The 70,675-nt window shown below is 39.7% G+C and overlaps 5 protein-coding genes across 9 annotated transcripts; 3 read left to right on the forward strand and 2 right to left on the reverse strand.

The window, feature by feature from the left end:
* Positions 1-986: 986 nt before the first annotated feature.
* On the reverse strand, positions 987-4,869 carry med7 (mediator complex subunit 7). 3 transcript variants are annotated; one of them, XM_037781122.1, is made up of 2 exons: positions 4,715-4,869; positions 987-2,035 (listed from the first exon to the last, which is right to left on the reverse strand). In XM_037781122.1, the coding sequence occupies exon 2, from the start codon at positions 2,022-2,024 to the stop codon at positions 1,260-1,262; it is 765 nt and encodes a 254-aa protein (XP_037637050.1). In that variant the 5' UTR covers positions 2,025-2,035; positions 4,715-4,869; the 3' UTR covers positions 987-1,259. The 3 variants fall into 3 exon arrangements, with proteins under 3 accessions (XP_037637050.1, XP_037637051.1, XP_037637053.1); XM_037781123.1 differs by having other exon boundaries at positions 987-2,033; positions 4,712-4,852; XM_037781125.1 differs by lacking the exon at positions 4,715-4,869 and adding an exon at positions 4,556-4,575 and having other exon boundaries at positions 987-2,033.
* Positions 4,870-6,479: 1,610 nt separating this feature from the next.
* itk (IL2 inducible T cell kinase) lies at positions 6,480-15,331 on the forward strand. 2 transcript variants are annotated; one of them, XM_037781140.1, is made up of 17 exons: positions 6,480-8,723; positions 8,881-8,985; positions 9,074-9,155; positions 9,273-9,398; positions 9,629-9,666; positions 10,148-10,299; positions 10,402-10,467; positions 10,552-10,606; positions 11,063-11,142; positions 11,452-11,594; positions 11,782-11,856; positions 12,600-12,771; positions 12,855-13,071; positions 13,156-13,220; positions 13,349-13,467; positions 14,471-14,628; positions 14,747-15,331. In XM_037781140.1, the coding sequence occupies exons 1-17, from the start codon at positions 8,586-8,588 to the stop codon at positions 14,810-14,812; spliced, it is 1,857 nt and encodes a 618-aa protein (XP_037637068.1). In that variant the 5' UTR covers positions 6,480-8,585; the 3' UTR covers positions 14,813-15,331. The 2 variants fall into 2 exon arrangements, with proteins under 2 accessions (XP_037637068.1, XP_037637069.1); XM_037781141.1 differs by having other exon boundaries at positions 6,759-8,723; positions 12,603-12,771.
* Positions 15,332-19,346: 4,015 nt separating this feature from the next.
* cyfip2 (cytoplasmic FMR1 interacting protein 2) lies at positions 19,347-46,469 on the forward strand. 2 transcript variants are annotated; one of them, XM_037780189.1, is made up of 30 exons: positions 19,353-19,543; positions 26,921-27,070; positions 27,178-27,267; positions 27,988-28,065; positions 29,603-29,704; positions 29,886-30,067; positions 30,154-30,250; positions 32,013-32,141; positions 32,245-32,349; positions 32,445-32,533; positions 32,652-32,889; positions 33,045-33,197; positions 33,979-34,118; positions 34,232-34,379; positions 34,692-34,845; positions 35,036-35,192; positions 35,673-35,769; positions 35,880-35,956; positions 36,055-36,163; positions 36,266-36,385; positions 36,480-36,679; positions 36,770-36,857; positions 36,982-37,125; positions 37,266-37,356; positions 39,244-39,374; positions 43,310-43,382; positions 44,099-44,193; positions 44,355-44,593; positions 45,290-45,437; positions 46,302-46,469. In XM_037780189.1, exons 2-30 carry the CDS (start codon positions 26,954-26,956, stop codon positions 46,467-46,469), a joined length of 3,759 nt encoding a protein of 1,252 aa, XP_037636117.1. In that variant the 5' UTR covers positions 19,353-19,543; positions 26,921-26,953. The 2 variants fall into 2 exon arrangements, with proteins under 2 accessions (XP_037636118.1, XP_037636117.1); XM_037780190.1 differs by lacking the exons at positions 43,310-43,382; positions 44,099-44,193; positions 44,355-44,593; positions 45,290-45,437; positions 46,302-46,469 and adding an exon at positions 41,492-42,655 and having other exon boundaries at positions 19,347-19,543.
* A 3,647-nt stretch (positions 46,470-50,116) lies between these two features.
* On the forward strand, positions 50,117-62,570 carry hmmr (hyaluronan-mediated motility receptor (RHAMM)). Its single transcript, XM_037780191.1, has 20 exons — positions 50,117-50,304; positions 50,538-50,636; positions 52,829-52,908; positions 53,033-53,107; positions 53,294-53,482; positions 53,631-53,717; positions 53,857-53,968; positions 54,083-54,148; positions 54,405-54,478; positions 54,931-55,001; positions 55,084-55,451; positions 55,543-55,691; positions 55,795-56,030; positions 58,176-58,292; positions 58,394-58,594; positions 58,689-59,387; positions 59,474-59,546; positions 60,230-60,406; positions 60,518-60,671; positions 62,141-62,570. The coding sequence occupies exons 1-20, from the start codon at positions 50,259-50,261 to the stop codon at positions 62,155-62,157; spliced, it is 3,090 nt and encodes a 1,029-aa protein (XP_037636119.1). The 5' UTR covers positions 50,117-50,258; the 3' UTR covers positions 62,158-62,570.
* Positions 62,571-62,805: 235 nt separating this feature from the next.
* insb (preproinsulin b) lies at positions 62,806-66,486 on the reverse strand. The gene is made up of 3 exons (XM_037780641.1): positions 66,342-66,486; positions 63,774-63,974; positions 62,806-63,067 (listed from the first exon to the last, which is right to left on the reverse strand). Exons 2-3 carry the CDS (start codon positions 63,961-63,963, stop codon positions 62,922-62,924), a joined length of 336 nt encoding a protein of 111 aa, XP_037636569.1. The 5' UTR covers positions 63,964-63,974; positions 66,342-66,486; the 3' UTR covers positions 62,806-62,921.
* Between the last annotated feature and the right edge of the window lie 4,189 nt (positions 66,487-70,675).

Consider the following 70,675-nt stretch of genomic DNA (forward strand, 5'->3'; position numbering starts at 1 on the left):
CTAGAGTGAGGATACTGGCATGTGGCATCATATGAAACTAGAAAACTTAAGGAATCCATTGGTCCCCAATGTCATACTAGCTTGTCACAAAGGAGGTTAAATAACACTCAAAATGGGGTTTCAAAGGGGTCCCTTGACCTCTGACCTCAAGATATGTGAATGAAAACGGGTTCTATGGGTACCCACGAGTCTCCCCTTTACAGACATGCCCACTTTATGATAATCACATGCAGTTTGGAGCAAATCATAGTCAAGTCAGCACACTGATATTAATCAATATTTGTCATTGTTTTGTGTTAATTGATTTTCAATAATAAACATATACATTTGTATAAATTAAGCATATTTGCCCCCTCACATTTTGATAAGAGTATTAAATACTTGACAAATTTCCCTTTAAGTTACATTTTGAACAGATAAAAAATGTGTGATTAATTTGCAATTAATTATGGACAGTCATGTGATAAATCATGATTAAATAATTTAATCGATTGACAGCCCTAATTATTTGTATACTCTCTGCTACACATGGACTAGACTTGGCTAACACAGTCAAGTTTACTGGATTAATACCTAGGGGAAACTGCCTATTGTCACAGAAGTAGGTGTATTTCAATATTCAAATTTATCCCTTAAGGATTTGTCTCTGTGTTGTGATAAAGAAATTAGGATCCTTCTAATGAGATGTATGCTTGGCAGAGTTTACATCATTAAACAAGTGCTGCTGGAAGAAACTGTTAACACAAACAAGGCAACAATACACTGGTTATATAAGTGCTTTCACTAAAAAGCTAAAGTGAAAGGGCTTTTAGTGAGGCGTGACTATGTAACTATACATACTGACCTTTCCATGACCACTCTCGCTAGATTAGACAGTGTGCAAAGTATGTGACAGCACTGAAAAGCTTTGTGAACATAACAGAATCATGGATATGATGCAGTTTCCCTAAAAACAGGTTTAATGAACACTACTGTGACCCAATGCACCCCTTCTGCAATTGGAAAATTTATTTATTGGTTTTATTACAAAAAGTGAAAGTTGGCACCCCAGTTCATCTGTGCAATATTTACATTCTTCAAATATCTTCACAGGAACTACTAATAATACCTACATAATGGCTTTCAGCTCCAGATAGGATTTCAGGCCAAGTGAAAACACAGCAGACATTTGCATACTTTAAGTTCAGCATACAAAAAACAAAACAAAAAACACAGTTTAGGTGTACAAAAACGAAACACGACTACTAAAAAATGAAAACTTAAGCTATTTCATCAATAATACTGCACATGGCGGAATCCTTGTCCCACATTTTGTGCCTCTTTGAAATAGGGGTGCTCTTGTCCTGGTGACCTGCTGCCATACAGCTGGCACCTGCGTCCTCTACATCCATTGGTTCAGTTTTCAGCCTGGGGGCCTGCCCAGAGGAACAACCACCACTAGCTGCTGCAGGCGCATTCCTCGTCCCATCACCAGCACCATCCGCACCCTCCATCTGTGGCAGGTCGTCGGGTAAGGAGGCGAGGCACCCCTGGATCATCTCCACCACCCTCTCCAGATGTTTCTGGAACCTCTCGGCAGTCTCAAGCCTCTGTCTCTTCTGCACTTCCATCATCACCCTCAACGTCTCCCTGGCTTGATGTGGCCTGTACTCATTTATCAGGTGGTGCAAATGAACAAACAGAAGCTTCAAGTCCTCCAGCTTCTCTTCGCGCTTTATACTGCCAGGGCTCTTGATGAGGATGTCCAGCAGATCCAGAAAGTTCACGAGAATGGACATGTTGAGCTTCTTGAGCTCCCGCTTGTGGTCAAACTGCATCGGATGGAGCCTCTCGATGCCTTGGCTCTCCAGTGGTCGGATGATGAGGTCATCACACTGGAACTGGTTGCCAAACATCATGTAGGTGTCTCTGATGGGTGGAGGTGGCTTAGGAGCCAGACCCTTGCGGATGTTTTCATCTGTGTACTCTTTGATGTACTGCATAGGTGGAGGAGGCAGGGCACTAACCTGCTGGGGTTCACCCATGATGCTCACCTGAAACAGTAACAAAAAAAATGTTAAATCAATCCAGAACAAGTTCTCCCTTCTTCTTAAATAAGAAATATTTTATATTTTGTACACCAGTAGTGGGTTTAAATACCTCTAAATGTTTCCTCTGTACAATTTAAACAGCAACATGCAAAGTGATTGTAATTGAAAGCAGTAGTCGTCTTATTCTTTAGGCCACAGAAAATGTAGCATACTATCATAAAAACATGCTGTATCATAAGTTTTCAAAAAGATAAGATAAGATATTCCTTTATTAGTCCCGCAGGGGGGAAATTTGCAGTGTAAAGCAGCAAAGGGGATAGTGCAGAAAACAGATGCATCAGCTAACACAGTAGAAAAAGAGCTTAACAAAGTGTAAAAAAATATGAACCATTTAAATAGAAGGAAGTATAAAAATAGAAGAAGTATATACAGTATTGACAATAAACAGACTATTAACAAAATTGCACAAGAAAAAAAGTTATATGTCTAAAGGCAAGCAAATGTTACACAAGTTCAGACAAGTTGTGTAACACCCCAGTACTTTTATAACAGCAATATGCAAATATCAATAGTACAAGCACTCATTACAAAGAGTGGTCACTTTCAGTATTGAAAACTTATAAAATTAGTTTTAGTAAATTATTAAAGCAGTAATGTGTCAGTAAGCTTAACTTTTATTGACGTGGCCAGTCCAGTAGTTTTGCCTTAATTTACAGTGATACGATCTGTTTCTTGAGCTTCTCATATATTTAGTATGCAAACATATTAATCTACAAACTACTACTACAAATCTACTGTAACTGCAGCTGTCACAAAAAAACATAAAGGATTAAAAAAAAAAAACACAAAATATTTAACTTTAATGTTGGTGAGTAAAATCATTACATTGCACAACTGGAATAATGTAACGTTAGGTTACTCCGCTTATGTAAGGCAAGGCAAGGCAGCTTATTTGTATAGCACATTTCAGCAACAGGGCAATTCAAAGTGCTTTACATAAACATTCAAGAACATTGAGATAAAGTGCAAAAGAACATTAAGACATAATTAAAACAGTTATAAAACCATTAAAGATTAGAAAATAAAAACAAGCTAAAAATAAAAGCTAGGATAGAAGCTAAAATAGAGTAAAACACACGAGTAAAAGCTCTAGTAAAGTATAAGATCATTATCTGGTTTAATAAAAGGCAGTAGCAGCAAACAGGAAAGTGTTAAGCTTCGATTTAAAAGAACTATGAGTTAGAGTTGGTCCTGCAGGTTTCTGGGAGCTTGTTCTAGATATTTGGTTCATAAAAACTGAACGCTGCTTCTGCATGTTTAGTCCTGACTCAGGGGACACTAAGCAGACCTGATCCAGATGAACCTGAGAGGTCTGGATGGTTTAGAACATAGCAGAAGATCAGAAATATATTTTGACCCTAAACCATTTAGTGCTTTGTAAACCAGCAGGAGTATTTGGAAATCAATTCTCTGAGAGACAGGGAGCCAGTTTAGTGACCTCAGAACTGGACTGATATGATCCACTTTCTTGGTCTTAGTGAGGACTCTAGCAGCAGCAGGTTCTGAATCAGCAGCAGCTGTCTGATCCATTTTTTAGGAAGACCAGTAAAGACGCTGTTACAGTAGTCAAGTCGGCTGAAGATAAATGCATGGACTAGTTTTTCCAAATCCTGCTGAGACATCAGTCCTCTAATTCTTGCTATATTCTTCAGGTGATAGAAGGCTGTCTTTGTAATTATATAGGGTGTAAGGAGCTCAGTGATGTAGTTTGGTGTCAAACCATGCAGAGCTTTAAAAGTTAATAATAAAATCTTAAAATCAATTCTAAATTTGACAGGCAACCAGTGAAGTAGAGCTAAAACCATCACGTTTGTATGCAAACATATTAATCCTACAAGCTACTACTACAAATATACTGTGAATGCAGCTGTCACACAAAAACACATAAAGGAGTAAAAAAAAACACAAAATATTTAACTTTAATGTTGTGGAGTATAATTATTACATTGCACAACTGGAATAATGTAACGTTAGGTCAAGAAAAACACTATATGTCTAAAGGCAAGTTGTGTAACACCCCAGTACTTTTAGTACAGCAATATGCAAGTATCAATAGTACAAGCACTCATTACAAAGAGTGGTCACTTTCAGTATTGAAAACTTATAAAATTAGTTTTAGTAAATTATTAAAGCAGTAATGTGTCAGTAAGCTTAACTTTTATTGACGTGGCCAGTCCAGTAGTTTTGCCTAACTTGTATATAATCCTGAGTATTTTAATGTACAGTGATACGATCTGTTTCTTGAGCTTCTCATATGTTTTGTTTGCAAACATGTTAATCTACAAACTACTACAAATCTACTGTGACTGCAGCTGTCACAAAAAAACACAACATATTTAACTTTAATGTTGTGGAGTAAAATCGTTACATTGCACAACTGGAGTAATGTAACGTTAGGTTACTCCTCTAACGTTAATGTACCAGTAAAGTTACTATAAATGTTGCCTATGTAAATGCAGCATTACCTTGCTGTTGTCGACAACCGGAGCTAACTAGTTAGCTCTGTAGCTAGCGCTGTGCTAGCAGTACTTCTGCTAACCAACGCTAGCGGTAGTTAGCATATAGGTACCACAAACTAACAACATAAGCTACTGAAAAACAGCGGTAATACTTCTACATACCTTCTTAAATGACTCCCTCAGTTACTGGATGTAGACTTTAGATATGAAATGTCAGAGAGGAGTCTACTCGGACGGTTAGCTCATGACTAGCTTAGCTGCTAACATTAGTGATGTGTAGTCACGAACGAGCTGGTTCAAAGAGCCGGCTCTTTTAAGTGAACGATAAGATAAGATAAGATAAGATGAACCTTTATTAATCCCCGGAGGGAAATTCAGGTGTCAAAGCAGCAACATCAGCAAACAGAGTGAAACACAGGAGAAGTAAAGGTATACAAAATTATAAAAACAATAACAGAGATATAAAAGATACAGAGTGAATGGGTGAACATAGTGTGTGCAGTCCGTCAATAAATAAATGTAGTATGTGCAATAAATACATGTAATATGTACGTGTGCAGTCTATAAAGTGGTATATAGGATGTATAGTGTAAGTAAGTGTAAAGTGCGCCAGTGGTTAGAGTCCAAGATGGTTGCAGATGCATGTTTAAAGGTAGATAGTGCATGTTTAAACTTCTTAATGTCCTAATAGTTCTCATATGAGGGTCAGCCTTGAGTTGATAAGAGCCGGCTCCCGTCCGAGAGCCGTTTTTTTCTTCTTTTTGTTTTTTTTTTATTAATTCAAGGCAGAATGATAGGACGATCTTCTCCGCACCACGGGCACTCCATGTACTGACTGTGACTGAATGTTGTGTTAATGACGTCTGTGCGACCAATATGGTGATGACAGACAAGGATCATACCATCAAGCAGGGAGGGGCGGCGCACTGACGGTCTACAGGTACAGAGCAGGAGGGAGAGGAGGAGAGAAAGAGAGAGGAGTGCGGTGCGCGAATAGCAGACAAGATGAGTGACAGTCGGAAACAAAGCAGCATGCAAAGTTATGATATTCTGGAAATTATAAGGTTTAGTATAATTATATTGAATAATTTAAGTGATATATATGTACACATACTAATCATAGGTCAAAACAGCTAAAGGTAAATTTGCCTGAATTATATAAAGCAGAAGTGGTAAAAACGGAGAGCCGTTTGGGAGTCGAAAGAGCCGGCTCTTGGTGAGCTGAGCCAAATAATCTGGCTCACTAAAAAGAGCCTGAATTCCCATCACTAGCTTCCATTCACTGACATGAACGTTCGTCTCTGAGGCTTCCCATTGGCTGAACTGTCCTCGTGATACTTTTTGGGCGTGCTGATTGGACAGTACCTGAGGATCAAACTGAACGCTGATTGGTCGTAATATTTAGAAGTGTGACAGCTTGTTTTTGTAGTATTTGATAAAAAGGCTTGATTCTTCAAACAAATGGTGGTGGTAGAGATACAACGTAAAAAAAGGTAAGCTTCTTTTTACGGCATAATTTGTAGCTTGGTGATTAGGAAACATTTCTGTCCCCTATAATAATAAAAAAGTGCATTTAACTGCTAACTAAGACTACACCAAATATTTTTTCCAGCTAAAACTGCCTTCATAAACAAAAAACTATAATAATAATAATAATTGATTATTTATAGGGCACTTTTTTAAGCTTCTTTTTACGGCATAATTTTTTTTTTTTACAATAATTACCTGTTCATCAAGGCCTATGATCTCAGCTGTCTCTTCCTACACATCATTATTTTAATTACGTGGCTATAGTTTCTCCTCTTGGTTATTTATTAGTATGATTTTGTGGGCCCCCTTTGTAAAGTATCCTTGGGTTTCTGAGAGGCGCTATATAAGTCAAATTTATTATTATTATTATTATTATTATTTGTAGTTTGTGATTAGAAAACATTTCTGTCCCCTATAATAATAAAAAGTGCATTTAACTGCTAACTTAATGTTTATTTCTGACGCAAGTTTTAAATCACTTTTGTTGTCATTGCTATACTTTTAGACCACAAAATATTTTTCCAGCTAAAATTGCCTTCTTATAAACAAAAACCTATAATAATAATAATAATGATAATAATAATACTTGTTTATTTATAGGGCACTTTTCAAGCAAGAAGCACAAAGTGATTTCCAGAGTTAGAAAAATAAAAGACAATGGCACATAACCATCATAAAACAAACAAAACAGAGGTAAACAATTACTGTTAAAAAAGTAAACTCACAATAAAATAATTGAAAATACAGAAATTAGCAATGTAAATTGACATCTTACATTTTAAATGGATTAGCTGTTAAGAAAAGACATTCTGAAAAAAAAGGGTATTCAGAGATTATTGTCCTAGAACCATATGTGTAGGTATATTAAGGCCATTTTAATTCACCTTAAGGATCTAGTTGTTTTTAAAGTGAGTAATATGATGGGCTACAGCTTTAAAAAAAATATATTTAAGAAAATGTAGGTCCAGGAGAATTTTTCAGACGGTCTAGTGGACATTAATATATAAAGTCCATGATTCTGACTCTGTCAAATCTCCAAAACAAAATTAAAACTTTCCACATTTTTATAGTAATTGTTAATGACAATGTAGACATTTAAATGCTCAGATTTGACTACATTAATTTACATTTCCCCATCCACAGCAGACAGGCTCCTTTATAAAGAGGCTGGAAGTTTATTTAGAAATTTAGATAAATATTTAAATTTTGTACTAATTTCATAAAATAACCTAATGAGTATATGTTAGATACAAATATTGCACAGTTCAAATTTTCAAAGGAAGTAATATAAATTATTATAAATATAATAATAGAAATACACATAATATAATCAAAATATTTTTACCCCTTATAAATGTAAACATGTTTTGTTTTTTAATCCCCTCAACCCTGACATTGTCTTCATGTTTCTACCTATTCCTTTCAACAAAGAAGTACCTTACCTTCAGTGAGAATTGATCCAGACCAGATGGTAGTCTATTCTCATCCAAAGTTTTTATGCAGACTAAATTGTAGGAACAATTTTCCTGATGGTGGTGCTATAGCATCCATCTTAATCTTTCATGTTTTGTGAGGATGAATTGTTTCATTTTTAAACGCTCTAGCTTTCTAAAATTCTACTCTCTTACTCTAACCTTTATTACTGAACACAACCCAAAAATCACCCTTTTTCCCCTCATGATTACTGAAACCCAACCCTATTTTTGCTTGGAGCTAAAAATCAACATTGTTTTTCTAACAATTACAATCTGTCTCTATTTGTTTGTGATTACCGTAAGGGACAGAGAAAGAGAAAGAGACTAAAAGAAGCAAAGAAAACTGAAACCTTCTCACAGGGGCTGTAGGCTATACAGTAAAAGCAGAGACAGACATGATGACAGTGAGGCTTAGTCAAAGAAACGAGGCAAAAGAACATTATATAACTGAAAACACCTCTCCAAAATATTCATTATGGCTGCAACAATTGCAGAATTACCTTGCATTGCCTGAAACCTCAGTTTTAAAACACAGTAGAAAGAACTGTCATTCTGTTTTCAAGTAAGTTTAAAGTGTTCACAAGGTGTTGTTTTGATAGTTTATGCTAAAAATATAAAAAATAAATTAACACCTTTGGTAAATCTTTACATTTTTACCCAAACTTGGTGCCACTACCAGAATAAGTTATTACCTTAAAGGTGCATATTTTGATGGAAAACGTTCAAAAGAATCACCCTCCTACAACTGCACACTGACTTATTGCAACATAGTTAGTGAAAGTACATGTGAGTGCTTGTACAGTGTGTGCGTGTGTGTGTGTGTGTGAGTGTGTGTGTTCATAAGCACAACCCATTTCATGCCGTAGGATGTGGTTTACCGAGTGCAACAACTTTATGCCGGAAGCTCCACGGCTTCTATCAACTTATCATCCACTGTTTTTTTTTGCGTGTCACTGCGAGGTACTCAGTCTCTCTCCAGAAGCCAAAAGCCACCAGTGTTTGTCATCATAGTGTCGTTCGTAGCTGTTACCATGTTCCCCAGGGTGATTTTGAAGGGGACTATGATTAAGAAATCTCAACAAAAGAAGAGAACGTCACCGTGCAACTACAAGGAGAGGTTCTTTGTATTGGACACTCAAGACCTGAAGTATTCGGAACGCCGCCCCGGGGTAAGTATGCACTTCTTCCACGAATATGCTGGATTTAAATTTGAAATTATGCAATCTGGAGGCTGTGAATCTTGCCTTTAGAGAAAACAAACTATCATATGAATCACATCCATGGTGTGTATACAGCACACATGAAGTTAAAATCATGTTCTTCCAGAAAAAGCCCATGCTGAAAGGTTGCATCGAGCTGTCCAGAATCAAGTGTGTGGAGATTGTGTGTAGCGATTACCCCATACCATGCAACTATAAGTACCCTTTTCAGGTGAGGTTATACATAATAAAGAAATATAGTGTTATATGCAGTATGTGTGATACACAAACAAATTTCTCAAATGCAAATGTCTCTGCAGGTTTTTCACAACAACCACTACCTCTACGTTTTCGCCCCGGACAATGATTGCCGTCAGAGATGGGTCAGAGCTCTTAAAGAGGGTAAGCAATGTTATAGCACATCACACTTCAGACAAAGATGGCGGTGCAACAAATTATTGTGATCCCTTTCAAAAGCTTGATATTTCAAACTATTTCTTTTATTCTGTCTGAATATAGAAACAAAGAGAAACAATTTGGTTGCAAAATACCACCCAAACTTCTGGATGGAGGGAAAATGGAAATGCTGCCAACAAACAGAGAAGCTGGCAGCAGGTTGTCATGTATACGACCCAGTGGGTTATGGTTCGTATCATTTCTTCGCTACTCTTTGTTTCGTATATATATTTCCATCAAGGCCTCAAGTCTAATTTGTGTATTTGATTTAACCTGACATTCTAATAATGTAAAGCGCTGTGATTTTTCTAATATGAATCTTGATCTACATTTAGTAGTGTTACATAACTCGGCATTCTACAAAATCCAGTTGGATGTACCAAAAACATTCTCCAACTGCTTTTTTTCTTATTCCACAGCTTCTAAAAAGCCACTTCCCCAACTCCCGGATCCACAGGTACCACTTTCTGAAGCATAAATAACATGAAAATTATTGTTGTATTAGTAACTTAACACTGTTGAAAATACAGGAGGGAAGAAAAAAGTACTTTCTTGATATTTATTCTGTTGTTTGTACGTTACCAATGCACCTGGGGTTTGGGCACAGATGATTTTGCAGCTCTGTTTGTTATCTTGTATTGCTTATATCCCGTGATCGCAAGGCCTCCTCTATAGCTGACAATTTGATGCTTGTTGTAAAACATAATCTGCTTATTGTTCAAACTAATATAACCCAAATAGCGTTGAGATTTAGTGTCATGTCTTCTCCGTGTCACTTCTGTAAAACATTTTGTGTGTTTAAAAGTATTACACACAAAATATGTTACTAAAACAGAAGAGATTGTTTCTTTGGAATTCATATACCACAATAATATCAATTAACTGTGTTTTGTTTAGATTTTAAGATGCAGTTTTCTTTTTTTTTTCATCTCTGTCAGATGGAACTGCATGATGAAGGAGGGAGGACGGTCATCGCTCTGCAGGACTACACACCGCTCGGAGACGACGACCTGCCCCTTCAGAAAGACCAGGAGTACACCCTGATCAACAGCTCCCACTCTGAATGGTGGGCCGTAAAGGATAACAGGAGGTAAGGCACATACACATCCCAGGCTTAGTAATAATATAATAGCACTTTTTCTATAGTATGAGTGTATGATTAATGTATATTTTCTTTCTGACCCCTCATCAGCAACACAGGCTTTGTACCCAGTACTTACGTAGCTATAAAATCTGGCAACAACTTTCAGAGATTTGAGTGAGTTTGATTTAATTTACATTGTTAACATTGTTCTGTCCTCTACACAGTTCATTTATTTGTGGTTAATTTGTCTTTTCACAGATGGTACAACAGAAACATAACCAGAGGGAGAGCAGAGGATTTGTTAATGCAACAGGTAAAAAAGCAAAGCCAGTGTTCAAGGAAACCAGTAATTCATTCCATGTTCTTCCAGTCATGTTTTGGCAGAAAAACAACCTCCAAATAATAATTGTGCTGATAATTAGCAGGATGTTGCTCCCGTGTGACGCAGAGCACTTTTGCTGTGACTGTGCCACCTACGGCAGTCTCGCATTTGCAAAAAATTAATGCACCTGCACTACAAGAATGTGAGAAGACATGGGAAATGAAAAAATTGGTCTCACAACCACATTGTTTCCTCCAGTGTTGAATTTCCTGCCGTGAAGTGTTTTGCTAAGTTTTGCAAGCGGGAGGCGGAACAGCTATCCATCATCTCTTACTCGAAACGACTGCTAGACCAGCTCTAATGTCAGCTGCAGATTAGATAAACATCAATAGACAGGTCTAACAGTACAAATGCAATGTTTGATTTGGATGTGGTTTCCTCTTTCAGGGAAAAGAAGGTGCATTCATGGTGCGTGACTCGAGACAGGCCGGAGTCTACACGGTGTCAGTCTTCACCAAAGCACCGGGGTAATTTTACTTCCTTCTTGCATTTTTATTTGGTACAAATAATGACATGATTAGCAGATAATATGGTGCTAAATATAGATACATCTGATATACTTGATGACATCTTTGTTTTAAATAATTAGATGCTCCAGAATAACAGGTAATAATAGGTTCGACACGCCTGGTGTATATTTAGAATGAACATGACTTGAAATCAATAGCTTTTTTCCTCATCTCATATTCTGTTTATTGTAATTTAAAGTGAACATTTCACACTTAAAATGCTCACTTTGCTAATTTGTGTGATTTGTTGCTCTTTGTTGCCTTCAGGTCTAATGGGGAGAAGAATCCGAGAGTGAAACATTACCAAATTAGACAGACAGAAGCAGGAGAGGGCAGATTTTACCTGGCAGAGAAATACCTGTTTAGCACCATTCCTGAGCTCATTCATTACCACCAGCACAATGCTGCCGGTAAGTGTGCTGCCTTTCCGCATGCAACAGTATTAATAGTATTAACACAATAAAAACAGATGTCAAAGAGGAAGATCAGCTGATTTAACAGCTCAACATTGTAACAAAGGGATATTGTTTTGTATGTATTTGTATGTATTATATGTATTATATGTATTTACATGTCTGTGTGTCATCTGTGTGGCAGGCCTGATAACGCGTCTGAGACACCCTGTGTCTCAGGAGGGAGGCTGCTCTCAGGACATTGCCGATCCCTTGAAAGGTTAGCAGACGTATACTCTTGTGTAAATGGATCAACTGGTTGAACTGGAGCTCAAAACAATAAGAACTCAATGATGAACATCTGGTTTTTGATGACCTCTAGTGGTCCTCACGGAAGTATACTACTCACTCAGGGTGCGTTCACTACACCCTGACAATTATCTGTCTGTTTGGTGTTGTGCAACAAACCTGGAACTTTCATAATTATTTAATTATAATGAATAAAAGTAATATTGTTATTTATCTTAATGCGAGGCACCCCCGAGTAAAAACATTATTTTACATGCTCTGGTCAATTTTGAGCTTTTGGGCTATTTTGCTTCCATAACTTTATTTCAGACTAGTGGAAAGAAATACACATTTAGATGTTTATTTTACTTAATTTTGTCTATTTGTGTCTGTAGATTTATCCTAAATTCACCAAAAGTTAGTTTTTTATATTCACTTTTAGTGAATTTAACTTTTGTTGACTTTGATGTGTCAACAAAATGAAACAAGAATTTTGAACCTGGCTTCATTCAATGTTCAGATTTCTGTTCGTAAAATGTACGCAAATGAGCATATATTTGATAAAATAATGCCTCATTTGCATATTTAAACATACAATCTGTAAAAACGTGTAATACAAAAAATAATTGTCTTAATGTAAGTAATCAACTGGGGAAGTGTAATGGTGGTGTCTATTAGTTAAAATCTTAAAACAAGATAATCTGTGTTGTTGTTCACCATCTTTTTGCTGTTCAGCAGATCAGTGGGAGGTGAACCCCGAGGAGCTGACCCTGGGTCAGGAGTTAGGCGTCGGCCAGTTTGGGGTGGTGCTGGAAGGGCGGTTGAGGGACAAGAAGGTGGCAGTGAAGATGATAAAAGAAGAGTGCATGTCGGATGAGGAATTCAAAGAAGAGGCGCGAGTCATGATGTAAGTGCACTTCATAAAGTTGCCTCATGTTGTTCTGGCAGAATGAACCATAGCTTATGTATATGTCTGTGTGTTTTAAACAGGAAATTGTCCCATTGTAAGCTGGTCCAGCTGTACGGCGTGCGCACCCAGTGCTCTCCCATGTGTCTGGTGTTTGAGTTCATGGACAATGGCTGTCTGTCAGACTACCTGCGAGCCAGGAAAGGGCGTCTGTCTCAGGACCTGATGCTGGGGATGTGTCTGGACGTCAGTGAGGGGATGGCTTACCTGGAGACCTCCAACTTCATCCACAGAGATCTGGTAAAGCAACAGATCACAACTGTTTATGATGCACTATTGTGTCTCAGCTCAGTTAGAGTTAATCCTTCCTCTGTTCATCTGCAGGCTGCCAGGAACTGTCTCGTTTCAAAGAGCAATGAGGTGAAGGTATCTGATTTCGGTATGACAAGGTATGCGTTCCACTGAATCTTTGTCTTGTCCTCTATATTATGCGGAACTTTTTAATCACAATATTTATTATGTTTTTAGCTTACACCTGCAGCTGTATAATGATGTGTGTTTGCTCTCCGTACTGTAGATTTGTGCTTGATGATCAGTACACGAGCTCCCAGTGCTCCAAGTTCCCTGTCAAGTGGTCGGCCCCGGAGGTCATCAAGTACTGCAAGTTCAGCAGCAAGTCCGACGTCTGGTCATTCGGTGGGTCTATCTCTGTGCCTTTCATTTATTTTGTTTGTGTGTCTGACTTGCTGTCTTCATAGTCATACAACTTTATTTGAACCATTTATACATTTGAGATATAGCTTTCACAGGAAAACAGCAGGTCTCGGGAGTTTTGCCGGCTGGTTGACTACACATCAAAATCATCCGTGTTTCCCTGATAGTACATCCACTCTGGCGTTCTCTGCTATAGTGAGCTAAACCGGAAGCTAAACACGACTGCAATTATTTGAAACCCACAGTTCGAGGCAATTTCAAGACACAGATGTTTGTAACTTGTGAAGAAAAATCAACAGAAGTGTAAAAAGCATTGGGCCTTTTTTAAATTGAATATGTTTCATTGATTTATTACTTTGTACATGTACACGTGTGCACATGTGCCAAAGACCGCAAGTATTGCTGGCTATTTTCATGGAACGATGCCATCTAGTGGATTTGCAGTGATCTCTGCAGTGAGAAGTTAATACTGTTAGGACCATCGCCAAAAACAGGAGTTTAAACTAGCAAGCAACATATTGACCTGGCACGGACAGTTTCCTGGGACAAGATCCCCAACGGATGCATAATATAGTGTGGTTAAAATGTATATGTTTAATTGCAACTTCTACACAAAAACTGGCTGAGTAAAAAATATCTCACAGGACAAAAATAACAAACTGTTTTAAGTACCAGGGACGATTTCTCCTTTTTTTGTCGTAAGTTGGTGGACAATGCAAGACTGCATGTAGCTGAAAAGTACTGCTAAATGGATATGGCTCTAAAAAGCAGTCTATAATTAAACCATCAGTCAGTCCTTCTACTTTTGGTGAAGCTTGTCATAATCATTCATGCAAAATAGCTTAAACGGAACAACAACAAATATGCAAATGATTAACCAGACACACAAGAACTCATTTTGGTATGTCCGCATCATTTAAAAGGTTAACTGACCAACAGCTTATTCTATAACAACTGGAGTTTCTCTCTTTCCCCCGTTGCTCAGGTGTGCTCATGTGGGAGGTGTACAACGAGGGCCGTCTTCCCTACGAGAACCGAACTAATGCTCAAGTGGTGGAGTCCCTGAACACGGGCCTGAGGCTCCTGAAGCCACGCTTGGCCCCAGACGCCATCCACCCGCTCATGGAGTGGTGCTGGAAGGAGGTGGGCATGGGAACTGAACGTATTCCCTAATAGAAGAACTTCTGACATACAAAACACACAGACAGCAAAACTCTTTGTAATAATAATAATGCTTTTGTTTTCATGCTCTCATTCTCAGAAACCAGAAGATCGTCCATCCTTTGCTCTCCTCCTGCATGAGCTGGCCTCCCTCTCAGACCTGTGAAGATAAGATCTGAAGTTGATTAGAATAGTTCTATTTATTTTATTTATTGATTTATTGATTTATTACCAATTGCTTGTCAAATGTTTTTCCAATGTAATTTTTTTGGTTAAGATGATTACAAAACACAAGACAGCTTCAAATTCCTGGATTTTGCACTTTATCTGTTTCATACCTTTATATGCAGTCTCTTTCTGAGAAGGCTCACACAGTCCATTCAAATGGCTACCAGCTGCTTACTGCTGGTTCATGTTAAGGTTTCACATATTCTGTAAGGTCTCTGTACATTATACACATGAGATGATTGTGCTGTTTAACTCACTGTAAAGGATAAACCCTATTTTCCCATGTTTTTGTGTCTAAGTGACTGATGGGGCAATTCCAATGTCAAGAAAAACTTTTTATTTCTCTGTAGGATCTTTTCCATAACGTTGTCAGACACTTATACTAACAATCTGAGCCTTGTCAGTGGCAAAAACAAGCACTTGTTAGTGGACATTCATTGACGGTGCCAGGTTGCCCTGAGCGATCACATTGCAGCTTGTTTAGCGGCTGGCGGCTGCAGCGTTCTCCCTCAATATTGGACCAATTTCAGAAATTGTTGCCCCCATTAATCACTTAGACACAAAAACATGGGAAAATAGGCTCCAGGTTGAAAAATACCAAAGTTACCCTTTAATTAAATGGATTCATTGTCATTAATCATTGTACATGTTTTTTTTTCTCATATGTTTTCAGCATATTTTCAGCACTACAATAATGGAACTTTTCAGTATTTGTCCTCCAAAATGTCACTGTTATACGGCCTAATTTCCTCCAGAAGAAAAAAATGCAGTTTAGATATGATCACACATAACTGGAAATGTAAAAAAAAAAATGCTAATAACAAACTATCATTACTGGGAAAAATGTAACATGTATGTAGGATCACAACATAACAGGTGAATAATCAGTATCAGTATGTCGGTCAACCGAGCCAGGCGTTCTGCTCTGCAGGTGTAGTGGCCAAACATGGAACTGCAGGTCACACAATGCTCTCTGGCTCAGAAAGATCTACACACTGTCACAACATATCTGGTAGGCCTACCAAGTCAAAGGTAGACCTTAAAATATCCATTACATGAAAAAACGATATGTTAAAGACAATTTCCTGAGCACCACATATATCTAAATGACTATTTCATTCTCTAGAGCCTATTCTCATGTGGGCCAGCTGTTAGGAAAGTGGAGCCACAGAAAAAGACAAAGCACATGGATTAAGGGCACATATGTGGTAGTAGGAAGACTTCCTTATGCATGAGATCCTTTCATTTCAGTAATTTGGCATCAAGTGTTGAGTGCATCCATGCAGCCGACCATTTACCTAATAAAACAGTCATCTAGCCTGCCACTTAACCAACAATGATAACATCTTAATAATGATAATAATTGAATATGTAGGTAGCCTTTAGGTCTACAGTGCATGTATAATATCACCATTCACAATTATAAACGTAAACATTCGAAATGTGTCCCAGTTTACTTCCTGTTAGTGTATGTGAATAACATACACTGACAGGAAGTAAACATGGACCAAACCTGTTGCCTATACAATGCAAGTCCATTCAAACGGTCTATAGCCTACACCTATTCCACACATTTGAAATAATTAAATGCTTTTTTTTTTTTTTCAAACAAATATACGCACAAGCTAAACAAAATTTCAACTTTAGGTTCAATTAAGAATAAAATGAGTAGTGGGGCAATATGGCCCCAATAACAACTTGCCCTTAGAGGTCTGAGATTACCATAATTTAATGTGGTCCGATATCAGCATTGTATATTTTTGGGGTTTTAATTAAAACAGTATTGTCTCACATAGTCTATATCTTTAAAAATCATGTGCAAAAAAAAAACTACACTAGCATCACAGATACACTATAGGCTAATCCCTATAAAGTGCAGGCCAATCAGGAAGTTAGCATCGCCCGGGTTCCCTCAACAAAAAGACAATGGGATTTTTCCATTGGGTTTTAGATTTTTACCGAAAATAAGATCTGTGGCGAACAAACGTTTGTGATACTTACACGTTTTGTTCAGCAAGATAATCTCCACAAATAAACACCACTTTTATGATTTTTGAAGTGTGAGTGCCATCGCCAGAATAAAAAGCTAGCGTTAGGCTGTAAACAAACTACACCACGGTCACATGAATGCGAGTATACAGTACACAACAAGGCTGTAAAGGTGGAGGAGTCAGTGTGATGACATTTTGTAGTCTCATTTAGCCACTTATTAGCAACCGCCTTTTGTAAGACATATAAAGGCTTCAAAATTTAAAAAAAAGTAACCGCGGCTGTGCTACTTTTGGCTGAGTTTTCTCTTCCATTCTCCAGTAAACGTGCGGCGGCGACCCGCTTTGAGTTCAGGCTGGTGCACGCCAAGGGTAGAGTACGAGCAGGGAGGCAGGGAGGCATCTGATTGGTTCTTTCCAAGCGGACCGCAAGGCAGTGATTGGTAGACGTTTTTACAGGATTACAGCAGCTATAGATGACGGCTCCTTTTTCAGAGTTCATAAGTAATGGATCGCTGTCGGGGTGTAAAGATCATTTCAGATCTCCTCTCGCCCATTTTGTTGGTTGCTGGTAATATGTTTTCCTAAAAAAAAAAATGTCCCCTCGAAATTTTAGGATTTAAGTCTTGTAGTATTATGCTTTTTTCTCATAATATTATGACTTTTTTCTCGTAAAGTTATGACTTTATTCTCGTAATATTAACGATTTTTTTTTCTTGAAATAGTATGACTTTATTCCCATTAAATTATGACTTTTTCACGTAATATTATGACTTTATTCTCGAAATATTACGACTTTTTTCCCCGTAAAGTTATGACTTTATTCTCGTAATATTACGACTTTTTTTCTCGTCAAGTTATGACTTTATTCTCATATTACGACTTTTTTCTCGTAAAGTTATGACTTTATTCTCGTAATATTACGATTTTTTTCTTGTAAAGTTATGACTTTATTCTCGTAATATCACATATTTCTTTCTCGTAAAGTTATGACTTTATTCTCGTAATATTGACGATTTTTATTTTTGAAATAGTATGACTTTATTCTCATTAAAATATGACTTTTTTCACGAAATATTATGACTTTTTTTCTCGTAAAGTTATCACTTTATTCTCGTAATATTACGACTTTTTTTCTCGTAAAGTTATTACGTTATTCTCGTAATATTATGATTTTTTTTCTCTCGTAATGTTATGACTTTATTGTCGTAATATTACGACTTTTTCTCGTAAAGTTATGACTTTATTGTCGTAATAACGTTTTTTTTTGGCTTGAAATAGTATGACTTTTTTCTCGTAAAAGTACGACTTTTTTTCTCGTAAATCTATGATTTTATTCTCGTAATATTACGACTTCGTTCTGGTAAAGTTATGACTTTATTCTCGTAATATTAACGATTTTTTTTTCTTGAAATAGTATGACTTTATTCTCATTGAATTATGACTTTTTTCACGTAATATTACGACTTTTTTTCTCGTAAAGTTATTACGTTATTCTCGTAATATTATGATTTTTTTTCTCTCGTAATGTTATGACTTTATTGTCGTAATATTACGACTTTTTCTCGTAAAGTTATGACTTTATTGTCGTAATAACGTTTTTTTTTGGCTTGAAATAGTATGACTTTTTCTCGTAAAAGTACGACTTTTTTTCTCGTAAATCTATGATTTTATTCTCGTAATATTACGACTTCGTTCTGGTAAAGTTATGACTTTATTCTCGTAATATTAACGATTTTTTTTTCTTGAAATAGTATGACTTTATTCTCATTGAATTATGACTTTTTTCACGTAATATTACGACTTTTTTTCTCGTAAAGTTATTACGTTATTCTCGTAATATTATGACTTTTTTTCTCTCGTAAAGTTATGACTTTATTCTTGTAATATCGCATATTTTTTTCTCGTAAAGTTATGACTTTATTCTCGTAATATTACGACTTTTTTTCTCGTAAAGTTATTACTTTATTCTCGTAATATTATGACTTTTTTTTCTCATAAAGTTATGACTTTATTGTCGTAATATTATGACTTTTTCTTGTAAAGTTATGACTTTATTGTCGTAATAACGTTTTTTTTTTGTCTTGAAATAGTATGACTTTATTCTCATTAAATTTTGACTTTTTTCACGTAAAAGTACGACTTTTTTTCTCGTAAATCTATGACTTTATTCTCGATATATTACGACTTCGTTCTGGTAAAGTTATGACTTTATTCTCGTAATATTAACGATTTTTTTTCTTGAAATAGTATGACTTTATTCTCATTAAAATATGACTTTTTTCCACATAATATTATGACTTTATTCTCGAAATCTCCGATTTCCCCCAACCCCATCAATGTGGCCCTAATACTCCGTCCTACAAAATGAGTAGAATCAACATGTCGGGGCCCCTCATCATCATCATCATCATCATCATCATCCTCATCATCCTCACCATCACCCATCACTCCACTGTGACTGTCCCTTTAAGAAAATGCACTTGCAGCCATTTTCTGCTCTTTGTGTGGGGTGGTGGATTAGCAGCACTGTGGTATAGGAGCGGAGCGGAGCGAAAACTAGAGCATCAATCGGTACCGAAGACGAGGAGGGGAAAAAAAAGCCCAGTGGATCTCCGTCGCACACAGACACACCGTCCCGCCCGTCTCTGGAGCTCTCCGGACGGACATGCAATATACAGGTAGGAGGTATAGCGATGGATGAGGAGCCGCAGCGCTAGAGAGAGATGAAGAGGGCTGGTGATGTGCGCTGGGTAGTGATGATGGCTGGAGACTGGAGGGCTGTGTTTTTTTCTTCTTCTTCTTCTTCCTCCTCGCGCTGTGCATCCCTCCCGTTATACTTATATCTCTCTCCGTGCAGGATTGATACATTTGATCGCTAAAGGAAATCGCCCATCGTGAGTGAGCGCGTCCGGGTTTGTAGCGGATTATTCTGACACATGAAGGGATCCCCGTTAGCCTCCATCATCGTATAGCTCGCACTGAGAGAGATGAGATGGGTGGGGTGAGGAGAGAGGGATCCTGAGCAGCAAGTGCACCGATGAAGAGAGATGGATCACGGAGAGAGATGAGCGATTTCCTGACCTGATAAGAGATATCCGCTGTGATCAGGAGGCTGAATTTGATGCTTTCACTCTCTTTCATCATTTTTTTTTTGTTTTGCATTATTTCCTCTCTCCTGTGTCGCCTCCCTTTGACCCATCCAGGCCAGCAGGGCACAACATGGACATGCATTATAGACGTTTTCACAGCCATCATGATGGCAGGCAGGCCCTGTTACTGATGCACAGATGACAGACAGGTTCACCTACTTCCGTCTATATACTGCTCTCTCTCATCTTTATTCTCCAGCTCTCTCATGATTATTATTATGATCCATCTATTCCAGTAACTCAGAGTAGATCATATGAATGTGCTACTGTTGCAGAGTTGTAAATCTGTATGCTCACCAGCAGCAAGCAGTGATGTAATGACATGCTGGGGGATGCTTTGCTGCTGCTGCTGATACTGATCCACACTAAATGAACACCTCCCAGTAATATGTCTGGTTATTCTACTTAAGTCTTTCTACTAGAACCACAATCACACATTTCTCTCAAGAGTGCTTTATAATCTGTGCAGCCCTCTTTTGTTTATTTGTTTATTTGTTATGCACAATTTAAGACTATACAACAACAAAATAAATGAATAATATACAGTGCAGGAAGAGGCAAAAACCCACTGGGCTTATCTGAAGCCTCCACCTAGAGACAAGATTAATATAAAGAAATAATATGACTACATAATAGTGTAGATACTCGGTTTGGATATGGAAAAAAAGCCTTTAATGGGGGAAAAAAAGAAGAAAACCTTAGGAAGAGCATCAGGGGAGGTGGTTCATGTATAAAAGTGGGACAGAAATGCAATACATGTAGTATGTAAGAGATTGTAGATATCTAGCTTATTGGTTTGGCACTCAATCTTGATGTTATTTTCCCTCAGGGATATCACTATAATGTCTGGTGATTCATTGATTATTAGTCGATCAGTAGAAAATTATGAGTCATAAATCAAGCAAACGCCAATGCCAAATATTTACTAGTTCCAGGTTCCCAGATGTGAGGATTTTTTCTCTGTTTTATATCATTGTAAATGGAGCCTCTTTGGGTTTTAGACTGTGGATTGGACACAACAAGACATTTGAAGACTTCATCTTGAGCTCTGAGACATTGTGATGGATACGTAATATTGTTTATAGACTGAATGAGTAATCGGTTATTTAAAAAAAAACAAACGTACAATGTAATCGTTAATGAAAATAGCCATTAGTTACAGCCCTAGTAACAACCCCGTGATACGGCTATTGGAACTAGTTTTGTTGTGTGACACCTTGTAGTTATATATCATACCATATTACAAACATTAAAGGGGAACACCACCTAAATTAAGAAATTCAAAATATGTTATCTCCATGGCCTCGGAAAGTTCAATCAATATTTGTGAACGTGAGCTACTCTCTCTCAAAGCCAGAAACCAGAGCGGTAAGTCTCAAACTTGTGATGTCATCGGGTATAAAGTATGGAGCTGCTCCATAGACAATGGTTGCGCCCGAAATTCCACACTAACATGCTATTCAGTACGCTAAAACAGTATGTGAGATATTTTAGTATGTCTGAAACCTTGTATACTATTTCCGGTGCATTATTACAGTATGCAACGCTGCACACCACGGCGGCATAAATATCCCACGATGCAACGCGGTAGTGATGACAACGTTCATAATGGACGTTGACGGACAGCTCTGTAACATCAACAATGCTTCAATTTAACTGTAAGTAGAAGATTTCACTTTGCTAGGCGTAATATATATTTAAAATTAATTCACAAACCGTCGTTTTGGTTACATGAGGTTGGCACGGGTAACCATCGTTACGTGTCTCCATCCGGCAAGGAGTTACTGCTCAGTGTGTCCGAAATGATACATAATACTGTTTATTCACACAAAAGTATGTTGAACGATGGCACACATTTCGCGGACCCACAAAATGTTTGTTTTCTTTTTTATACCCAAATGAGCTTTATTTTATTGTAGTGTTACCAGCTGTGAGACAGAAAATGTCCCCATATACTCAGAACATTCCCCTGGGTGCTCTCAGTGTCATCTATAACATCTTTCCCTATTCATTGTCTATGGAGCAGCTCCCGACTTTATACCCTATGACATCACAAGTTTGAATTTTATCTTTCTAGTTTTTAGATTTGGGAGAGAGTTGTTCATGTTCGTTAATATTTTTTGGACTGTCTTAGACCATAGGAATAACATGTTTTGAGTTTTGAAAATGAGCGTAGTTCCCCTTTAACATAGGTACGATCTATATACATGATCATGAGCAGCATGACTACAGCACATTTAGAGAGAAAGAAAAAGGCCTGTAGACTTAAATAACAAACCAACCAAGTAGCCAAAGAAAAGAGAAGTAGAGGTAAGTGCGGGCAAACTATGGTGAGCAGAAACCATCTGTTTATGTCACGAATCATAACTTTCTTTCTTACATACATTTCATGTGGCACGCTATCATGACTATAAAGAAACTTTGATTAGAAACCCAAAAACAATATTCTGCGTTGTTAGTTCAGGTTTTTGTTTACCATCCTCTCTACCTGTCAAGCTTGGTCATGTGAGCCATGCTTGTGTCCTTTTCCCCCCCATTGAATATTCATGTGATGGTCATTCATTGTTGTTGGTCTAAAAGGGGAGAGAGAGTGTGACATCATGGGGGATCATGAGACGACAGCAGTTTCGGGACTGCCGGTCTCTGAAATGACAATCAGCCCGTCGAACCCTGCAGCCCGGCCAGCGTCCTGCACATGATGACACACTACAGACCGCACAGACGCTGCTGGAGCACACATGTGACCGGTGTGTGTGTGTGTTTGTCAGTGTAAATGATCATGTGTGCGCGTGTCAAGATTTCTTCCACGCTGATCGGATCTCATCTTATTGTGAGGATGAATATATATTGCAAAGCTAGCCTTGGGGGGGAGATCCCACTGAGTGGTGGTGTGACCCTGGAGTTGACACACTTTCTGTCTTTCTCTCAGGCGAGATGTATTACACACACACGCCTATGGCAGCACATACTGGTCGTGCTTTTCTTCTACAAAGGCTGCTTTTTTTCCCTATTTTAGTGCTTTTCCTACTCTGTCTCATTCCTCTTTTTAGTTGTAATATTTAGAGCACTTCCTCAAAGCCCTCATGGTTTAGTGTTGTCGTGAAGAGACCTGACCCAAGCGGGTCATGTATAGTAGCTTTAGTTGTAATGCCAGATTGGCCAGAGGGAGTTTTGCAATGCACATTATTGATGTTGAAGTCCAACTACTGTATGGGAATTCTGAGAAGAGTTGTCTTGTGTGGCCTCAGTTGGTCTTTCCGGTGTGAAACAGGCCTCCAACTAGGTTACTAAGTGTCCAGAAGGGAATGAAGGGGCCCTTTGCTTTGTAAAGATGCTCACAAACACACACACACACACACACACACATAGAGACAAACACACCAACTGTTGAACAGAGTCGGGTACAGGGTGGGAAAGTTTATTCAGCCAACCCCGGCTTCAGTCCCCGTCTGTATTCCCAAGCACAGATGGGAGTTTAGCAGCACTGAGCATGTTTGTCTCCCTTGTAGCGAGCTGCATGTTTCATTTTCTATAAGCTGAACAGTTAAAAATAACCAGCTGAGTCTTCAAAGAATCAGAGTGTGTGAATCCAGGTTGTGAAGTCACAGCAGTGGAACGGATACAGGAAACAACAGTCTTTTTCTTTACTTAAAGACAGCAAGGTTGCAGCAGCACAGGGTCTAAGTCTCAAATCAGTGTACACTAGTGTCATTTCAAATCTGCAGGTCTTTTATTTATTCATTTGCATACTTGCGTTTTTATCAAAATGAGTCACATCTTCATTGTTACTTAGCCTATTGTGCAGAAATAAAAGTTTTTTCTGCAAAGGACTACAACTCCCAGCATGCTAGTGATAGTATGTGCTGCAATGAAAATAGAAAGAGTAATATAATTTTGCAATATCAATTGCACACATAATTAGGGCTGTGTATTGGCAAGAATCTGGCGATATGATACGTGTCATGATACATGGGTTTACCATTCAATATATCGCGATATATTGCGATATTGTATGCAGGGGGATGTTTTGCGATATTTTAAATATAACTTTCCGCATTTGCATTTATCACAGTCCCTGCAACATCCAACGTCACAAAATGAGCCACTAGTGTGCCACAAATGTTTGCATGTAAGCTATTAAAGCAGCAGTGGGTAGAATTGGAGCATATATGATTAAGAACAGCTAAACAGTACACTACAAGATGTTTCTGAAAACATTTGAGGCGAGAAATAGGCATTACAGTAACAGAATATTGACTCATATTTGATCAGCGCTGCCTAGTTTGATTGGAGGTCGCGAGTGATTGACAGCTGCCTCCGTTGAATGAACAGCCAATAGGAACGTTCTCTCTCTGAAATGACCTGTGATTGGCCAAAGTCTCCCGTCACGGGCTAGATTTTCCAAAGCCTGAAAACAGAGCCAGGAGGAGGTGCAGAAGTCTAGTTATCTCTCAGAACAATTGAATTGCAATATGCTGAAAGGTTATATGGATTTTTTGCCCAATGATGCCAAAATATTCTGTCTGCTGCAGCTTTAATTAAAAATCAATACAGCGTTTTTGAGAATCGATACAGTAGCACAAAACATAATATCGCAATACTCAATGGCATAACAACATATATTTGATTGTACATTAATTAGCCTTATAACCACCTGCAACTTGCTTTTTCTTTGCCAATACACTGAAGTGTCGCTCACCGATGTATCATTAGAAGTTTGATGACTCAGCCATCTGTCTGAATTTTAGCCTCAACACTGGTGGTTTACCTCATGCAAATATAACCTCCGTGCATGTTGTTAGCTATGACAGTTTGATGTGACAGGAAACTCCACCCACCTCCACTTCACACCAATTGCGATCATGCAGAATTAGTGTGCCGGCGCATGTGGGCGTGATCGACAACAATGTTTCTCAGTGAGAGTGTAATGTAGGCGTCCGTCTGCGAGTTTTGTGAGTAACGTACATCCATGCTGGCCACAAGAAGTCATTGTAGTTGCTTTGAAATTTACATATGTTGACTCCCACTTGTGTGTAGATGTATTACTGTGTTTGGAAGTAGGTAGGTTCATCTATCTGTTTATTTGATCCTCTGTCTGTGGCTGACTTCCAGGACAAATAAAAAGCTGTTTGACTGTAGAAGATCCCATAACCCACCTTTATCCGTATTGAATATGAAAGGACTGTGTCCATTAATAATTTTACAACTTGATTGATGCAACACTTTACCTTCTGTTTCTGCGAGCTCTTTGTCTACCTAGGGGCAGTCACGTTTGCCTCTCTTCTCCGTTTGGCCCCTGGCCCTCTCAGCTCTAGCTGTGCTCTCTCTGGCTGTGAATATTAAGCTGATTATCGGCCTTGTCAGGCCTGTCTGCCAGGTCAGACGTAAAACACACATTTCTGAGAGGCACATGATATACGGGGTGGGCGCATACACACTGCTTTTTACACACTGCTTTGGCTGGGCTGGTGTTTTATAATGAGGAGGAGGCCGGGCGCTGCGATGACTGCACCGTTTCAAGGGGGTCTCGCCATTTAATCCAAGGACGGATCAGATGGAGGACAATTGTTTTAGTAGCTGGGGATTTTTAAACCGTATGCATGGGTTGCATGGGCGTTCCGTGTTCATATTTATCACCTGATATTAATTTCAATTAAGAAAAGTAAAAAAAATATCAGTTCACCTAAAGCTTCTGTGAAAAAACACATTTTGCCAGCGGGCAGGACGGCACATTTTGTGTTTGTCAAATGTCATTCACTGTCAGATCGTTCCCCGCCTCTCTCTGATCAATGAGATTTCCAGGTCTTGGCATTTCAAGAATTACACGCTTCAAATATGCCTCTAGTCAAATGAAAAGGTAAAGAGGAAACGGTGAGGGGCCTCTACCCTTTATTTCCCCTGAGCGTTAGTCTGTTATTGACATATAGTGAAATGGGAGAGGATACAGGTGCAGGGTGAATACTCAGATGTACTGCACCGCACAGCCCAAACAGGATTTCATAAGAGGAAGTGGAGTCTAGACACGTCAAGAGATTATTGGGCTAGTTTGTATCTTCTAGTGAAAAGCATTATCATTGCATCATCTAGTCTATAGTATGTATATAGTATTTAAATAGTGATATATCACCTTTCTCATTCATTTGATCTATTCATTCTGCAACTTGTAACCTTTTCTTTTCCTGCCACTTTGAGTGGAAGAAGTTGGACATTTCAACCAGTTATCCATTACATTAACTATCTATTTCAACCCTTTTTGAAAATTACTTTTAGCTAACTATTTCAACCGTTTATCCTATAGACTACCGTTAGCTTTCTGTTTCAACTGTTTTTCCATCACTATTGGCAAATTCAGTCAATTATCATGGCCGTTAGCTTATCTTTAGCTTACTATTTCAACCATTTTCAAATTACCGTTAACTAACTATTTCATCTATTTATCCCATACCGTTAGCTACCTTTTTAACTGTTTATCCATTACTATTGGCTATTTCAATCATTTTTTCCATTAGCCTTCCTTTAGCTAACTGTTTAGCTAACTATCTCAACCATTTTCCTATTATTTTTAGCTAACAATTTTAACAGATTTTTCATGACTTTTATTTATTTATTTCAACTGTTTATCCATCACTTTTAGCTAACGGTTTCAACCTCTCTGCTCGCCTGCTAATTATTTGTCATGCATTCTTAGTTGGTACACAGTGTTCAGCTGTTCTGACTCAATATGTGGATGTAAAATATTTATTTAACCAAATCGTATCCTCTCTTAAAATCTACAACACAATCTTTCCACATCTTTCCTCTAGCTAACTGCAGAATAACCCCCCTGGTGTACAAGCAGCACCCCTGGTTGCATATTCAGCAGCCTTTATCTCATATCCTCGCTCTGTTTTTCTCCATTTCTCTCAGACTGGGGTGTTGTGTGAGTGACGCCTTGTTACCATGACGACCCACGTGACCCTGGAGGATGCCCTGTCCAACGTGGACCTGCTGGAGGAGCTGCCTCTCCCGGACCAGCAGCCATGCATCGAACCCCCTCCCTCCTCCATCATGTACCAGGTACACACTCGCACACTCTGTCGCCGCCATCACCACCCACCATCCTCCACCAAGTTGCTCAGACATTTTCAATGCACCTCTTTCTCTCTTTTCTTCTTCTTCTGCAGGCTAATTTTGACACCAACTTTGAAGACAGGAATGCATTTGTGACCGGCATCGCCCGTTATATAGAGCAAGCTACGGTCCACTCCAGCATGGTGAGAAACGGGCTCCAGTTTTAAAAAGAAAAACAACACATGCCATGGCGTGTCGTATTGGTTTTTACACATCTGATTGGTTGAATCCATTTTTGTTGTCTATATTGAATAGTTCCCCTTTCAGTGAACACAAAGCCGACTGTGGGAAGCAGCCCCGCTCCCTTAAAGAGAGCCTTGTTTTTGTTGTGAATTGATTATCATTTGTCTCTTTTGTTAGGATTTGGCATGGCACACACATAGGCCTTACACACTCATATAGACACACATTTCTCCTCTCACACTGGTGAATCAGGCAGGCAATGGAGCACTAAACCTCTTTCCCCCGATGGCGACTGAGTGGAGAGTGTGATTTGACTGGCAAAGAGGGGAAGTAGCGCTTTATTTAACCTTATTTAATCAGGAAGTCCCATTGAGGCTGAAGCCGGTCTATTTGAGGACAGTCCTCTCTTTAGCCGGAGTGATTGAGAAATATGTCTCACCTACTTCTGAATGGAAGAAATGTTCCCCCCGCTAAAATATTTATCAAGCCCCATTCATGGTAGAATATGTGACCGGGCTGAGTTGTCGGAAATAATTTGTGCTGCCAAATGCCTTTGCAAAATTATTTCCTTTTATAACATACGCATAATAAACAAGTAAGCGATACAAGGTATTAGGAGTTTAGCCAGTTGCATATTTGCTGTAACGCATTAAGAATGAATGATGTCTTTGTTTATGCAGAATGAGATGCTGGAGGAAGGACACGAGTATGCCGTGATGCTTTACACCTGGAGAAGCTGCTCCAGAGCTATTCCCCAGGTAACACAAACACACACACCCACACACACACACACACACACACGGTTGTTCTTAATAAGAGACCTTATTTCTTACTTTTTATTGCTTCCCTGCGGTATTTTCCTTCCTTTCCTGATTGGATCTTGCTCAGCAGACACAGACTGAAAAACATTTGTGACTTGAATTCCTGTTAAAGTTGTCGCACTGTGTGTTCGACAACTGGCACATTCAACCTGCAAGTTCTTCATCACAAACCTCATGGAAGCGTTTAACTACGGCAGAGGTTACTGAACACGAAATGTGGCTGTTCTGACGTCATTTGGCCATCGAATAAGAGCCTCAGCTATCAGCGTTTTTCCTGCACTTAAAGGGGAATACGGCCATTTTCAAAATTAATTCATTCGTTATTCCTATGGTCTAAGACCAAAAAGTATTAGTAAACATGAACATCTCTCTCCCAAATCCAAAAACTAGTGCTAAAACTCAAATTTGTGATGTCATAGAGTATAAAGTTTGGAGCTGCTCCATAGACAATGTATGGGAGAGATGTTTTAGATGACATTGAGAGCACCCAGGGGGATGATCTGAGTATATGGGAACATTTTCTGTTTCACAACTGACAACACTGCAATAGAATAAAGCTCATTTGGGTATAAAGGAGAAAACAAACATTCTGTGGGTCCACAAAATCAGTCCCCCATTCATTGTCTATGGGGCAACTCATCACTTTATACCCGAAGACATTAGGGCTGTCCCTTTTTTTGGCCATTTTTTGGGCTTCGAAGCTTTAGTGAGAAATATTCAAAGGTATTCAAAGTTTCACAGATCAGCCCGGCGCGGAAGGCTGACATGATCTTCTGTCTGTCTGTCTCCATCTCCCCCGTTTCAGTGCCCAGGACAGTGCCACTGACGCACTACGGCACACACACACACACACACACACACACGTCTACACAATTCAAACAGCGATATCCATCTGAGAATAATAATAATCATTAATGTTGAATATGAGTAACGCATAATGTTGTGGGATTATTCCTTATGCATGGGGATTTATACATTACATTACATGATACATACTAGTATATTAAAAAAAGTTTAAAAAAAAGTAAAAATGAAGCATTCTAATAGTGATTTGGAAGTCGAATAACACGGCAATGGTCGAAGCTTCGAAACATTCGGGTCAGCCCGAAATGACATCACAAGTTTGAGACTTCTCTGGTTTCTGGCTTTGAGAGAAAGGAGCTCATGTTCACAAATATTTATTAAACTTTCCAAGGCCATAGAAATAACATATTTGAATTCTTAAGTTCCCCTTTAAGATAAATCAGAGATTCCTCTTGGTTACCTGGGTGACTTCATTATTACACATAATATGATTTCCCCAAATTGGACAATTGCAGCTTATACATACATGAAAATTGGAGACCTTTGTAGTGGGGACAAATATAAATCACTTGCAAACAAACTATAATGTAGTACGAACTAGCTGGACTAAATATACTGTACTGCTGCTGCAAAATCAAGCTGTGTGACGGCGCCCTCTTGTGTTCGCTAGGTGAAATGCAATGAGCAGCCCAACAGAGTGGAGATCTATGAGAAAACGGTGGAGGTGTTGGAACCTGAAGTGACCAAGCTCATGAAGTTCATGTACTTCCAGGTAAGACTCGGCCGCCTTACAGTGTCTTTTTATAATGGCAAAACCCTACAATTGGGCTCATATAATGACATGCATTTTCATTTCAGAGTTTGCATGTTTGTTGTCTTTTTGGTGAGAGAAAGTTGTATTGTTTAAATGTATTCTAACATTTCCATATATCCTGATTTCTTTGTCTTTACAGCGGAAAGCCATAGAACGTTTCTGTAGCGAGGTGAAGCGTCTGTGTCACGCCGAGAGAAGGAAGGACTTTGTGTCCGAGGCCTACCTGCTCACTCTGGGCAAATTTATCAACATGTTTGCAGTGCTGGACGAACTGAAGAACATGAAGTGTAGCGTTAAGAATGATCACTCTGCCTACAAAAGGTAGTGAACTGTAAATGAAGGAATCCCTAATGTAGAGTAGTTCAGTTAAAAGCCAAGTTAACATTGCTCTCCTCCTCCGCCTCCAGGGCAGCTCAGTTCTTGAGGAAGATGGCCGACCCTCAGTCCATCCAGGAGTCCCAGAACCTCTCCATGTTTTTAGCCAACCACAACAGGATCACTCAGGTTGGTGTGCCGACTCCAGACTGTCTTAACAACGCGTGGTGTAAAAATGTATGCCATACTGCAGTTGTAAGGTGATTCAAGGCTGTTTTTTCAGTGTATCTTTGTAGAAAAATGGCCTTTTTTGATTGAAATGTAGCTACAAATGTTTAGTCTGTAATTATATAGAATTACAGCAACCTTCTAACCCAGTACTCCAGGAAAATTACGTGCTCGACAAAGTAAGCTGATTAGTGACTCACATTTGTACTCTCCAAAGGTGACGTGACGGAATGAATGTGTCTTATGGAGCAATTTAGCTATTAACCTATACATTAACATCTGACCTGCTGAAAAAGCAGTATTCAACTCACAAATTTGCTCTTTACAGTCAGATAACGATGGCAAAGAAAGAAGAAGAAAATTAGATTTTTTTGTAAGATCGTTTTTTGTGTGTGACTGTTAAACTGGCAGTTCATTTAAAACTTATTTGAGCGCAGTCCAATGACTAGTTATGTGCTGAACATAATGTTAGCTGAATTAAAAGATAGCATGGTCCATTCATTTAAAAATTCAGCATTTGTAATGACTAAAAGGCCCATTGAAAGCCCATTTGACACATCATCAAAACCACTGCAATTCCTCTTCTACAATATGATTTTTTTTCTGTTTTCATGCAGTATTGTCATTGTTAGTATTTATCTATATACTGTATACAGTATGTCTATTTTCAGGGTAGAATGAGCCCTTGCACTTAAAGTTTAGAGAAAGACTGTCTCAAAAAATTAGCCAAAACAATTGAGAAAAATCGTAAAACACATGAGCCCAAACTACACAAATAAGGTACATTAAGGTTTTGTGTAAGCACAAATATTTTATATGTAGGACTTTCAGATAATACATTCATTTTTTTATTTTAACATGTTACAGAATACCATCTACATTTATTGCAGCACAACATTACAGATTTAAAGAGGACATATTATGCTATTGTGCATTTTTCCCTTTCCTTTAGTGTTTTTGTGCATGTAAAAGGTCTGCAAAATTACAAAGCCCTAAGTCCATGCCAAAAAAGTTACTCTTCCCCACAGAAACACTGGTCCTGAACTGCCTGAAACGCCATGATTGAAGTCCCGCCTTTTCTTCCGTAACGTGATGATGTCACCAAGTAACATATTTGCATAATACCTGCCTAGCGGCTAGTTTGACACGGCCTAAAAAAAAACTAGTTAGAGCGGAGCTGGGGCGGGATCGAAGAGTTTGGTTTGGTTGACGAATCACAACAGTAGGCCAGCTGACCAATCAGAGCAGACTGGGCAAGGGGAGGCAGGAGCTCAAACAGAGCGTTTCAGACAGAGGGCGGAAAGAGGTGCTGCAGCACAGCCAGTATGAGAAAAATAAAGCGTTTTCTGAACATTAAAGCATGTAAACATGTTCTAGTAGAAACCCAAAATGCGAACGTATGTAAGTATGAACCTGCAAATTAGCATAATAGGTCCTCTTTAATAATAACATGCAGGCTTGTTGAACTTTTATTGCACACATGAGACAAAAAACATTAAAATCACAGAGGTGTTGTAGTGCTTCAGTCCCAGCCTTGGACAGCTGCTATACTTTCTGCAAGCCACCAGATGTCACTGTGTTTACTGCGTTTGAAGCCCCAAAGCTTTGAGTCTTTTTAAATAGAAATTAAGCCCCACAGCTTCCTACGGCATCATCCGCCCTTCACTACTGTAAATGAATTTCTGTGAAGGTGACCTGTTGTTCCATTTCTGTTTCTGTGTAGTGCCTGCACCAACAGTTGGAGGTGATTCCTGGCTACGAGGAGCTTTTGGCAGACATTGTCAACATCTGTGTCGACTATTATGAGAACAAGATGTATTTGACACCCAGTGAGAAACACATGCTGCTTAAGGTACCACACATCCGTTCCTGCTGCCAACCTATAACAGATCTTTAGCTTATTAAATGTCCTCCGCTGATGTAAAACAAACCACCTCTGTGTGTTTGTGTGTCAGGTGATGGGCTTTGGTCTGTACCTGATGGACGGGAACGTGAGTAATATCTATAAACTCGATGCCAAAAAGAGGATCAACCTGAGCAAGATTGACAAGTTCTTCAAAGTAAGGCTTTTGCTTTTTTCAGCATCTCTTTCATCCAGAGTTGTATTTTTGTGCATGACATGAGGTGAGCCATTTTTTTTTTCTGTGTCTTTCAGCTTCAAGTGGTGCCGCTGTTTGGAGACATGCAGATAGAGTTGTCGCGCTACATCGAGACGAGTGCCCACTACGAAGAAAACAAGTCCAAGTAAGAGGACACGTCTAGTGTACAGAAATGCTCTCAACCGTAAAAGCATCTATTCTTGACCGTCGTGCCATCTGCCCCCACCCCCGCCAACCTTACACCTCCTCCATTTTGTGCCCAGGTGGACGTGCACCCAGAGCAGCATCTCGCCGCAGTACAACCTGTGCGAGCAGATGGTGCAGATCAGAGAGGACCACATCCGCTTCATCTCGGAGCTGGCGCGCTACAGCAACAGCGAGGTGGTGACGGGCTCGGGCCTGGACAGCCAGAAGTCCGACGAGGAGTACAGGGAGCTGTTCGACCTCGCTCTGAGGGGCCTGCAGCTGCTGTCCAAGTGGAGCACGCACGTCATGGAAGTCGTGAGTAAAAGCGAGGGATTCGATTGTTGTTTGTGTGTTTAGAAAAATGCTTGTGCAGCAGTCAATATGCGTGGGTTTAAGGTATGAAAAGTTTGTGGTTTTGCCATTGATCGTCGTAGCTTTCATCTATTTATAGCTCTCCTTGTCTCTTTCAGTACTCGTGGAAGCTGGTCCATCCTACGGATAAATTCTGTAACAAGGACTGTCCGGGCACGGCGGAGGAGTACGAGCGAGCCACGCGATACAATTACACCAGTGAGGAGAAGTTTGCCCTGGTGGAGGTCATCGCCATGATCAAAGGGCTGCAGGTAAAACACTGTTGACTTTGACAGGTGTTTAGTAGCTCTTTTATTGATGCCCCCAACAGCTGGACATTTTGGTCTGTACACATATGAATGGACATGAAGCTTATTAAGTCAGAAAACTGTATCGAACGGTAACTTTTAGCAAATATGATAAAAAGTTATTTTTATAAAACTGTCACTATATCCTGACAGTAGTGAATGAGACAGATCATTTGTGGGAAAGAAATCATCTTATGAGTATGACGCGACGACATGGAGTGGCGACTGTTCAAAACAACAATGGCGGCTCCTGAAAAGGTTAGCGTAGCTGCTGCAATAGTTCAGTTATATCAGAACTGGAGAGTATTTCTTCATTGAAAGAAGAGCAAAGAACGGCACTGTAGGCTTTTCTCGATGGAAAAAATGTTTTCGCTCTTCTCCCGGCTTTGGCAAGAGTTTGATTGACAGATGGTTCATCCAATCGCCTGCCAAGTATTTTTTGAAAGCGACCGCCCTTTTCCAAACAGTCTCAAATCACGGCTCCTCAGATGGTTCTGTGTAACAAACCATCTGGCGCATCAGGTTAGAAAAGCTAATTCAGTCACAAATTATGATTCAGAGCTGAGTGGTTTTATGTCTTAAAACGTGTCTGGAGGGCATCTTTAATCGACAGATATGAGAGCCAGATTTGGCTTCTCATCTAACTCTCCGCAAGAAAGTGAATAAGTGTATTTCCCAAAATGTCAAATCATTTCTCTTCATTCCATCCGATGATGATCACGGTGCTGTGTGATGAACTTTGTAGGTTCTGATGGGCCGAATGGAGTCAGTGTTTAACCAGGCCATCAGGAATACCATCTACGCAGCGCTGCAGGACTTCGCCCAGATGACCCTCAGAGAGCCTCTGCGCCAGGCTGTACGCAAGAAGAAGAACGTCCTCATCAGGTACGCATGCACAATGGTGATCTGATCAAATGTACATCAAATTATGGCTCTTGTGTTTTTGGTTCTTAAAGCCCTAAAGCACTTCTGTAATCCTGTTTTTTCTTTGTCTGTAGTGTTCTTCAGGCCATTCGAAAGACTGTCTGTGACTGGGATGGGGCGAGGGAACCTCCAAATGACCCCTGCCTGAGGGGGGAGAAGGACCCGAAAGGTGGATTTGACATCAAAGTGCCCCGCAGGGCTGTAGGACCCTCCAGCACACAGGTAAGACATGAAATAGATCAGGGTGGACGGGGGGAAAGAAGCCAAAACTGAATGCTGTTGGTTCTGAACAAAATATTTCACTGAAAATATTCCCATCTGCACAATGGTCTAACCTGGTGTACTGGAATCACAGTAGCTCTAATGTTCACACGTCTTCTGACTCAATTTTTGTTCAAGGCTTTTATTCTGAAGGATGAAAATATTTTAAAAGTGCCATAGTGCAAATTTTTCTCTTGAATCAAAAATTTGCTGTTAGTAATGTTTTTTTTTAAAAAAAAAAAAAATCTTTTTCCCTTTGTCTTCCCTCTGCAGCTGTACATGGTGCGCACCATGCTAGAGTCATTGATAGCAGATAAGAGCGGGTCTAAGAAGACTCTCCGCAGCAGTCTGGATGGACCCATTGTGGTGGCCATAGAAGACTTCCACAAACACTCCTTCTTCTTCACACACTTGCTCAACTTCAGCGGTGAGTAGAAACTCTCAGCACAGATTGCAAGCAAACTAAAATGACTAAAGTAGTATTAAAGGGCAGATCAAACTGAAGCAGCTCTTTTACCTCATGTGTTTTCAAATGAGTTGCAATACCTGTAGTTCTGTGGACGTTTGAAGTAATTCCTTCTTTTTCTGCTCCCTGCTTGTGTCTCTCCGCTGTCCAGAGGCCCTCCAGCAGTGCTGCGACCTGTCCCAGCTGTGGTTCAGAGAGTTCTTCCTGGAGCTGACCATGGGTCGCAGAATCCAGTTCCCCATTGAGATGTCAATGCCCTGGATCCTCACCGACCACATCCTGGAGACCAAGGAGCCCTCCATGATGGAGTAAGACAAAACTTCCACTGACAAACTCACATTATAGCCGTTTTTCGGGGCGAAATATTTTTGGGGACTCCCTGCGAACTACATACGTTCAAGGGCTTTTTTCTGTTTACATACGCACCGCCAATAAGAATGCTGAAGTGGCGTTAGCTGGCTGGCGATGCTCGCACAAATCTCCAGCTAACAGGTTTTTAAAAATGATGGTTGTCGGTGCTGCATTGGCTCATGTGTTCGACCAATCACCGTACACCGACGTCACTCATGGTTTCTGTTGTGCTGGGAGGGTACCTACTATGCAGTAGGAGCTAAAAAAAGTCCCTCAGATTGGCATTTTAAAAACTACAAATGTTCCTAGTTCTTGCGGTGCGGACACAATAAAAAGAAAAGAAAAGAAAAAGAAAAACTTCCTCCGGTCCGAAAACGCCTTATGTTTGTACCTTGAGAAAACATACTGTATTATAACTACCATCCTCCCTCCTCCAGATATGTGCTGTATCCTCTAGACTTGTACAACGACAGTGGCTACTACGCTCTCACTAAGTTCAAGAAGCAGTTCCTTTATGATGAAATCGAGGCCGAGGTAAGCTCTTGTGGCCATGACTTGGATACATTTAAAATTCAAATGCAGCGACCTTTACCTCAGTGTTGCTTTTGAAAAACAGGACCTTCATAGTGTTTTCTTGTTCTCAGGTAAACCTCTGCTTTGACCAGTTTGTCTACAAGTTAGCAGATCAGATATTTGCCTACTACAAAGCAATGGCTGGAAGGTACAGTAGGAGAAGTCACTTCCTCTTTATGCGTTTTGGAGTTATTGGCAGATGTTGCCTCTGCAAACTTCATCGACTAAAACACATTTTTTTCACAGCGTCCTCCTAGACAAGCGCTTCAGAGCAGAGTGTAAAAACTACGGTGTGATCATCCCGTACCCTCCATCGAACCGCTACGAGACACTGCTCAAGCAGAGACACGTACAGGTACTGGAAACATGGAAACTATTGTCTCATCTAGGAATACGTTTTTGCACTTTGTTTGTGCGTTATACTGTATCTCTTGACCATTCCTCCTGTGTCTCGCAGCTGCTAGGTCGCTCTATCGACCTGAACCGTCTGATCACCCAGAGGATCTCGGCAGCGATGTACAAGTCCCTGGACCACGCCATCAGTCGCTTTGAGAGCGAGGACCTCACTTCCATAGTGGTGAGATGACACACCAGGGATACATACTAATAAACTAATAAGCTTTCCCCTTTACATCCTCATCAAACTTTGTGTTGTCATCCCGCCTCGACAGGAGCTGGAGTGGCTGCTGGAGATCAACAGACTAACCCACCGGCTCCTGTGCAAGCACATGACCCTGGACAGCTTCGACGCCATGTTCCGCGAGGCCAACCACAACGTCTCCGCTCCCTACGGACGAATCACTCTCCACGTCTTCTGGGAGCTCAACTTCGATTTCCTTCCCAACTACTGCTACAACGGATCCACAAACCGGTCAGTTTGTGGCTGTATGTTTGCAGAGATACTTTTTTTAAATTTATTTATTTTTATTTCTTTGGGTTTTAAACATGTTTTTCTCTTCAGCTTTGTACGTACAGCCATTCCCTTCACCCAGGAGCCTCAAAGAGACAAGCCAGCCAACGTGCAGCCTTACTACCTGTATGGGTCCAAGGTACGGTGCCACTGACGACTTGAATTTGATATCACAGTAAAGATGTATCTGTAAAAGAAACCCCTCCTCCTACTGTTCCAGATTAACACGGCTTCTGTTTCTGTGTTTCTTCCTCTCTTCTCAGCCTCTGAACATTGCCTACTCCCACATATACAGCTCTTACAGAAACTTTGTTGGCCCGCCCCACTTCAAGACCATCTGCCGTCTCCTTGGTTACCAAGGCATTGCCGTAGTGATGGAGGAGCTGCTTAAGATTGTCAAGAGCCTGGTATTTGTCTTCATTTTCCATTACATCCCTAAAAAACATGTTTCCTTCCTCAGTGTGCTGGATTCTTACAGTGATTTCTCTCTGTGCCCTCTCTTCTCTTTGCCTGCTGTGTAATATCTATTTTCCTCGTCACTTTGCAGTTACAGGGCACCATCCTGCAGTACGTGAAAACACTGATAGAAGTCATGCCCAAGATCTGCCGCTTACCACGCCACGAGTATGGCTCCCCAGGTGAGTTTACAGTCCCCACTTTTAAAGTGAATAGAGTGCATTCAGGGTTATATCTGTAAAATTTACAACATCAATTTTCATGCCATTTTAAGGGCGGGTCCATTATTATTATTTTTTTTATCATTCTGTAGCTTCACAATGGTGTTCCTTATGTATTCAAATCCGAACCTTCAAATTTTGGTCAAAATATGTATGATTTAGCGTCCTTTTTCCCACGTGACCTGACGTAGGTGTCTGCATGATGACTCTGCTACATTTACAGTATATACAGTAACTTAAATGGCGGGTCGGCACGCTCCCCGATTGGAGAAGCAAACCGGAGTACCGACACGGGAGCATAGCAGTGTACTGCTGTGTGGACGCCACACTAGTTTGGGATCTGAAAGTCACACAATGACAAAAAACAACCCAACCAAGCGATGCAGCGGTAAACCAGCAACTCCCGTGTTCTGCGTGGTAAAATGACTGTTTCTGTGAATGGAGTCTGGTCTGTAGCTTTGAAGACCGCAATATAACGGCTTCAGTTGCTCCCGTCCACAGCCGCTTTTCCTCGCCGTCAGACAGCCCTTTCCGACGGAGAACTGAAGCCGTTATATCGCTCTCTTCAAAGCCACCAGACTACATTCACAAAAGCAGTATATTTACTTCGCAGAATGCGGGATTATACATACAAACCCACTTCACAAAATCCAAACTAACACGTTCACTTATTTCCAAACTTAGAACAGTTAACTTTGACTCAGCTAGTACTAGAGTTCACACGTTTCCATTTGAAGAAAAAAACAGAACAGAATGCAGATGGACCTGCCCTTTGAGCTGTAATAAGTTATACTTGAGAAGAACAACAAGAAGAGTAGTGGATATATTGGAGACAAACACATTCACAAATTTATCTGAAATCTGAACCCTACTAGAGTTAGATTAATATTAATGGGCAATTGGGTCTATTTTTTTAAATGTATTTTGTGCTACATTCAGTACACTTCCATGCATACCATGCAGTTCCATTCCCATTTAAATACTAGCTCAATCCTCCTCCATGCTAACCAATCTGTGCAGATGCTGCCTCTTCGAGTGCAGGCAGGGCTTGGAAACATTACTGGAATAAGAGATTACTCGGAGCAGCAGTTAAACATTTGCAGCAGAAGAAAATGCTGACAACATATAAACCGCTATATCAACAAGAATCAAGCAGCCAGCGTTGTAAAGCGGTTAGGAGGGGTGTAAATGGGCCGATTGGGGACACGGTGGGGAAAATAGCAACTCTGCTGCAATGGTAATCAAGTTTGGGATAGGTGGTATAATATGATATAAATAAAACATATACACACAGAGTTATAAATGATCTATTTGTCAACAGAAATGCTTTAGAACAGGCGTACAGAAGTGTCCCATTTAAAGCTTAAAGGATACTTTACTTTTCTGCCAATTACCTTGCGTCTTGGTGTGTTTCCTGACCTGCCTCCGTGCATTTTGGCCGGAGTTGTGTGTGCAGATTAGAGGCCAGTCAGACGGGATATCCGTATGAGGAGGATTTAGTAATCTGTAGATTACTGATGTTCTGTACGCTGAGTTCTGTACCTGGCTTACTACCCGTGATCTTACGGTCAGCAGTTAATGATCCTCTGGTCCTCTGCTGTGAGGGCCTGATGCTCGGATCGAATGTGGGTCAGGGCAGCCGGGGCAGTCCCGCTGACATCGTCCTTATTCGCCCTGGTAGCGATAGATTATCAATGACAGAATGAGGAATTAGCAGCTGCTCACTGCTTAGCTAGACGTTTGACTGTAGGAATGAAAAACGGGGGTTCAATAATAGATTTTGTTTCAACAAAAATGTGTATTTAGTGAGATGTCATGGCTGTTTCTTTTCCATTTCTGCCTTTCCAGGTATCTTGGAGTTCTTCCACCATCAGCTCAAGGATATCATTGAGTATGCTGAGCTGAAGACTGATGTCTTCCAGAGCTTAAGGGAAGTGGGAAATGCCATCCTCTTCTGCCTGCTCATCGAGCAAGCTCTGGTAAGACATTTCCTTTAGTTTCCATTTCCCTTCAAACAAGGGCTGCCGCTATCGATTATTTTAGTAATTGAGTATTCCACCAATTATTCCATTGATTAATCGAGTAATCAGATCTAAGAAATTCGTTTGCTTTATTATTAAAGGTGCTAAATGTGAGATTGGGAGCATTTTTGTTGACGGCTGAGCCAGCGGCTCGCAACCAACAGTGCTAACAATGAAAACAACTGCAAACGTGCTGACAGAGCTAACAGTGTTAACCAGTGGGGGAACCGGAGGGTGGGCGTTACATTCCCGCGATGACAACGTAAGATGGGACGGCGTTATCAGCTGTAACCGCCGTATGAGAGCTGTGCAGAGTGGCAGCCATGAGCTTGCCAGTGGGGCACGCTCACATGCACGAACATGCACTAAAAGCACACGTGGCTATGTCAACAAGGCAAGGAGAAGCTCAGATTACAACACACACACACAGAGGGAGAGTGACTTCATTCTCTGCTCAGGTAGACATTACCCCTCTATATCTTTACCTAGCAAATAGTTGTTTGCTGCTATATCAATGCTCTGGATATCGTATAGAGCACCTTTAAAGAGCAATAGTAAATATACAAATTGAAAATAAGAAGGGTCTCTTAAAATGAACTAGTTGGTTTCCTTTTAAGAAAAAAAATTACATTTTTATTACTCAAATTGTATAGAATAATATTATCAGTCAAAACTAAACCCATTTAGTGCATTTAAGTGCCATATTATATTCTGGGTTTTAAAGCTAGGGTTGGTAATCTTGAGAAACTTTTAAAATAATCCAACAGAAAAACCCAGCCCAGTGTTGCCAACTATTTTCCAATGAAAGTAGCTATACTAGCAGCACTAGCTCCATAAGTCCCTAGTCTAGTCCCTAGAGAGTGAGAGTGAGTCTTATCTAGTGAGAAAGTCGCCAAGTCAGCAACTCTGACAGTCTCCCTCCATAGCCACTTCCCCAAAATTAGCATTATTACATTACATTACATTACAAACATATAACGAAAATAAACAACGAAAATACGAAGATACCAGATTTTTTTTTTTCTTTGTCAGAGCATTTCATTTATTGTTTGCTTACGGGATGAAATGAAAAGTTCAACAAATATAACAAAAACGTTTTTGAAGATTACCAACCCTAGCTTTAAATAAAACTTTTTCTGAAATGCAAACAAAAAAAAAAATATATATATATAAATATATTAAAAATATATATATTTCAAATTATTTCTAAAAAAAGGTACACGTCTTAATGGTTATTCCTTTAAAGGTTCTATAACTTTAACGGATCGAACTCTGATGATATGTTTCGAATTCAAAATTGATATTAATGAATTAATATTCAGGGATCTTGCTCCCTGTGCGCTCTTGCTTCACGTCTCTCTGCCGTGCTGCTGTGGACAGCAAGTCATCCAAACTGTTCAAATCATGTGGGCACAAAACCCGCTACAGGAGCAATGACCACCATTACAAATAACAGGATGTCTGTCATCTTATCAATCGTGACGATCTTTGGCCAGAATTGATTGCGTTCGTCTCTCTCTCTCTCTCACACACACTCACCCTCTCCCTTGCTCGGTCTTCCTCTCTCTCGGGTGTGCGCTGTCCAGCAGCAATATGCAATTACACCTATCCAAACCGATAATTGTTTTGGGATTGCTTGTGCTTGCTAGTGTCCACTTTCAGTTTCACTCACAAAATCAATCTGCGCACCGTTGATAGCGCACCGCAAACCCCGCGCTCTAGTGTTGATGTTTTGAAATGCCGCTTATCTCTGTACTTATTAGTTGTCTCCCCTTATTCCACTGCTCTCCCAACCTCTCCACTTTTAATTCCCTCTGTGGTCCCCGAGCGTGCTCAGTGCTCGGGGTGCGCTAATGTGTAGCTGTCTTGACTGCCATGTTTTTGTGTGGGTGACCAATAAGCTGGGCGCCTGAACGCTTCTGCCCAATTTACGATGTCGATTCACATCCTAAATCAAATCTGAAACCGTCAGGCCCCCGGTCCTCACGCCCCACAAGTATGTTTGATCATTGGTGTTTTTTTTTGTTTTCTGAAATACAACTCTATTTTTCATTACACGCTGGCAACTACCACAGGTGGTAAGGATTTAGGTTTTATCTTTGGTACCAAATTAACACAGAGACGGAATGATTTTTCCTCTTTTATCTCTTGTTGGTTTGGGTTGCTGTGTTTCTGTTTCTTCTTCTACTATGTTAGTTTGGCACACACGGTTTCACCTCCAACCAGCCATGTAAGCAAAGGGACTGTTGTCTTTTTATTTGACTAAGAATTAAGTGAAAATATAATTTTTAAAGGAAAGGAAGTGTTTGTATTTGAAGACAGACATTTGATCAAGACAATTAAACAAGTAAAAACATTAAGAAGACACACATTTGGCTTCCAAATGGTTTTCCATGGAAAAGTTGGTGGTACATTTCTGGTTGGTTGTTGGTGCAGTCTTGTGCTTAACTCTGCACTCTCTTCTGGTTTGATCGATGCCTGATGACAATACTCAGCTCGCACTCTTTCTACCATCTCTGTCTGACTGAACTAGCCTGTGTGTGTATGTTGATTTGGACTACCTATAAGTGTGCGTGTGTGTTTTTATCATTGCATGACTACTTTCTCATCCTTCACCCTTTAGTTTCAAGATGCTGCTTCTCTGCATTTAGTTTGACTTATAGCTTGTTGTCTTGACTAACTAACTCACAATCACCATGACAACCACATGGATAATTAAGAATGACCTCGCATAGCTAGAATACCACTAACACACTGACATTTTACCCAGAAGATGGATGTAAACTTCCCAAACCAGATTAGATGGGATGTTGTGACAAATGTATAATCCTGCTAATGTTGGCCTGTCATCATGGCATGGTGATAAACAGACACTCATTCAGTTATCTTATCTCTTTCTCTGCATAAAGTGTTGAGTAATCCATCAGAATACTCCTGCAGCATGGAGCTCACGGCAGTGATCTTATAACTTTAAGCATTTAAATGCTTTAAAAGATGTTGTTCTTTAGTTGTAACCAGGGTCTGAAATTAAGTTTTTTCCTCACGTGCCACTCTGGCAGGTCACTGAACATTTCTACTAGCCACACAATTTTTTTGTCTGCCACTTCTGAAATCTATGCAGAGTACTTTAGACTTGTAAACACTAGGTCTGTGTATTAGCAATAATCTGGCGATACGATACGTATCACGATACAGGGAATATGATTCAATATATTGCGGTACTGTAAGCAAGGCAATATATAGATTTTTTTAAATCTAATTTTACAAAAACAGTGATAGTATAAAAAATATACCGCCATATGCATAAAATCTGAGTAAAAAAATATTTTTTAACTTTTTTGTGCAATCAGAATAGTAGGATCTGCATTTGCATTTCTCTTTGCAAATAAAATAAAGTATTGACTGAGTTAATTAATTGGAAATCAATACAGGGTTTTTGAGAATCTATATAAATATCACAAAACATAATATTGCAATATTCCATATTTTTTTAATTTTCTTCCACCCCTAGTAAACACTGAGTCAGTGGTAACAGAGTAGAAATATCATTCATGTAACCTTAATCACTGAATATTTTTAATTTAGGAATTGCTTTTGAAAAATAATATTTTAATGTAAGGAAATCTGCCATGGTGGCAGGTGACCTGAAATGTGTACTTGCCACAGCCAACATTTACCCTGTGTTTGGCAGGGGGCAGGTGTTAATTTCATTCCCTGGTTGTAACATTTTGAGACGTCAGAACAAGGAGTCAGGAGTATTGGAGGGGTGGGCTCTGTAAAATCAACATCACCTCATGGCTCCCTGCATGCTCAGTACGGGTGTCCATAAATCAAAATGGGTGGCGTTCTTTGAATTCAAATGACCCTTTTCTTGTGTTGTGCTTGAATCGTAGTCCCAGGAGGAAGTGTGTGACCTGCTTCATGCCGCCCCCTTCCAGAACATTCTGCCCAGAGTCTACATCAAAGGTATACAAAGGGGTAACACCCGGGTCAATCTGCCTGCGTGAGCAGTCCGTGTGCATCACGGAACCTCTTGCTTTTTATTTTGTCACCCCCGTTAACAGGTTAGAGCAGCACCACACAGCATTCGTGATCAGCTGCATCTCTTCTAGAGATTCAAGGTCTCGCCTATTTTTTCTGCATGCCCAGCAGTGAAAATGATCTTTTGACCGTTTATTGACATCATACCAGCAACATCACGATAGTTTCAATGTCTACATCTGTAAAATATGTCACAGACATGAAATAAAGTTTAAAAAAAATTGTTTCTGTTTCAAAATAAAAGCCCTGTTGCATTTTTCGGTGAACAAAATCCCATATATAAAATCCCAAGGCTTTTATTCTGAAATATTTGCAGGACAGTGTTGGGCGAAATGCAGTGACTTGCACGACTCCAGAAATTAATAGCGTACCTGCTTTTAATCATGGATGATTATTTTTATTACAAATGAGCACACGCTTCTTAACCTTTTTCTGTCTAAAATAAATATAAATGACATTTCTAATAAAATTAAATGGCCATTTGAAAGACAGTGTGGCTGGGCGTTAGAAGCACTAAATGCAAAGCAGATGGGTAAAAAAAAAAAAATTACTCATTCCGCATCCAGTCCGGTGCCCATGGAGTTATGTGTTATTTTTGTACAGTGAGTACATGTCCCTCCTTGTGTTCGTGTATCATATAGAGGGAGAGCGTCTGGAGGTGAGGATGAAAAGGCTGGAAGCAAAGTACGCCCCTCTCCACCTTGTGCCTCTAATCGAGAGGTTGGGAACCCCACAGGTGAGTTCAACATCACTCAGATGAGGACAAATCTGACCCTTTATTTCTCCTACTTTAAAGACTATTTGAATGTATAATACTTGATAAAAATTATTTTAATTTGTTTGTTCTCTTTACTAATACTACTAATAATGATGTATCATGGCTGTTCTTTTTACCAGCAAATTGCCATTGCCCGTGAGGGGGACCTGCTGACCAAAGAGCGCCTGTGCTGCGGCCTCTCCATGTTCGAGGTCATCCTGACGCGCATCCGCAGCTTCCTGCAGGACGGGGTGTGGCGCGGGCCTCCGCCCACCAACGGCGTGATGCACGTCGACGAGTGCATGGAGTTCCACCGCCTGTGGAGCGCCATGCAGTTTGTCTACTGCATCCCCGTGGGCACACACGAGTTCACAGCGGAGTAAGTGACCTGGCTGGTTTGTGTACTGTGAGAGTGCGTTTGCAGACGTGTAGTTTTTTTTTTCTCTTTTTCAGCTATCGACCACATCTGCAGCCAAACATGATCATATAGCTCAACTGAAAATACAAGTTTTTTGCGTGTTGGTTTGTCAATATGGAATAAAAATACTCTGTTAAAAAAATAGGTTATATTTTACTTAGACTTTATTCCTGGAGGAATAGGTTTTTTTTTTAATGCGTGATTTGTTTATTCAGTGAAAATGCCAGAAATCTGGCGAAAAAACAAAAGAAAAAAGGTTTTTGCTCATGGCTTAGGTAAAGAAAGTTGGCATGTGTAGAAAGAGAGGATGTCATAAAGCTTAAGGGAAACTTTTTCAGTACACCTTCTGCTCCTTCTGCCGTAGGCAAAGCATTCATCATGCTGCCACTTATGACTCGGCCCTACTTCAGTAGGAGAAAGAAAATAAATAAATAAAATAAAGAGTGGAGTTCTGGCACGTATCTGTGACCACACCTTGGTTCAAGTCCAGACTGGGACCATTTTTTGCGTGTTTCTCCCTTCTCTGTCAAAAGCTGATAAAAACACTATAGGGTACACTTGGATCAGGAGAGACAAAGATACTGCTACACAATTAATTATGTAATCTTGTCACATCTTCACCTCACTTTTATATGTTATGCGTGCCTTGCCTTCTAGGCAGTGCTTCGGGGATGGGCTGAACTGGGCCGGCTGTGCCATCATCGTGCTGCTGGGACAGCAGCGTCGCTTCGACCTCTTTGACTTCTGCTACCACCTGCTCAAAGTCCAAAGACAGGACGGCAAGGATGAGATCATCAAAAATGTGGTGCGTATACTTATATCCACATTTACTCTCAAGCAAAAACCCACCTCTTGATATTGTCAGACTTAAAGCAGCAGTAGGTAGAATTAGAGTTATTTTTATAAAACGGTCAGTATATCCTGACAGTAGTACATGAGACAGGTAATCTGAAAAAAAAATCATGTGCCTGTGTCCTCCGGTGCTCCTAATGGCATCTGCAAGATTTCACAGAACGGAGGAAAACAACCAATCAGAGCCAAGCTGGAGCCTTGCCGTCTCTGAGCAGCTGTCAATCATTCGCAAACTCCGATCAAACGGTCAAACTAGGCTTACTGTAATGCCTATTTCTCTCATCGACTGTTTTCAGAAACATCTTGTAGTGTAATGTTTAGCTGTAAAATGAGAAAGTTTGTGACCCGGCAGCCATGAGATCAGTTGAGGAAATACCAAGCACCGCCCACCAGCCGAAGCAAACTGTCTCATTTTACAGCTAAACAGTACACTACAAGATGTTTCTGAAAACATTTGAGGTGAGAAATAGGCATTACAGTAACAAAATATTAATTCATATTTGATCAGCGCTGCCTAGTTTGACCGTTTGATTGGAGTTCACGAGTGATTGACAGCTGCCTCCGTTGAATGAACAGCCAATAGGAACGCTCTCTCTCTCTCTGAAATGACCTGTGATTGGTCAAAGTCTCCCATCACAGGCTAGATTTTTTTAAAGCCTGAAAACAGAGCCATGAGGAGGTGCAGAAGTCTAGTTTTCTCTCAGAACACTTGAATTACAATATGCTGAAAGGTTATTATGGAATTTCTGCCCTGTGATGCCAAACATATTCTGCCTACTGCAGGTTTAATTCCTTTTTCTATTGTTTTCCTCGACAGCCCCTGAAGAAGATGGCGGACCGCATTAGGAAGTACCAGATCCTCAACAACGAGATCTTCGCCATCCTCAACAAGTACATGAAGGCGGTGGAGACGGACAGTTCCACTGTGGAGCATGTTCGCTGTTTCCAGCCTCCTATACACCAATCCCTGGCTACCACCTGTTGAAATAGACCCCTTCACACATAGCGCACACAACACACATAGCTGTGATACTAGTTTCTGCCTCTTCCTGGTCTCGTAGAGGTACCACGATGGCTCCACGCTGGCTTTAAGAATCCAAAGACAAATCCTCTCAAACTGAACCCTCTATCTAAAACGTGGCTGTCTTTGAATTCTTGAACCCTTTTAGAAGTGGACCAGGCCAGGGGCGGAAGTGTATATTCACACCTTGTCTTTTTTTATTTTACTCTCTGTGTGGCTCTCACTCAGACTCATGCATGCCTTCTCTTATTCCTTCCGCTGCGCACATCTGTGGACTGGACCACTGACACAAATGCCAAGAGTATCTCTATCCTATAATCTGAAGCCACTTGTTTGACGTCCCAGCCACTGGGACTCATAAACGCCTTTCAGAATTTGCAATCAAGAGCTGAGACAAAAAGTAAATCTAACAAAGTTTAAATAAAAGACTAAATAACACGACAAAATAACTCATTTTCTAAGTTATATAAAGATCTTTTAACATGGTGCTCTTCAGTGCTACTACAGCTACTAACCGTACTAGCACATGTGCTACCATTATGCGTGTCCTCTATTATGACCCCAAACCTGTTTATCGTGACGCATTTCAAACTCATTTGTATAATAACCTGGTCTGCCCTTGTTCATGGTACACAGTGTCTGTCATGATGCATTTGAGTACTCCTTCACCTGCTTGCTTTCAAAAGAATGAAGGTACATTCTTGATTTGCTTTTATTTATCTGGTTTTCTTGCTTCCTCCAAACACATTTTTATTCGGTACCAGTTCCACTGTAAATTTCACTGTTGAACTAAGTGAAGTGTTGAGTGTTGTAATTGTTTTTTTGTTTTTAATTATTAATATTTTAATTTACACATCCGTGGTATACTTGCCTCTTCTACTACTGGCTGGAAACCTCATCGTTTTTTTTCTCTCTCTTTTGTCTGTTTGAAAGATTTTTTATATTCTGTACATGAATACAGTGATATTATTTACAATTTGGAAAAGACACATCTTCATTGGGGTAAATGTGTTTGTTTTTTCAAGACTAAAAAAAAAGAAACAAGATTAGAAAATACCTCTAGGTTGTATAAAGACAGTGCTGTACTAGATTAACCTGTTCTGAGTGTGAATGGATGATGTTGGTCTAGCAGACTTATGAAATACTCTGCACATAACGAAAAAAAGTAAAATGTCAGTTATAATTAAAGGGCAGTTTCCTAAATAACATAGTCAGTATTTACTATTGTTGGACTTTTGCTTTAGATTTAGCAGTGTTATCAAAATATGCAAAAATTTGTCCCTATTTTTTTTTCATATGAAGGAAAACAAATGAATTATTAAGAAGTAACCTTCCCCAAACTGCCCTGTGATCTTTTTCTGCTCCGTTTTGAATGAACAAACTTTCTTTTGTAACTCCAGTGTCTTTTTATCATATTTATTCAACTCCGACGTATTGTTCATTTAAAGGTCGATCTAGTAAAAATGAAGGTACCAATGTATCATCTCAAAACCTTAGCATGGCAAGTGTAATTTATTGTCATCGATGGCTCCATTTGTGACATGAGGCTTTGTTTATGATATTGTTGTACAAGTGACCATGTTTTGAAGTACAAAAAAAGTGGAGAAAAAGAATATAAAATGTACAACAATGGTCCTGCAAAGGATTTGAAATTATGTTGTATTTCCATGAAATAAAAAATGTTTAACTGAAAAAAAAGAAGTTTTGTGTACGATATTGTTTTTTCAGTGGGTTCTACTTTTAAGTGCTCCAGTATTCAAGTTGTAAACAGGCTTGTTGCTTACTTCTGCCTTTTTTCCTTACGTGTAGATAATTTAATTAGCTGGTTAGGTCTGTTGACCAACTGACATGTAAACACGGAAAATAGTTTAATGACATGAGGAGAGTTTAAAAAAAGTTACATTCTATTACTAAACATACAGTATATTAGTACACATGATGTTTTTTAAGGCTGACTTAAATAAATAGAAGGGATTTAGTTTTGTCCACCACTTGCAGATCTGGAAGTGCAGAGGAAGTTTTAAAACAACATTGAGACCATAATGGAAATGCAATTTTTAGAATTTTTTTAGAAATACCTAGAAAATTTCCCAGGGTTTGGTTGGTGGCTAGTCAAAATGTCTGTAGGATCTGGTTGGCTAAATCAATTTGTAGCATACAAATACTTTATAATACTTCCATATGGATTTACACACATTTAATCAGTTATTTACTTGTTTAGAATGGGAGTGGATGTGTTGCCAGATCAGGTTGCCAGTTTCCATCCCAATCACAACTTCAAACCCTCCCAATTCAATAAAAAACAGCCCATATCATAACCTTGCCAGAAACTAGTGTAAAACCGTAAAACCATTTACATGCGCAATAGAAAATACATCATAAGCGAACAAAGCTTCATATCGACATCAAATAACCTAAGGTGAAATATTAGATGAATAGGCTATTGCACAAAGAGTGCAATCAGGCAACCAGAAACCGTTATCCCCCTAACGATGATTGAATACAAGATTCAAGATTCAAGATTCAAGAGTTTTATTTGGCACATACTCATACAGGATGTGCAGTGAAATGTAAAGGGGCAGTGCTCACGAGATTGTGCAAAACAACATCAACTGTACAAATATTTAAAAAAATTTAGTAAGAATTGTAGGGACAATGACAATATTTACAGTGAGAGGGGTCTATATAAAATATGGAATATAAATATAAGTGAGTGAATAGAATGGTAATGAGTGTGTGTGTGTGTATGCTCTGTATGTGGCCCTATGTGTGTTTGTGTGGATAAGGGGGTCAGCATGTGGCGCTTGGTGGGCGCCCTAGAGAGGTCAGAGTTCACAGTCCTGATGGCCTGGGGAAAGAAACTCCGCCTCAGTCTCTCTGTTTTTGCAGCATGGCTGCGGAGGCGTTTGCCTGACCGCAGCAGCTGGAACAGTCCAATGTTTGGGTGGTGAGGAGAACTCATGTCAGTCAAATATTACTCAAATTAAATGAGTCAGTAATATGAGTGAGTGGACACCAATGAAGTTTACTGAAGTTTTCACCTGTTTGGTGATATTGTTTTCACAATATTTTCAAAACCAACCCCGCCAAATATTGTCAAAAGCAGGCCAAATTTCATCTAACCAGCCCAACTTTATCAAAAGTAGCCCAATTGTGCAATAACACGTTGGTCACTTTTGTGTCACTTTTGCAATGTAAATACTGTAAATCTACTGTTACGGATATGAGCAATAACATGCTGATCACCCTGTGCAATAATTATATGATGCTGTGCAATAATTATATAATTATCTGACGGACACTTTGTGCAATAATCTGGCAAAACTGTCATCTCATCAATATACATATTGTATTTTTATATTTTATATTGTATCATCTTATATATGTTTTATATTTATATCTCTTTTTTTATTGTATTATCTTTTTTAGCACCTGTGGGATTGTCACAATGTAATTTCGTTGTACCACACAATGACAATAAAGGGTTTGAATCTTGAATCTTGAATCAATTGGGCGGAAACCAGCCCAATCTGGCAACACTGGTGGAGGAACGACGACGACGTCATCATCCAGGACTGGCTGCCTATTGGCCATACGTAACGTCAACGTCCATATGACGTTATTTTGAATTTTCAGCGGTGAAGCGTTGCGTCTGTTGTTGTGTGTCAGAGAGGAGCTGCTCTGACTGCACCTTATTACTGACACGGTTAGACATTCAATAACAGTTAACGTTACGTACACTGGATTAAAAACATGTCTTTTTCAAGAGCTGCTTTGAAAAGGTTCAACGAGAACCCTGGTGAGTAGTCAAAAGATAGTAGCTAGTAGTTATTCATCGGTTAGTAGCTTCTGTTAGCTGACATGCTAAAGTAACGTTAACTAGTCAGCTACGCTGTCAGTGTGGTTTTCTGTTGAAGTGACTGGAACACAGTGACGTCAAAACAAAGCAAGCTAACGTCGGTTAAATGTTTTAAACCAACAAAGAAGTAGCATGTGTAACTGTGTAACTAACACCGTGCTGTTTGTCTGAAGGTTGTGCGCCACCACCGGGGACATATGAGATCAAACCCGGGGACCTGAAGGGAGCTGCTTCCTTCGACAAATCTGATCGATTCAGACACCTTAAGGCAGGTGGGTAACATGTGATAAGGGCTGATGCAACAAGGAAACAATACTAAGAAATAAAATGAACATTTTATTTTATTTATTTATTCATTATTGTCATTATTATTTGTATTATTATTTTTTTCTTCTTCTATTTGTATGTATATGTATGTGTATTTGTATATGTATGTATGTATGTATGTATATGTATATGTGTGTGTGTGTGTGTATGTAGGTACAGACGTAGGCAAAATTGTTGGTACCCTTCCGTTAAAGAGAGAAAAACCCACAATGGTCACTGAAATAACTTGAAACTGACAAAAGTAATAATAAATACAAATTTACTGAAAATGAACTAATGAAAATCAGATATTGCTTTTGAATTGTGGTTCAACAGAATCATTTTAAAAAACAAACTAATTAAACTGACCTGGACAAAAAATGATGGTACCCCTAGAAAAGATGTAAAATAATGTGACCATAGGGACATGTTAAACTAAGGTGTGTCCTGTAAATAGCATCACAGGTATCTTCAAACTTGTAATCAGTCAGTCTGCCTATTTAAAGGGTGAAAAGTAGTCACTGTGCTGTTTGGTATCATGGTGGGTACCACACTGAACATGGACCACAGAAAGCTAATAGGAGAGAGTTGTCTCAGGAGATTAGAAAGACAATTATAGACAAGCATGTTAAAGGTAGAGGCTATAAGACCATCTACAAGCAGCTTGACGTTCCTGTGACTACAGTTGCACATATTATTCAGAAGTTTAAGGTCCATGGGACTGTAGCCAACCTCCCTGGACGTGGCCGCAAGAGGAAAATTGATGACAAATCGAAGAGACGGATAATACGAATGGTAAGCAAAGAGCCCAGAACAACTTCCAAAGAGATTAGAGGTGATCTCTAAGGTCAAGGTACATCAGTGTCAGATCGCACCATCCGTTGCTGTTTGAGCCAAAGTGGACTTAATGGAAGACGACCCAGGAGGACACCAAATCATAAAAAAGCGAGACTGGAATTTGCCAAAATGCATATTGACAAGCCACAAAGCTTCTGGGAGAATGTCCTCTGGACAGATGAGACAAAACTGGAGCTTTTTGGCAAGTCACATCAGCTCTATGTTCACAGATGCAAAAATGAAGCATCCAAAGAAAAGAACACTGTACCTAATGTGAAACATGGAGGAGGCTCGGTTATGTTCTGGGGCTGCTTTGCTGCATCTGGCACAGGGTGTCTTGAATCTGTGCAGGGTGCAATGAAATCTCAAGACTATAAAGGCATTCTGGAGCGAAAAGTGCTGCCCAGTGTCAGAAAGCTTGGTCTCAGTCGCAGGTCATGGGTCCTCAAACAGGATAATGACCCAAAACACACAGCTAAAAACACCCAAGAATGGCTAAGAACAAAATATTGGACTATTCTGAAGTGGCCTTCTGTGAGCCCTGATCTAAATCCTATTGAACATCTGTGGAAGGAGCTGAAACATGCAGTCTGGAGAAGGCACCCTTCAAACCTGAGACAGCTGGAGCAGTTTGCTCACGAGGAGTGGGCCAACATACCTGTCGACAGGTACAGAAGTCTCATTGAGAGTTACAGAAATCACTTGATTGCAGTGATTGCCTCAAAAGGTTGTGCAACAAAATATTAAGTTAAGGGTACCATCATTTTTGTTCAGGCCAGTTTCATTAGTTTGTTTTTTAAAATGATTATGTTGAACCACAATTCAAAAGCAATGTCTGATTTTCATTAGTTCATTTTCACTACATTTTTATTTATTATTACTTTTGTCAGTTTCAAGTTATTTCAGTGACCATTGTGGGTTTTTCTTTCTTTAACGGAAGGGTACCAACAATTTTGTCCACGTCTGTATAAACATTTTATATATATATATATTTTAAATGTTTTTGAATTTTTTTCTCTTCCTCTTATTATTATTATTATTTCATGACTTATTTGTGGATACTCTCCCTGTGTTGTATGATTGAGAATCAGTTAGGTCCTTTGTGGCCAGCTGTGGCTGTCTGTGTGTATGTTGTTGTCAGGTATGATTGATTGATGTGTTGTGTCACAGGTGAGTGTTGTTCAGAAAAACAGAAATTGACTTTCCTTGTATAGTGACTGTTCTATTGATTATTGGCAATTAATAAAAATACCTTTGAAAGAGAAATAACATCTAAAACATAACATTTTGTGCCACTTATTTTAATTATCTTTGTCTCCAGCCGCTCTGCTGCCTCCATCATCGCCCTCCAGAAATGCCCTAATGTCACCTGTTCGTAGGACTATGTCGGTTGATGGTCTTGTAAGTTGTCTTTTATTTCAGTACTACGCCACTTAGCTAGATGGCTCCACAGTAACAGATCTGCTAGTCCAAACAACTGCTTCTGTCATAAAACTAACCCGATTGATGTTTTGTGAAAACCTAGATTGAAGGTTCAAGTGTAAAGAAGAAGAATGGCATGACCATAGAAAGGAAGCAGCAGAAACTCTTAGAGAAAGAGGTAACCACAACCAGATATAAAACTGTTTTCTATCTAAGACTACAACTTGACATCAAAGGAACATTTGTGCTGTAGGTTTACCACAAACATGTTAGGTTTTCTGTGGCTTGTGTCATTTAGTCATAACTGAGCAACTGGTTAATCAACAGATGTTTATGTGGTCATTGTTCCATTGTTTCCATCCAGATACGATCCCTGGTTCAGCAGCGAGGGGAGCAGGACCGCCGCTTGTTGACTCTGGAAGAGGAGCTGAAGAAGGTGGAGGCCAAGCTGCTGGCTGCAGTCAGGGAGAAGACAGGCCTTGCTGCCAATGTTACCACCCTTGACAGGCAGCTGGTTGAGCTTAAGAAAGTCAATGACTTCCTAAAAAACAAGGTGTGTTTGGTTTTGATGTTTATATTTAGTGTTTAGAAATCTTGTCTTGATTACACCTTGTTGAGAGTATCTTAAGTGCAACATTTTTTTTTTTTTTTAATGTTTTAGCAGTGCTGCATGAAAAGTGTGACTGAGTTATGTTTTTTAGTTTTCTGCTGACACTACAAAAAAGAGAATCCATTCTCTCACCATGGAGTTGATGGAGGCCAGGAATATTTTGGATGTTAAAAACAAGGTAGGACTTGTGTGCACATACGTCCTTTATTATTTAGTAAAAAACCTCCATTGGCTAATAGCTAATCATATTTTCCTCGAAACTGGATGCTTATTTATAGTGTGTGTGTGTGTGTGTGTGTGTGTGTGTGTGTGTCCAGGAGTTAAAAGTCCTGCAGATTAACACTGAAGGCCAAGCAAAGATTCTAGAAACTGACCTGCAAGCTGCCAGGGCTACTGTCACGGCTCTAAAGGACAGGAATAAAGACTTGGGTAAGATTTAACCACATCAGATAGTGCTACTCGTGGAACAAACATGCTTACATGTACAGAGGAATTCAAATGGATGAAGTAACCAGGCTGTACTGTGATTTTTACCTTTTACAGAGGACCTTCATCAAGTGACCAAAACCCTGAACGAAGAGCTGGAGAATGATAATGCTAAATTGCATGGTGAGTTCTGTGTGTATGGCCTACTTTTTCCTTAACACACATTTAGTCGTGTTTACCCATAACTGCTAGAAATTATAATCTCTGGACTATTTGCCAGATTTCTCAGCCTGTCTTGAACACATTAAGATGAATGCATGTCCGTATTATTGCTCTTGATATACAATTAAAAACCACTGGGTTACAGGTAACGGTGTTCCTGCATGTGTTTGCGATTTTGCTTCCTTAATTTACCACCCATAATTCTGTTATTTTCCAGCTGTGATACGGGAGCTGAGGGAGGAGATCAGAGGCATGCAGGGATACCTGGACGCAGCCAATGACCACATCCAGGTATAAACTCGGCTTCTCAGAGCAATTGACCCTTCCTAAGTCCCGCCCCTTTTCGCTCTGTGCTCCAATAACAGTTGAGCGAGCTTGGACCCCGGCAGAACCTCGTCAATGTTCCCCTTTCCTGTTATACTTAGATATGCTACGTCTGTTCAAAGGTAACATTACCATGTAAGTTGCATTACATTGGTGTCACAATCTTCATGGACACATTACATTGTATATAGTCACAGTTACTATGAGGAACTTTGATTTTGTGTTGATTTTGGCTTTGTGCCGTCCCGAAGTATGTTGAAGAAATATGTTTCTTTTTGTGAAGCCTGTCCGACCTAGCAACAGTAACTAAGGAGGGCAGGATTTAGGATTGGTCAATTCTTTAAACAAGTGGACATCTTTTAGTCCTACTTTGTGAAAGACCTGCTTGACCTGTTGTTGTTGTTGTTGTGTGTTTGTAGGATCTCCGTTTGAAGCTCCGAGAGAAGACACAGGAGGATGCTGCTGCTGGTTCTCAGGTGGAGAAAGTAAAGTAAGCAAACGCCTAATGGTTCCTCCAAAGCAAGTTAGATCTCAACTGTATGCCATGACACTCATTTGCCACTTCTCCACAGGCAACTAGAGACCGACCTAGATCAGCGCACTACTGAGCTAGAGACCACCCGAGATGTGCTGAGACAAAAAGAGGAGGAGGCACAGAAATTCCAGCAAGAGCTGCAAGCGTCAAAGGACGCTTTAGTGGAAGTGGAGAAGAGGTTTGAGAACCAAGAGCTGGAGCTCAAGTCTTCACAGAGGTCAATGAGTGACATGGAGGAACAAATGGATTCGGCCGACCAAGAAGTTCATGACTCTCAAGCAACAGTTCGCCAGCAGGAGGCAGAGCTCGCCAGACTGAGAGAGGTGCTCAGGAGGACGGAGAAGGAGCTGGACGAGAGGGTGGCGCATCTTGAACAGCGGTGTCTGTTCTCTGAGGAAGAGAGAAGTATGTTCACTAAGATCCTGTTATGAATTTAAATACAAAAATAAATTGCCAGTTATGTGATGCATGCATTGTTTTGATTTTTTTCTTTTAGGCAAGACTCAGGAGGAGGGGATAAGGAGAGTGGAGGAGTTGAAAACAGAGCTCATGTTGCTGAAGGAAACTAAAAAAGATGAGAAAAATACAGTGATCCAGCTCCAGCAAGAACACGCTGCTCTCACTAAGGAACTGACTAAAGAAAAGGTTACACAAACAGTTTTTCGCATGGCACATTCTTTTGAGATTCTTTTAAGATTTAGTGCAGGATCACCTAAGCCGCAACTGACTTTTCTCCTCTTTTCTACAGGCGCTTGTGGACTCCCTGTCTGTGCTGGTGGAGCAGGAGAGGGAGGATTCCGAGGAACGGCTGAGACAGCTGAAGGAGGAGATGGAGGAGGTGTTGGGAGAGCTGGCTGTCTTGGAGGACCAGGAGCAGAGTAGGCAGGAGGTGGCGGAGAGCAGTCAGGAGTCTCTCCAGGGGTTGCAGGAGGAAAACAATGAGCTGGAGAGACAGCTGAGTGATGCCAGGGCACTGTTGGAGAGGTGAGCAACCAAAGGCCAAGCAAACTGACGAGATGTGTTGACAGAAAACGTATCAAGACAAAGTTTGAGAGTCATACTTACATTAAAGACGTCCTCCTCGCTGCACCTGCAAAACAACACCTTTTTTTTTGGATTTGTTGCCTCTGCCTGTGTGTTACTATTTAGAGTCACAGGCAGCTGGGAGCGAATCCCAGCATAAAGTAAAGAAAAATAATTGACAGGTAGCCAGTCCATCACAGGTCTGACACAGACAGTGGGTCAATGTCTATTTTTGTTTATGCCCAATTCCAAGTTTGCAAGTCACCTCTCCACCTCATCTGTGGAATCTGACTGAAACCAGGGCACTTGTTGGAGGGGAACATGTTTTTTTTATTTAGGCATGACATCTTGTGCCGAATTTGAACTGAGGATGGCAGTCTTTTGATGTGCACCGTACAACTATGGCTGCCACTAAAAATGATTTTCATTAATTCATTTGTCAATTATTTTCTGGATTATTGGATTAATTGTTTAGTCTCTGAAATGCCAGAGCCCTTGAAGATGACCCCTTCAAATGTTGTTTTGTCCAACCAGCATTCCAGAAGCCAAAAATATTCGGTTTAAAATCATACATGACCAACAAAGCAGCAAATTGCCTCATTTGAGAACCAAGGAACCATGGGCCTCTAACTGAATGTCCTATCTTAACTTAAGTTTCAAAGATAGGAAAAAAATCCTATCTTCCTATTACAGAAGCAATTCCTAAACTCATCGCTGTGTCATATCCTATCTCAGACCTCCTATCTTATCTTAAGAAATCCTAACTAGAACTGTAAAATTGATTCTTCAATCATCACTCGTCCTGTCATACCGGTATCTATGTTTAGAATGTACATGAGACTGCCTGTATGTTCGAGATGGACAAGCCATAATATCAAGGGCTCTCACTTGTCACTGGTTAGCTAGCTATCATGGAAAAAAAGACGGGCATTCAATTTATGCTACGAGAAGTCAGAGGCACTAATCGTGTCATAAATGTATATATCAGTTTTTAATTAATAAGATAACATAAGATAGACTTAATTTTCCCGAAGCACATTTGTCTTGGAAACATACATTATCTGCCCTTAAGAAATACAAAATATTTTGTATCTATAGCTATTACACGGCTCTGTTGAATATTTGATTCTGATCAATCAGGGCGTTCTACGGTCTGTTATGTCTTTATAGCAGGCCGTTGCTATGTCTAGCAGGCTGCTGCTATGGACGTAGTTCTGATGTCAGACTCTGGTGGAATATTTTTGTGTCAAATTATTGATTTCTTAAGTAAGTAGCCGTGTAATAAGCGGGATAATGGACAGCTAGCGGGTCATTGTTCTGAAATAAACCCAGACAGGGCTATGCAAAACCCCGACCGACTCGCTGTACATTATCCCTTACATAATACATGGTCTTGGAAATTTAAAGCGTCATCATATTTCAGTGTTGTGTTGTTCTCCATCTTTATTGTCAGTACCATACAGCCCTTACCACAGTGCTGCTGCCATTTTTGGCAGTTATTTTGAATTAAGGACAGAGTCTATGTAATCCTAATTTAGGATCCATAACTTCCCTAAGTTTGGGAGGTTCTGTAATAGCTAAATTCCTATCTTAAGATAAGATTTTTTTCCTAAATTCAGTCAGGGAACATGTTTCTGTAATACCAAAATTATTAAATGTCATCCTAAACTGAGAAAAGATGGGGTTTCAGACTTAGGAAGTTTCTGTAATGAGGCCCCAGATACTGTTTGGCATTTTTGCTTGCGGCTTATTGAATACAAAAATAGTCGCAGATTAATTTTCTCTCTATCAACTGTTTGTTGAATCAGCTAATTGTGTCAGCTCTGCTTACAAAAGCATTAGCATTGCTCTGCTGTGCAATTCATCATCGACGGGAGACTTTCAGATTTTACATTGATGTATTCACAGGACCAGTATTTCAGAAATAAGGTATTTCAGAAAATGTTTGTTTTAAAGTACATTTCCACATGAATTGGAAGTCTGTCAAATTAAGAAAAGACCAAAAGAAATGTATGTAACTAGTAATCGTATGATGATGCTTGTATCGTTTGCAAGTCAAGACATCTACTTTTAACACATAACAAGTTGTGTGCTTATCATTTCTAGTAAGAGCAACAATGTGGCAGCTTTAAAAGAGGAGCATTTAGCAGCCATGGCAGAACTCCAAGAGGTGCACACAAACTCACTGAGCAAGATGGGAGACATTGTCACAGAGCTGGAAAGGTGAGCGCTTGAGTTGTCAGTATTCCTGGAATGTGCTTCGTGTTTAGGTTTAAATTCAGTCAATGTGTAAGCTTCACAGACTGCTTGTCTTGCCTTTTCAGCGCCAAAGAGGCTCTGCAGGGAGCAGAGGGACGACAGAAAGAACTGGAAGCGGAGGTGGAAAGAGTGACGCAGCAGATGAAGGAGGAGATGGACAAAATGGTTCAACAGAAAGAGGAGGAGGTCAACAGAGTGAAGGAGGGGTTAGAGGAGCACCAGGAGTTGCAGTTAGCTGAAGCAAAAGCCAGGGAGGAGAATTCAAGGTGTGCTCCGAATTCACTTTGAGTCTGAGTTGAAATAACTGTCACTTTTCCACCCTTTTTTTTTTTAATATTTCTTTTTTCCTTGACTTGATAGAAAGTTGCTGGAGGTGCAGACTCACCTTGCACAAAAAGATGAGGAGATAAAGGCCATGGAGGCGAGCCACGCTGCCCTGATCAATCAACTACAGCTGAAGACAAAGGAGAGAGAAGAGGCACTGGGGCAACTAGAGGAGCAGAGAGGTCAGGGTGCAACTCAGCTCCAAAACGAGAAGGAGAAAGCCCAGATACTGCTAGAGGAGGTCAGCCAGGAAAAAAGGGAAATAATGGAACAGCTCCAACAAGAAAGAGAAGAGAAAGTTAAAATACAGACAGCCCTTCAGGAGGAAAGGGGAGCATTGGGGGTTGAAATAGAGGACCACCAGCAGGTCAGGTCAGAGGTGCTCAGACTACAGGCCGAGCTTGAGAGGGCGGGCGAGGAAAGGAAGAGTCTTCTATCTCAAGTAGAACAATCCAGGCTCGCTCTTGCAGATCAACTAAACATGGCAGAGCAGGAAAGAAATCAGCCTCGCCTGGATGAGGTTGAACAAGAGGGTTTGAGGTTCCAAGCCCAGTTAGACCTTATGGAGGAGAAGACGGAGACTCTGCAGCGCGAGTTGGAAGAACAAAGACAAGACAGACGGGCTCTGCAGGAGCAGGTGGAGGTACTGTCTCAGGAAAAGGTTACACTGCAGTGGGAGATGGAGGAGCAGGGACAGGAACTCCAAAGGCAAATAACTGAAGCACAGGAGAACAGGTGAACAAGATTGGATTCTTTTTGTGTGTGCAATTTTGAGTTGTGTGTTGCTTTAAAAATTTAACTCTTCATTCTTTTCTTCTAAGCTCCCCGAGATCAGAGACGGAACACTGGAAAAAACAATATGAAGAGCTGTTTGCGAAAGTCAGGCCCTTCCAGGTCAGTCATTTTTAGTTCCAATATGAAATCTCAGAATAGCCCGGATCGTCTTTCATTAGAGCTACACAAATCAATGTTTTTATATTAAGGGTAGGGCCGTCAATCAATGAAAATATTTATAATAATATAACTGTTATAATCGCATGATTGTCCATAGTTAATCGTGATTAATCACAAATTAATCGCACATTTTGTATCTGTTTAAAATGTATCTTTAAGGGAGATTTGTCAAGTATTTAATACTCTTATCAACATGGGAGTGGGCAAATATGCTGCTTTATGCAAATGTATGTATATATTTATTATTGGAAATCAATTTACAACACAAAAAAATTACAAATATTGTCCAGAAACCCTCAACGGTACTGCATTTAGCATTAAAATATGCTCAAATCATAATATGGCAAACTGAAGCCCAACAGGCAACAACAGCTTGTGTAGCCTCCTTGCCAACAAGCTAGTATGACATGGTTGGTACTAATGGATTCCTTAGGTTTTCTAGTTTCATATGATGTCAGTATCTTCACTAGCTTTAAAACTGAGCCCGCTAAAACCTAAAAATCGCAAGTTGTGTTAATGTGTTGCACTACCCCAAGTAGTCAAAACAATTCATGCAGGTTTTAGTTTAGATAAAACGGATGAGTTAAAACCCTCTTAATGTTCATGTTGGTGTGTGCCCACAGGAACAGCTCAATGCGTTTGCAGCCGAGCGAAATGCACTGCTCAATGAAAACGGAGCGAACCAGGAGGAGTTGAACAAGCTGTCCGACGCTTACGCTCGTCTGCTGGGCCACCAGAACCAGAAGCAGAAGATCAAGCATGTGATGAAGCTGAAAGATGAGAACGTCACCCTGAAACAGGTGATACATGAGAGCAGCACTGACTGCTTTTCCAAATCACGTTTTGTCTCAATCTCAAGTGCCTGTACTTCATGCCCATATCTTTTTCTGGTTTTGTCTGTGTGTGTATAGGAGGTGTCTAAGCTTCGGTCCCAGGTGAACCGGCAGAAGAGTGATCTGGAGCAGCTGAAGTCAAAGCTCTCCGGTCCTCCTCGTCACAGGTTTGATCCCAGTCAAGCTTTCCAACACGACAAGGAGAACAGGCAAACTGAAGCTCTTAAAGAAGGTGAGCACTAAATTGCAACACACTGAACCTATACACATATCTAGGGAAATACCAAAAGTGAAAAAGTCGCCATTAGTGCAGTGGCATCTCCCTGCAATACGCACACGTTTGAATTCAAGCTGTCCTAAGGAGTGTACCATTTTTTACTTTTACCTTTACTTTTTATTAGGGCTGTCAATCGATTAAAATATTGAATCACATGATTGTCCATAGTTAATCGTGATTAATTGCAAGTTAATCGTCATTAATTGCAAATTAATCACAGTTTTTATTAACAACACAAAACAATGACAAATTGTCCAGAAACCCTCACAGGTACTGCATTTAGCATAAAAAATATGCTTAAATCACAACTTGACAAACTGCAGCCCAACTGGCAAAAACAGTTGTCAGTGTGCTGACTTGACTATGACTTGCACCAAACTGCATGTGATTATCATAAAGTGGGCATGTCTGTAAAGGGGAGACTCGTGGGTACCCATAGAACCCATTTTCAGGCCAAGGGACCCCTTTGAAAATGTCTGTGACAGTTTTTCGTCGCTAAAATTTAGCATCAATTTGGAGCGTTATTTTACCTCCTTCGGGACATGTTAGCATGGCATGGTTGGTACCAATGGGTTCCTTTGAAGATACTCGCATGAAACTAGAAAATCACTCTAGCTTTAAAACTGAGCTCGCTACAACTTCCGAAAGATCGCTTGCATTAGTGCATTAAAGTAATTAGTGGCGTTAAAACAAATTTGCGTTAACACGTTATTATTGCGTTAACTTTGACAGCCCTGCTTTCTATGTAATGTCACTTTTGACAACAATGTCATGGAGTTCAGGGAGATCCCGAGCAGTTATCAGCTTACCAATGTTGACCTGAAACAAGCAATGTCAGCTAAGTTAACCCTGCTTAACCTTAGTGTGCTAAAGACACCGTCTTATAAATTAACTCAATTAACTAACTGTAGCGTTATTGTGAAATGTAACGTTAGTTGCTCTTACTCAGGCAACCTAATGACCACAAAGTAAACCTCATTTGGTCGGCATCACAAACAGAACACCTACAAAGTGTCTGCTCACAGTGTTAACTGGTGACTCTCAGGCGAATGCGACGTTGTTGCTCGTGGTGACGGCAGCTGTTGAAAACACGAACAGAACATGTAGGTGTCCTCGTAAAAGCCTTCAATTTGACTTTAATCCATTTTAAATACATACTCATCTGTGTTTATTATCTACGCCGACCAGTTACGCAAGTTACTAAGAGCAACCATGGAAGTATTCGGCTGAAAGTCACCAGTTAACGCGGTTAGCAGACAGTAGAGTCACTGAGACTTGCCACCGCAGTAATGGCAGCGCCACTAGATCGTAGAAAACACAAAGCGTTTGCCGGATTCGTCTATATAGGGGAAGAACTTTGGAGATATGACAAGGTGTGATGAGAATTGAACGGTTATATGATTTTTGTTCTTTGTTTTTATCAGGAAATCATTATGCATAATGGAGCTCTTCTGCCAGACAAGAAATGACAACTAAATAAAATGTAAATGTTTTTGTCTTTTAATTCTTCTTCACCTTGGACACTTTTTAATGTTGGGTCAATTTTGTAAACTGGTTTTTACACTAACTGCTGTTTTACAGCCTTTTGTGTCAAAATGTTACAAATAGAGGGAGGATGTATGCTGTTTAGATTTTAAAAAGAAATGATAGGGGCAGATTGTATGTGTGCAGGAGCAGTGAGTAAAAATAATGAGGAAATAGATGGCTGCAAGTCTACACACAGTCTTATTTGATCCCTTTTAACTTCCTTAGCAATTGTTAGGATAGCAGAACCAGTAAGTATTTCATGTGGGATAGCGCTTTATAAATCTTTCTTCTTTGTAAATAAAGACAAATGTTAATACTCTTTTTAAACAAAAGTGTTATTGAGATTTATTTACTTCCCAAGTGTAAAAATGCCGTGTACAAAGCCTTTTATTTGCTTCTGATCTTCTCAGCCATGTCCGTCCTCAGCCAGTAGAGGGCACTGTAGGACTGCAGCCGCAGGTTGGAGCACAGCAAAAGGCCATTACAACCCATATTTCATCCACACTATATACCCGCCACAAAGAACACACATTGACAATCTTTGCAGAGAGGAGCCTTGGGTTATGGGTCATGAAGCTTTATTTCCTTCACTTGATAAGACATAGCCAGCAAGTTATTGGGCCAGAAATTGACTTTTTTACAAGCTATGAGTGTTGCTAGTCGTAGAGTGACGATGAGTCAGTCGCAGTAGCCCTCCAGGTGGTAAATGCTGCACGGCTGATGGCAGCACTGCTCCACGATGCCACGCTTCACCTTGGGCTTCTCGCGGCCAGAAAGGGCCTTCCACATCCGCTGTTCCTGTCTGGCCCTTTTAGACAGGAACCCTTTGAAGTGGACAAAGTTTTCATAGCCCTGTGTTAGCTTCTGCTGCTGCTGTTGTGCAAAATTCCAGTTGCTCAAACTACATTTTAAACTGTTCACACTTTAACGGAGACGTAATGGCTTGGTAATCAGATCCCTCCAATCCATTTAGTCTTGTTAGTTTCCACTTCAAGAGGAGATATGACGGAGCTCCAACAGAGGCATATCATAGCTTACACCTCCTAAAGTTAACTTCAAAACATCAATAGAATGTTTGAAGCGGAACATCCAAACTATGCGTTTTGGGAGTAATGATATGGGGAATTTGGGGATTTCGTAAGGTTTACGGTTACTGGATTTGTCACATCATAGATGTTGAAAGCGACAATATCAAAGCCCGGCCCCACCACTGAATTCAAAAGAGGCCGGAGACGGGCTTTGCACACTAATGATGGTTTGGACAAATGCACAGATTCAGTTTCTAGCATGTTGTCTTTAAACATTTTTTTCCTCCAGCTAGGATCCAAATTGGCATTCTCATTAAACTGAGTATGAACTTTGAACAGTGGTGGGCAGTGACTGCAGAGGCACAAAGTCAGCCCGCCGTGTCTGGGGCAATGTCACACTGTTCCTCTCTGAACTCCCACCATCAAGGGGACAATTAGAGTTTAATTTACACAAGTCAAACAGAATATTCCCAAATAGTTCCCACAGTTAACGTGGCCTTACCGAGCATATGTTCCAGATCCCGCTTCTGGGGCCGGTTCGGACTGTAGAAAAAGCCCCGCTCTCCGCATACGAAGTAGAGGGTGTCCACCAGGTGGGAACCACACAGGTGCTGGACGGGGGCTGAAGACACCGCTGGGGAGCAGAGCGCCAGCATTAGCAGCATGGACACTGCACATGGTACCCTGGCCATAGGAAAGACACCTATTGGACAAAGCACAAAGAAAATTCACACATAAAATAGTACACATCGGATCAAATTTTTATTATGCTAGATTTCAAACAGTAGAAGTGAATCCACCCATCAATACTTAATACCTCGAGGCCAGACGGTTGAAAGCTAAAGGGATGATGTTCAAATTTGATCAGACCTTTCTTGATGACACTCAGGCATTACAAGACCACTTTCTTTTAATAACTTTAGATATAGATATTTTATGATGTTCCTGTGAAATTCTGCCAGATAGCTTCAGGCTTTGAGAGTATAATAACTCGAGAGACAACACTGAAGACGCGCAGCAATACCCCCAACCTCAAAATAAGAGCTTTGAAGTGAACAGAAAACTGAACAATTCATTATTTCATTGGAAAATCAAAGGCCAGGGATGAAAAAGCTTTGGTGAAACAAGGTCTTGCTGAAAAGTCATTGGATGATATTTGACTCAAATCTCTAAATCTGACAATTGGTGTGAGCCAAAGCGAGCAAAGTCAAAGATTAAGAAAAGTGATGAGTGCAAAACTTCCATCTTCATGACCTAGGCTGACTTCAAACTGTTATTTACTGAGGTGATGTGGTAATGATACTGATAAATTCCTGAAATAATTGCATAGCATAAAAGTTAAAATCAACCCCAATGTCCAACATCAAAAAGATGAAGTCATGTTATCTTTTTGATGTTGGACATTTCATCTTATTAGAAATCAGATTTCAGCTTATTAGAGATCAGACATCCAAAGTTATGTTTAAAGGTGCAGTGTGTAGGATTTGAAGACATCTAGTGGTGTGGTTGCAGATTGCAACCAACTGAGTACCCCTCCGCACACTCCTCCCTTTCCAAGACTACAGTAACGTGAGCTGCTGAGTGCAAAACCGAGCTTGCGCCTGCAGGGATTGTCAGCCAGCCACCCGGCACGCTGACAGAACCCGCTGTCTCAAGAGACCGTCTCGTAGACAAGAGGCTTTTACTTCCCTGTTGACGGATGGCTTTTACACATTTTTGTTGATTTTTATAATGGACATTTGCGTTGTGATAATAACTAAATGTGTAAAGTATAGCCATCCTGTCTCTTAAGACAGCGGGTTCTGTGAGCGTAACAGCTCACTTGGCCAGCGATCTTCACAGGCATGTCGACGAGACCAGCCTCTAGAGGGCTCCAGCTGGATCAGCTCAGAGCGGGTTCTGTCAGCGTGCCTGGCCGGGTGGCTGGCTGACAATCAGTTTATAGAGCTTCTCAACTCTGAAAACATCAATCAATTTTCTTAAAACTGCCAATATTCGAAATCTACACAGTTGAGTTCTCGCCTCAAAAATGCTCAGAAAATGAATTTAATGATGAAAAAACATACCGGTGTTCGGAGCGGGTAGCCTGCCTACAGAGCTGCCGTGGTTGAGTCGCTCTCCACAACCACGATAGACCCAAAACTCTGGTTAGCATCATAGCTAGGCTACCTAGCGTTTAAGTTTAGAACCCAGTAGCCAATAGAGGCAGAGTAGGGGCGGGTATTCCCGCAAAGTATGCTGGGTAGGCGCGCCTGCACATGCGCAGAACAGATCAGGCAGCTGGGACAGATCGGGCACTGACGGGGCTCATTCTAAGCTAACAAAAGCACAACCATTCTTATTTTCAGGTGATTATACATTCATGAAAACATAGTTATGAATATTATATTCAATTTCTGCCAATAGATTCCCCGAAATGTTACACACTCTTCCTTTAATATTATTTCTACACAGCTCCTATTGGAAATTGATTGTATTTTGATTCCTTTTGCTTTCCTTTTATCCCCTTATTTTATCCAAGCACCATCTATTACAAGCTAGAAAGAATGTCCCAACATCATCACCGTGGATACTGTCAGTGTATCCTCAAGGTCACCCCACACCTTGCTCTCCAGTTTAGCAGCTACAGTGCTCATGAGTGGGAATGATCTGTCCAAGATTACAGATTTTCATTAGTGTTATTAGTCAAATCCCATTTGTGATGGATACTCTCCCGAGCTGGAAGTCCGGCTCCTGTTTCAAGGTGAAAAACATATTTAGCAGTCATTTGGAAACTATATAGACCTTTTGTGGACATCTTATAGTGCACTGCAGATTATTGGATTGAAAATGAATCATTTTAACAGTGTCTTTAACAATGCACCTGTGCCAGGCATTACAACATTGGCAGAGCGTTCTATCTGGCCCCGCCACTCCTCTATCCCCCTTGGCTGTATGCCAGGCTCCTTGGCCCAGTAGATTGGTTGAATTATAGATCCTGCCTGTGCTACTCTTTACTTTCACCCCTGCTTATTATACACATCAATTTCAAAAGTTGAAATCTTGAGGGAATACAGAGAAACTTGCTTACCTGTGTTTGAGGCCTCAGTGCAGCAGAGCAGTTGGTGGTTACAAATGCAAAGGGCCAAGACCTTATAGGACTATGAAGGTGCAGAGAACATCGCCACCTGGTAACCTTTCCGACCTTTTAACTCTCCACCTGGGAGGGAAGAAGAGGCCGTCACCCTGAACGATACCCAATTCAACCCCTGCTGTCCTGACGGACATCGGTCACGAGCTGACAAACACCATATGTCAAGTTCTGATCACATAATGTAGATTAGATTAGACTTAGTTAGTGTTAATGACCACTAGTGATGGGTTTAAGGCGGAGCTGTGTGTAATGACTCATGAGGCAACCATGAGAAGTAATTTTTGTTATCAGTCTGTCTATGTCTCTGTCTTACAAAATCTTAAAAAAAAAAAACTCTGACTATAAGTTAGAAATGTCATATAAAAGAATAATAAAATATGCAATCTAAAATGACTTATATTAGTTAAATATCATTATAATGTCAAAAGAAACTACTGAAATGTTATGTTCAAAATCATATGGCAGGTTTTCACTTCCCTGGATGCATATATGTTGGTCATTTGTGCATAATGGGGCATTAGTATATATTATATTACTGTGGCAATATATACATGTGTGATGTGTCAATACATGTCCCTTCAAGGAATAGCAAAAGCAATTGGGAAAAGAATAAGGACAAATAAGGGATAAAATAAATACAAAAAAACAGTTTGTAAAAAAATTAATTTGAGTAATTTATATGTAAATATATATAAATAGAAGAAATAAATTAACAAATACATGTGAAAATAAAATGAAAAAGCTTATAATAAGGCTTTTATATTTTATTTGTCTTAATATTTCCACATTTATTTATTCTTTTTTATCTTTATATTTCCACATTTTTTATTTACTTACATATTCTTTTATTCATTCCTCTTTATATTTCCACATTTATTTTCTTTTACAGATTTATTTTTTAATTATGGCACTACTATGACTCCATAAGTTAGGCCTCCCTATAAACAACAATCTCTAAAAACATATCCATTGCTCATATATAGAGCTACTGTTTCACAAAATGTAATGCATGATAAATGTATTTCTTGGGAAGTTATTTGGCTGATTCTGTCCTCTGTTGAAGCCTTGTTTTATTGCATAGGTTTCGACTCGTCTCCTGTCATGTGCAGCAGCTGTTCTTTTTAATTGTAATGTGCCTACAGTATCCGAGGGTGGGCCAAATTTAGATGAGAGGTGACACGCTGTATAATTTTATGTCAGATGACGACTCATTTGTCAGGCCCTGAGGGAGCGGCGCAGCGCTGTACTATCACCTCTTTGCCTCTGTGGTAGAATGTAACTGTTAAGATTTACATTGATAGTAGCTGTCACTCAATGGACAGTGTTGTAATGTAATGACCTGTAAAAGAAGACGAGTATAACATAGAGCATAAACTGGAGGACAATATCAATACTGACTGAACATATTTATATAAATAAACTGGAATCAGTGATGCTGGGAAACCTTGATGGGTTTTTTTCTCTAACATTTCCATTGTTTGGCACATAAAATATTATTACTTAGACATACTAGTGAATATTTGTAAGATCTGGGGCTCTATCATATAAGCTCTTATTTTGTAGAGCCATAAGTTGAACAAAAATAACTTGTTTTATAACATGTACAAACAAGAATTTGCTACTTTTGGGGGCAAAAAGTCATAAAACATCTTAAGAATAAACCACCTCAGTACCTGTTCATTGTGTATGGAGCGGTCGTAGATATTCCATCATTCAGTGACCCTCAGGGGTCAGTACTCCAGTCTGTATCGCTGCAGGAAATAGAGGTACATGATCACGAATATCAGCTGAACTGTCCTAGGAGCAGGAATAATATCCAAAAATGTGTCACATTCACCTTTTAACTTGAATTTAAAGGTATTCCCCAGCTGCACGCTCACTTTGAAAAAGATCCTGTGGTCAATAAATCCAGGTACATCTTAATAAGTGAGACAGATTTCTGTAATTACATGTAACCTGAAGAACCTTTACAAGTCTTGAGATTGATAGAGCAATCACTTGTAATCGCCCTCCCATCAACTCCTGAAGCTCTTGGATCATGTTCCATGTTTTAAGTTTATTTGTGGTATTCTACATATATATATACATATATATATATACATATGCATGCCAGATCTGTATTTGCACGCTGTTTGTCTTGTCTTTGCACTGCAGGGTTCACATGGGCACCTTTTTGTATATGACTAAATACTATAGATAGCTCAGTCTGTCTATAACGTTTGCTGCTGCTGCTTTTATACATTTTTCTTTGGAAGCTGTCCACTAACAACATAAATGCTCTACAGATAATGCCAGCAGGGGTAAGAGAGATGTTTAAAAATCAAATTTCTGCTGTGTTTCGTACTGTGGTGTGTACATACCCTTTGACATGGGAAGATGCAATACACTCGAATTCTGACCTCTTACTGAGATTAATATGTAATGCAATCTAAATATTACAGATAGAAAAGTAAATGCAATATGAACAGCAGAACCCTACCAGAGCAGTTTACATGTTACATTCAAGTAAAGACAACTGCTCCCATTGGTATTAGTGCTTCTGGATAATGTCACTTTATTTATACAGATCTCATGCGGGTGTTAAAGTTTTGATCCAGAAAATGCACTGTTTGATCAAAGATCCAGTTTTTTGCTTTGGTTGTTTTTAGTCCAAAGGGAGTCGAGCCTCATCAATTTATGGAAATTACTACAACCTTAATGATGCTAATTTGTTGTCTCATGGAAGCTGGTGAGGTAATGTACTGGTACCAGGGTTTCAGATAGAGCTGCAACGATTAATTGATTAGTTGTCAACTAGTAAATTAATAGCAGACTATTTTGATAAACAATTAATCGGTTTGAGAATTTTTTAAAGAAAAAAAAGAAGTATAAATTCTCTTATTCCAGCACCTTAAATGTGAATATTTTCTGGTTTCGTTACTCCTCTATGACAGTTAACTGAATATCTTTTGAGTTGTGGACAAAACAAGACATTTGAGGACGTCATCTCGGGCTTTGGGAAACACTGATCAACATTTTTCACCATTTTCTGACATTCTATAGACCAAACAACTAATCGATTCACTGAGAAAATAATCTACAGATTAATCGACAAGGAAAATAATTTGGGCTGTCAAAGTTAACGCAATAATAACGTGTTAACGTAAATTCGTTTTAACTAACCCACTAATTTCTTTAACACATTAATGCAACTTGCAATTTTTAGGTTGTAGCGGAATCAGTTTTAAAGCTTTAAAAGATACTGACATCATACGAAACTAGAAAAACCTAAAGGATCCATTGGTACCAACCATTTCATACATTCCAAACATATGCTAAATTTTGTAGAGGAAAAACTGGCATGACCATTTTCAAAGGGGTCCCTTGACCTCTGGCTTTAAGATATGTGAATGAAAATGGGTTCTCTGGATACCCACGAGTCTCCCCTTTACAGACATACCCACTTTATGATAATCACATGCAGTTTGGGGCAAGTCATAGTCAAGTAAGCAAACTGACACACTGACAGCTGTTGTTGCCTGTTGGGCTTGAGTTTGCCATGTTATGATTTGAGCATATTTTTGATGCTAAATGCAGTACCTTTGAGGGTTTCTGGACAATATTTGTCATTGTTTGGTATTGTTAATTGTTTTCCAATAATAAATATAGAAATATATTTGCATAAAGCAATCATATTTGCCCACTTAATGTTGATGAGAGTATTAAATACTTGACAAATCTCCCTTTAAAGTACATTTTGAAAAGATAAAAAATTGTGATTTATTTCGGACTATGGACAATCATGCGATTAATCATGATTAAATACTTTAATATATTGACAGCCCTAAAAATTTTGTTAGGTGCAGCCCTAACATACAGTAAATATAATAATGCAGTAAAACAGGGGGTTTATCCTGATGTAATAAATTTGACTGTAAATGCCTTTTTCACAGTAAACCCAAATTTATATTCTGATTAAATTGGCAATTAAATTTTGGTTACTCCTGGCTGTAAATTTAATCGTAGGCTTCTCGATATATGCTATATGTGCTAATTTGATGTAGAAACAAGCCAGAAATACAGAGCCAGACGGTTTTCATCTGGAAACTTTCCCCCAGCTGCACCGTCAGATACTAATTAACCCCAAGTTCAACTCTGGGAATAAAAGCTGCCTCTAATGAGTGTACAGTAAAAAATCCTGTAGCTCTTTTACCGTTTTTGATGTATAATAACATTTTATCAAGCTGGAATGATCAAATACTCTTTTAATATATAAGACAAAGAACATCACA

The sequence above is a fragment of the Sebastes umbrosus genome, chromosome 9 (assembly GCF_015220745.1).
Source record: "Sebastes umbrosus isolate fSebUmb1 chromosome 9, fSebUmb1.pri, whole genome shotgun sequence".
Taxonomy (NCBI): Eukaryota; Metazoa; Chordata; class Actinopteri; order Perciformes; family Sebastidae; genus Sebastes; species Sebastes umbrosus.

Coding starts and splice junctions, on each gene's coding strand:
- hmmr (XM_037780191.1), top strand. CDS start 50,259: ATGTCTTTTTCAAGAGCTGCTTTGAAAAGGTTCAACGAGAACCCTG. Junction 50,637..52,828: donor ATTCAGACACCTTAAGGCAG/GTGGGTAACATG, acceptor CTTTGTCTCCAG/CCGCTCTGCTGCCTCCATCA. Junction 59,547..60,229: donor CGAAAGTCAGGCCCTTCCAG/GTCAGTCATTTT, acceptor GTGTGCCCACAG/GAACAGCTCAATGCGTTTGC.
- cyfip2 (XM_037780189.1), top strand. CDS start 26,954: ATGACGACCCACGTGACCCTGGAGGATGCCCTGTCCAACGTGGACCTG. Junction 34,846..35,035: donor ACACTTGCTCAACTTCAGCG/GTGAGTAGAAAC, acceptor TCCGCTGTCCAG/AGGCCCTCCAGCAGTGCTGC. Junction 37,126..37,265: donor TTAAGATTGTCAAGAGCCTG/GTATTTGTCTTC, acceptor GTCACTTTGCAG/TTACAGGGCACCATCCTGCA.
- insb (XM_037780641.1), bottom strand. CDS start 63,963: ATGGCCAGGGTACCATGTGCAGTGTCCATGCTGCTAATGCTGGCGCTC. Junction 63,068..63,773: donor GGATCTGGAACATATGCTCG/GTAAGGCCACGT, acceptor TCCACTTCAAAG/GGTTCCTGTCTAAAAGGGCC.
- itk (XM_037781140.1), top strand. CDS start 8,586: ATGTTCCCCAGGGTGATTTTGAAGGGGACTATGATTAAGAAATCTCAA. Junction 10,300..10,401: donor GCCGTAAAGGATAACAGGAG/GTAAGGCACATA, acceptor ACCCCTCATCAG/CAACACAGGCTTTGTACCCA. Junction 11,143..11,451: donor GTCTTCACCAAAGCACCGGG/GTAATTTTACTT, acceptor TGTTGCCTTCAG/GTCTAATGGGGAGAAGAATC.
- med7 (XM_037781122.1), bottom strand. CDS start 2,024: ATGGGTGAACCCCAGCAGGTTAGTGCCCTGCCTCCTCCACCTATGCAG.